Consider the following 60,948-nt stretch of genomic DNA (forward strand, 5'->3'; position numbering starts at 1 on the left):
TCTCATACACATAACTAGAACCTAGAGGCTGATAAATTGCACTTATTACACTTTAAAGACTGTTCAAAATGAAAATATTTGTCCTACATTGAGATACAAATCCAAAATATCACTTTTTGATTTATATTTGTTGCTGACCTTTCTGACCAAATAGAAATAGCCCCAAGCAAACTGGGAACATATTTCTTTACAGCTTTGTTCAACACAATCTTCCTTCACTCAAGACCTCCTTAGGATTTGTAGGATATATATTTTAAAGTCTTGCTGTCACCATTTTTGTCCGGTCAAGGGTTAAACACTGTTTCCTGAGATGCACTTTGCTCCTCTGAAGTCTGCAACTGACATTTTAATACCTTGGTGTTAAATGCAATCCATCATGCAAGGAGTTTGGCTTGTTTAGGAAACTAGTATTAAGAGATAACCTGAACTGCAGCTCTCAGATATAGGGTAGAAGAAAGGGAGAGTCTGATTAGCAGGGAACTATACTAAAAGAAACAATTCTGCTTGAAAAATATTTTAGAGTAGCTAATATCAACCCAAAAGGAGTCTCTCACTCCCCCACCCTCTCTCCTCCCCTTGAGCAATCAAAGCGTTTAGGGAAAAAATCTAACTTCCTAAAAAGAAATAAAGTGGTTTTCATAGAAACTCAAAGTAGTTCAAGGCAGGAGTCCAGTTTACACTGTGGACACTTATAGATCACTCTAATAATGAAGAAGAGACATAACATGAGAAAGAAATTACCTTGGCTTCACTACTTTTATTCATTTTGTTTTCAGCTGGATGTAAAGCAATTTTACTCTCAGCGGGTTTTAAACACTTTGACATTAATTTCAGAGGATAAAGAGCATTTCTGAATGGTGTAAAAACTGATAAAGGGACCATTTTACTTCTTTGCTGGTCACAAAACAGTTGAAGGATCAGCATACATACTCCATGCTCACAAAGCAAAATCATATCTAATGGAAGAAAAAGGCCAGTTTGCTTCTTGTCTTTCCTCCCACAGCCCAGACCAAAAGCGAGGACATTTCTCAGCAGAACAGTCACTGCCAGCAAGGGATCACAATGTTTATCCACCTCCCTGGAGTCTGAAGTGTGCTTTTCTGCCCTTGTTATGTTAACCCCTAATACCAAATGTTAGTCTTGCCTGCCCTGTGTATAATATTGGCAGGCACAGGGGAGTTGTTACAAAAAAAAAGATTACTTTGGCTCCTCACAGCAAAACAACAAAGATGGTCCATTTGTGCATACTTTCAGATGCTGCTCTGTGATAGCTAAATGTTTTCTGCCTGTGCTGTCACAGTCATATCCATCTGTAATACAGGAGATCCAGTAATTAATCTGTGCTTGCGAAGTTGTGGATATTTTGTTTGAACATTAGATACGGAATGCCCAGGAGAGAACTTGCCATTATCATTCTGCTCTTGCAAGGAGAGGAGGTCAGAACAATTATTGTATAAGCCAGCAAACCCCAACTCTGCTTCAGTAGAAGTTATTAACAAAATAACCACAGTCAGCTTTCCTGCATAATTTTTACTGCACTATGCCAGAACAGAGTCATCAAAGGGTATTAACATTTTAATGCAAACTCGGTGGAAATCTATTAATCAAAATACATTTTTTGAGATAAATGCATAAACATAATGTAAGCATTGCAGTAACATGTCATTCTCATTTAAGTTTTTCAGTCATTTAGCTTAAAATACTCACTGAATATTTTTTTAATATCTCATCCAGATTGATCTTACAGTTAACTTGCTTTTAAAGATGACTTTGAAAACTGTAAATATTTCAAAACAAAAATAATCTTTTAAGTAGAGATTCAGTGTTTGTTTTTTTTAAACAGACCTAAACCTAAATTTTTTTTCCTCAGATAGAATGTTAATAACATGTTGGGTTTGTTTTATTTTCATGGAAATAAAAATGTTGTATTTATTTTTTGTTAAAATGCAGTGACAAAGTGAATATCTAATTTGAGATCTTGGAAATATTCAGTACCAGAATGAGCTGTTCATAATAATCTGGGACTAGCAGCAAAGGACTACATTTTCATGTCAGAATTAGTCTCTGGGTGCACTTTTGAGTATAGAGAGTGATTATTCAGTTGCAGCTTTTAACAGCTGGCCTGAGTAGGTGGTAGTGTGAAATAATTGCAAAAGTGATTGTGCCTCAGGCTATTGTTGGAGAAGCAAAGTCATGTCTTATCACTTTCCTCTGCCTGTTGACATGGTTTTGTAGCCTCAGTGTATGCAAACAAAATGCTATCTTTGATTCTCCAAATTCCTTTAACTGTACTTACTCTTGTGCTTTCCAGTACTATTTACTTTTCCAACTAGCTATTCCATCCACTTGCTTTTTTGTTTGCCTCCCACTTCCTAGACTCTATCACTCTACTTCATTTTTTTCACACAAAACCCAGAACTGGTCTTATGAAAGGGTAGGTGCTGTGTTGAGCACTTGGTTGGGACCATAGAACATGTGCTATACACACAACCAAAGTGTGCAGAGCACAAGGATGTAATATTATCTATAATTTGGGGTCAGTGATAGCAGCCTGCACACTGAAAAGCTGCTGCAGTGGTAGAGCAGCACTCCGTAAAGAAGTCACTGTAAATCACATAGTATTGGCATATCCAGCTCATCTCTGTTGGGAGATGAAAAAAGCCATGAACTGAAAAAAAAACCCAGGAGATTTTACCTCAAGGCACCAAGTTCATGCAAGCTAAAATTCATAGGCACAGAGTGTACCATACAGACACCCTAAAACCACAGACCATACAACCCTACCAGGCATCTGTGCAGTGATGATTTCTCTATTGGCATGCAGTAAGATTTCTTAATAAATTCACACTTAAATGAAAGCCCCAATCTTTGAATGTTTTTATATCTTCCTTTCACAGGGACAGCATGACTATCCCCTGTTTTCCTTCCCCCTTCCCATCAATCTGTGCATCCCACAGAGCCATACAAGAGACCATGACACAAGCATTAATTGCTAACCAATCTTCACAACAGTAGGGGGTGTTTTAACAGCACAAGCCATTTATGTGTGAGCAGGGACATGTCTACTGCCTTTTAATAAGTAACCTAAGCATAATTCCATAGAAGTTTTGAATGTTCTTCATTTTATTAAGCTGATTCAGAATATCATCCCTGGGAAAAACACATTGAAGCATGGAAATTGCCTTAAAGAACTTGAGTAGGGCTGCAACAGAAATGACATGTGGCATTTCTCTCAGTGCAGAGTAAGGCATGTTGCATGGTTATTTTTTTCCAAGTGAAACAATTACAACTTGCTGTAGGTATCACATCACAGGACAAAAGCCTCTGTGTGTGGGTAGGACTTAGAACTGTGTTGCATGCTAGGAAATGTGTTGGTTCTTCCTAGGCATTTTTAGGAGGATTTCTGAAACTTGTTCACTTACTTGCTCAGTCATAATTCAGATCCGTTATCTTTTCAGACACAGTACAGCATCCGTTCCTTTCTTAGGATATTTTGGAAAACAAAAGTCTGGTACAGAACAAAGGAGAAGGCTGTAATAACTTAAGGGAATATACAGGGATGTTGTCAAGATAGGATAAAGAAAGTGAGCTAATCACTGAGAATGTGGAGTTTGGTATGGACAAATTTAAACACTTGATTATTTGTTTAACATTTTGGGCCTAGCCCAGTATAACCATGTTTACATAATGAAATCTGGGATTCTTGGAGTTTTGCTTTATTTGGGGTTGCTGGGAATCAAAACATTTGCCTTTATCAGCTGGATTCTGACTACAACACTGACTAGTGCCTTGCTGCAAGAATAATGTCTAACTTCAGAAGACTTAGCCATGAAAAATTATTTTGTTTGCTCTCAGAATAAAAATTTCATTTTATTCACTTCATGATGTTTAGACAAAACCATGATAATTAAGGCAAAGCCAAGATGCATACTTAGACTTTATGACATTACTAAGTAATGTCATAAAAACTCTCCTTCATATCTTTATATTGCAACTACTTGCACACTTTTCAAACCATTATACAACACAATTTTGTCTTGCTTTACATTAAAAGCAAAGCCTAAAATAATAGAGTCTGTCTTTAACTAACACTGCTGGCTAATAAGAGAAGCCATTCAAGCTGGGGAATTACCTTCAGCAGAAACTTCTCAGCAAAGAGGAAAAGCATTGAATTAAACATTAAATCAAAGATGAAAATCAAACACAGCATGTGTATTAGAGTACATACATACAATAACCCTGTAACAGTTGTAAAGCCCCATAAAGTTTCCTATTGCTACTTGTCACCAAGCCTGCATGACTCATGCCTTAGGCTTTGCCAGTAACGGACAATTGTGTGACCATGCCCATCTTTCTGTAATAAACACTCTCTGTTGTCCTCTGCTTAACATGTGGTTTCTTCATTTTCCTTCCTTGCAGGGCATTAACCTCAGTTACTGTTCTGGCCCTCATGGTGATTGATAAAGAAATAGTTCAACTACAGAACTGGAATGGACACATGACAGACACCAGAACACATGAGTAGGGACCTGTTATACAATCACAACTGTGTGTTAATCATTGGTGATATTTGGGAAGAGAGATTTGCCATGACCATGTAGCAGAACAGTATTTGGCACAAGCTGTTCTAGAGAGCAGAGAGAAGAATGAGTTAGAAACTAAGAACTTAAACTTAACTTCAGACATGAACAGCCTGAAGCACAATCATCCTCAACTGTCAGTAGTACTATTAAATCAAAAGAACATGCTGAATTTTCCCATTCAGCCTCTTATTTTCCCCCTCTCCTATGATGAGCGATGGTATCAAAAGCCTAGGAACGCCATGCCATGAAGACTTCAGACTCAGAAGAAATGACAATTTAAAAATCTGTCCCTTTGCTTCTTTCCTTATTCCCCCTCATTCCTTACAGGTTGAATTTTTCCTTCCTCTCCTTACAATAAGAGTAGTGAAGGATGGATTCTGGGAAAAAAAAACATTTACTCATTTCACTGGTTAAAAAAAGACACATAGCAATGTAAAAAATGTATTCTCTTTCTTTGAATTGAGATCAAAAAAGTCTCTGAGCATGAAAAAAACTATTCTGCCTGTTCACACAGTTCTTTTGGAGTGGTCTTGACTGTAACTGTAGTACATGTTTGATCAGCTATCTTCATGGGAATTTCTCACACTGCATGTAGACCAACACCTACCTTGCCTCAGCTCAGCACTGCATGATGTCTGCAGGCTTTGGTCCTTGGAGCCCCACATGTTCCAGGGAGCAATCTGTGGTTATACTTGAAGCTGCCTTTGCAAGCTTGTTTTCCATGGAGAGAGCCAACTCAGCTTGAGAACAGGCTCTTGACTTGTGTGTTTCCACTTAAGCCCATGCCACTTGCTCCTTCAGTACTCTTCCAGTTCCAATCTTAACACTTTGAGGCCCTGCTCCTACAGTGCATGGAAGATTGTTGAAATCATTACTGTCATCTAATACTAATAAACTAAGCATTCCTGGGCACCAGGAGCAACAGGCATGGAGAGCCCACATTCATGCTAACAACCTGCCTACAAGAGGGGTACACAGACTATCTGCTGGGGATTGGCCTGCAGCAGTCCAGCTGCCCAAACTAACTGGCAGCTACCAGGGACACCATCATTTGAAACTGTGCTGGTTCAAGCCAGGGACTTCTTAATAGTTCACTAGTTCACAGACAACCACTGTGAGCTTAAACTTAATATAGCAGACGCATTAAATGTTTTGTCTAAAGACCATGAAAGAGTATGTAGGCAGCTAGATGGGCATACTGCTTAAATTTGGGAAATCACCTATTTTTAAAAAAATATAGGCCAGGACTGACAGAGAGCACAATTTGGCTCAGAATTGTTTAAACCCCCTTGCCTGTACATCTGCATTAGCTCAAACGGGACTTTCAGTTTTAGGCTGACTGAAAGTTGATCCATGCCATGTTTGCTGCCCCGTTCCTCCTCCAGCAGATGTGATTTCACACTAAGCTTTCAGAAAATTAAAATGCAGAAGCTCAGCCAAATGGGCATTAACATCCATCAGATAAAAAGTTTGAATAAAAATTGCTTTAATTCAAATTAAAGTGCTTTGAAAGATCAGAACACACAAATACTAAATACAGCGTATAAAAGTTAGTGTTGAGAAATGGCCCAATGGCCCACTGACTTCAAAAGCCGACTTCTGCTGTTAAACACACCTTGTCAGCTGTATTTTGAATCAAGACTTTTTCTATTCTAGCAAACATAAACTCAGAACAAAAAGAACAACCTTAACTAAATTAGTTGACAAAAAATGATATTGCCCAATTGTATTTCCATTATTACACTAGCTTTTATTGCTCTTTGCAAGTGAGTGAGCCAGGCTGGGGAACATTTTTCATGGAGTGTTTTACTATTGCTTTCCTTTCTTTGCATTGCCTTGTTTTCTATTTCTTTCAGTAGGGGAAACTGACAATGAGAAGTACACCTATATTTGATACTAAGGTTAAGAATGTAAACACAAAAATCAGGACACATTTTCGTGTGGCTAGAGTACTATCAGGTGTATTGTGTGGAACTGTGCCTTTCACTTCAATGATGCCTTTGTTCCCTGTTTGAATTTAACAGACACAGCTTATGCAATATTGGCAAACCAACAATGCTCTGAGGCCCTTCAACTTGGAGCTGCTTGACTTCACTGTAGGTATTCTTATTTTCATTTTCTATTTGAAAAAAAAAAAATGTCCTCTCCTTTATTTACTCTCTTTAGCCTTGCTTCAGATATTATAGTTCCACTGGACCTCAAGAGCACAGAAGCATCAGTCCAGGAGAGCAAACCAGCTTATCTCGCTGCTGGGGAAATTTTAATGTATACTAGTGTTTTAGTAAGCAGGTCTGCTTACTGTACATTCTTGTAGTTGTCTGTAGTACAATGCCCCCAGTGATCAAGTCCCTTAGTGTCCCAAATTGAGGCATATGGATATCTAAAAGCAACTTCCTGAAAGATTTCGCTGAGTTTTCTTCAAAAGCTAGATCAGAGCACTAAGTACATAATGTTCTAGAAGGTACTTGTTTTCAAAGATTATACAGTCCTGAGAAAGATGGGTTGAGACTACCCAGAACTTCTCTTGGCCCAGTCCAGGATCAGTCGGAGCCTTGTGGGTTCTGATAGATTTCTTTTCCCTGTTGTTGTGGACCATTCATGAAGCAGGTATCACAGAAGCCTCAGATAACCAGTTCTGCAGCTTGGGCTCTTCAATTTTAGCTCACGTCTGACTTGAACCTATCTTACTGCAAGTTACCAGTTCTTGTCCCAGTCAGGATGTGAGCTGTCTCTTCTATGCAGATGATTTTTATGAATTTGAAATATTGAGCCATAACACCTTGCTAGTTCTCTCTTCTGTAAACATTTTGCATTATATGTTATGTTTTAAATTATATTAAACTTGAACTTAGTCAGAACTGGATCCTACCTCCCAGCTGATGTCTTACCAGAGTACTTCATGTATATTGCAGGCTAGGCACCTCTATGTGGAATTTATATTCCTCGCAAAAGAATGTTGTTGTGATTCCAAATATCTTCCTGATCTAGGATCACTAAAAAGTGAAGGGACCTCTTCCCAGTTTCAGTGTCAGTGGAAAAAACTTAATGCAGCTTTAATTTGACTTTTGTTCTTAGCACTTATGCAAATAAGAAATTGCTTCTTTACAGATAGTCATGCGAGTTCTCTTCAACTACTTTTGTAATCATAACAAGTGAGTAACAGTGAAAAGTATGGCTATTATTACAAAGATCTTTTTTGATTCATGAAATTATGCCTATCATTAGCTAACCTTGTTCTGCTGCAGCAATTCTTATTTACTTCTCCAGTAAAAACCATCTCTGGAAAAATTAGGTACCATCAGAAAAAAGCAAATATTACATAAGTCCAAAATATGTGCTAAACTGATAAATGATGTAGCACATCAGTATAGTAGAGTGATTTGTAATGACCCATAACTGTACTGTCAAAACAAATAGCAAATGTAACCCCCCTCTTGTATGTTATTTCACATACAGCTTTATACTGATATGGAAGTACGGATCCCTACATTTAATTAAACAAGGAACCTTTGAAATGAAATATATTTGTAACACACTTTTTTGGTTGAATACTGCTGTATTGTGTGTATGAGAAATATTTTACATGAGAAACTAGTAGCAATTACACTCAGTAGGTATCAAATAATCTGTTACATATGATTTTAATTAATATTATATTTCCTATATTTAATCTCAGTTTGTTAATTCTCTGTCAAGAAAACAGGTTTAAAGGTGAATTACATAAAAGCTAACTCTGTAAAGTGTATTGCTTTTAGGAACAGCTCAAGAGCAGTGGCTTTCAGGGTGAGACTCTAATTCATAGTAACTGCCCTGCAATATTTCCATCCTCCCTCTTGGCATGTCTACAGCTCTGGGTGCATGTTTTTCACTATGTCATCTTTGATCTAATGTGTTGTTATGAGCTGTTGTAATTATTTTTAGAATTTATCAGATTGCTATTTAATGAAAGAGGAAAAACTGCAGAATATGACTTTCCAGGAAATGTCTATTGGATTCTAATTTGACTTAATTTGTGAATCTTATTTGGAAATTCTTTTTAATGCTTCTTATTTTTCTCGTTTGAGTGCAAGAGTGTAAGGAAAACACAAATGTGAGCATACATGATGGCTCAAGTTCAGCACTAATGGAAATGTTTGGAAGGTCAATGTCAACGAGGTTTCAGAATTCTTTTAGCTTTGTAGTTATACCATTGCTATTCTTAAAAGAATAGTCAAATAATGTTTAAAAAAAAATTAAAGTAACCTATTCTTTGCTACCACCATATCCACCAACTAAAGAAAACCATGCTTAAATTAATTTTACTTTTAATAAACATTTACAACTCATGCCAAGAAAAAAAAAAATCTTCTCTACAGATGTAGAAATCTTCTGTACAGACACTTTATTAAATTCTGGAAACCTGAACAGAAATTGTTTTGACATCTGAAACGTAAGCAACTCTTGTATTGAAGAGCTTAGGCAAAATGTTCAGAGGTAACCTTCTGCTTACACTTCTTGCTTGTCTTTACTTCAAATCTACCATCTCATAATTGGAGGACCATACGGCTGGAATATACTTCCATTGCAGGTAAGTGTGTTAGTCCGTGGATATCAAAATCATCACAGGACAGCACAAACTTCCTGAAGCACATGTGGTGTCCTCACAGACATTCATCCTTCCATTATGTATTTGGGACTTCAACCACAAAGTGGTGCTGTTGCAAAAGCTAACGGTTAATGGGGAAAACCAGCTCCTTTTCTAATGACCCAAGGCATGCATTAAACCCAACTAAGTTTTCCTCCATTTACATAGTCACAAGCATTTCTTCTCTATAAAGATTCCATTTTTAATATCAAAAGCAATGACAGCTGCAGCTGTTAATATGTAGAGAAAAATACACGCCTTCAAAGGATACTGTGATTCTGTGTGTGTAAAATGTTACATATATTGAAGCCTGAACAGAGTGCCAAATTAATTAGATCAATGTCTAGTAATTATTCCAATGAAAATCCCCAGAATTTAAAGATGATTATTTTACAGTATGCTCTGAGCAGTATTTCAAATTCTTCAAGACAGAACAGAGACATGTTCAAAATGAATGCTTTTTTGTCATGTCAAAATGTCAGATCCAAGACTGACTCATAAAATAAGGTGACCATTTGGGAGCTTTATTGTTTCTCATCAAAAATTCAGAAACATGTTTAAAGTGTAAAAAAAGGATTCCATTTGCACTAAGGTTTAGCATTAGAAATAAAACCCACCATCCCACAGAATAACAGAGACACAAATATATCTAGGAAAGAAAACCAGCTTCAGAACAACAGAAACATCTTTAGAGGAAAGGCTGGAAAACTGCAAGGACCAAACACGTCTCCATTTTGAATAGCTGCAAAAACACCTTGTCTACAATGCTTTTTACAGTGCACACATATTTGGCAAGATTAAGGTGTCACATCTCAAATTACAAGTCAGACTCAGACACAAGTGTAGGGCAAAACCCTTCAACTTGTACAAGCTGCCTGGCTCTGATAGGTTTGCTTCCCATCAGAGGTAGGCAGCCCCTCTGCCTAGGATATTTGCTTGTCGCCTGTTTATTTTCCTTCTTGTTTTACTGGGCTAGCTGCAAATGCAAAGATCCTGGGCTAGGGCTACCTTTAGATGCTTAACCCTTTGCCTGCTTCTGGAGGAACATTCACTAGCCACAGGAAAATTTTCTGTTCCTGGCACTGTTTGTCCACTTCAGGAGATTAAAACCTGTGTTGCATTTTAGGCATTTCTCAGATCTGACTACAGTGCTGGGTGGCTGAGGAGGAGGAGGATGGAATTTGATTCTGATTCTCTCTGAGCTGAAAAAGCTCTAAAAAGGATGGAAGCAGCATTCAGCCGAATGGTTGAAGACAAAAAGGTTCTAGAGTTATTCAGGTTTCAGTGCTTTTTTGAATGGCAAAGCAGCAAGTTTTATACAGAGTTCTTAGGAGTCAGTAGTGGAAGATGACTCTTTCATTCACCATTTGGGAAGTTAGAGGGAATAAGGGTCTCAGAGATGGATCAGACATACAATTTGTAGAGTTCAGAGCTCCCTAAATAAGATTATTTTATGGTTGGAAAAAAAGTCATATAAAGGACAATCACAACAAACAACACTGACTGTATTTCAATCTGCAGTGGATAACATTCCAATAAAACTGGGACAACTATCTAGGTGGATTAAAATGTCTCAAAGAAGATGGTACAACACTTTGACAGCACGAGAGGGCTGATCATGCTTACAGGGAGAGCAAAGAGTAAAGATTCCCTGATTAAATAACAAAAGAAAAAACTTCATGGGCTAGTCAAGGAAGTATTCCCAAGGAAACATTCTGGTGACTCTTAAGATTTGGAGTGTTGTATTATATCTTATATGAACACGTTCTTATGGTTATGACTTGCTCGATTATGCTTGAATCGAATAGAAAAGAAGGATGACTTAAGCATGTAAATTTAGAGAGAGACTTAGAGGCATGCAGCTAAATTTATCAGCCATCTCTGTAAGCGATCACTCTAAATAAAAAGTTTGGAAACCAGTCGCTGCTGGTTGCTGATGAACTTTCCATGTTTCTGGCATTCACCATCCTTTACTTAATGGACTAATCTGCAAATCGGAACAGGAGGAATATCTGGAAACAAATCCATCGTAAGGTCTGTTCTTAACAGTGGATATTTCCCCCAACACTTATTTTGTGTCATGTGGGAGGGAGACATGATTGACAGAAATGCTGCCCAAAAAAAATAAACTTGTCTAAGATTTTTTAGTAGTAAAAATAAAAAGTTAAGAAAACAAACAAACAAAAAAAAAAAAGCCAGAGGGAGAGAGAAAAGGAACCAGAGGCATTCTGGTTCTGTGTCTCTGTTTCACCTGTTTAACATGTCCTATAATGACTTCTGAATATGTGTAAGAATAGCAACACATGCTGGCAGTTTGACCAAAGGGTGTGCGTGTGCATGTGTGTGAGTGTGCATGTGGGAGACAGACAGAGTAGGGGGGGAAGGGTGGGGAGAGTGGATGGTCCATTAGAGTGCAAACACAGAGACATTCCTGCAATAAAATCCTTGCCTTCTGAGAATCACAGTCTGGAAGAGATGGTTATGATTTAACAAAAGAATTCTCTAAAATGTTCCCCGGTGCTAATACTGTTCTTAATAATATGAAAAGATGTTGCCAGGAAGAGGAATAAAACCGTCGATTGAATTAAAAAAAAGAAAATAGGCAAATGTTGTTTTTTTTAGAGCACACAGGGGAAAATATTACCTGTATGACAGTTTTGTCATTTTCAAAAAAATGCCTTATTCTCTGAAATTCCCTAACCAGGCAAGGTTATTATAAACGGTAGGTAATGAAAGCAGAGCATGGCAATAAAGGGGTTAATCTGCAAAGCACAGAGCCATCTGGCTGAGCTGGTTTGTTATAATCGAGCAGATTATGTTCACGGGACTCAGAGTTTAAGGCTCCTCTCCCATAGAGCAACTCTGCACAACCCAAGCAGACCAACTTTGGGACTTTGAATGAACATATTTACATCCACCTTTCTCTTCATGTCGACTTTTCTGGAAACATTCACACGGATGCCATGGTTACTCCTACCACGGTAAGGGAAATTTGACGTTTTCTAATAGGGTCCTAAGAGGGCGGGGAGGGGAGGGGGGGAGAGGGGTCCTTTAAAGAAGTATAATGGGGAAGAGGGGGGTTCTTGTAAGCAGTAGATCTGTCCCAAATGTTGCCTTTCCCATTGTGCCTCCTCCTTCTCCCACCCCTACTTGCCCTATAGCTTGCTTGAGTCCTGAGGTTCCTCTCTCCTCCTGCTCTGCACACTGTTGTTCAGGTCCCTGGCAGGAAAACAGCAGAGGAGAAATATGAGGTGTGAAAGGAATCTGATTTAAGAGGCAAAAGCAAAGGAGACTCTTGGTTTTATTTTAAGAGGGAAACCAGCAACTTCAGGTATAACAAAAGGGGCTGGAAATCTTGGTCGTGGATTGCGAGAATCAGCCTCAGCATACATAGCATGTTGCCCTAAGGGAAAGTTAGAGCCCATGACAAGCAAAGTCAAAATTCCAAATTTCTAGACCTTGCGTGTCTCAGGTAAATAACTTCACCGGAGCTTTCTTTTTTGTTTGTGCCAGACACTGGAAACCCTATTAATGACCATTGAATTAATCCCCATTCTCCTCAAACCCAAACATTAAATTCTCTAGGAGAAACTGGAGATCAAAGGATTGCCTGCACATCTGTGTCTAGGTGAAAAAGATACACTCACTCTGTGCTAGGATGGCAGGAAAACTATTCTTACACTGCAATTTCCTTCTAGGAATGAAGCACACAACTAATCAACATAGACGCACATATAGAGAGCAAAATAGAAAGCTGTTTCTCATCTAAACAGCTGAAATGCAGCTTAAAGCGTCAGTTACTGGCGAGTCCTTATGGAGACACCAAACTGCTATTAGCAAGACGGGAAAAAGTCCTTGAATGGTTTAGATAGCTTTCTGATCAGTTCTTAATCCTTCATTAAAATAAACGGGAAAGCTCTGTGTTGGTCCTATCTCTTGAACTATAAATATGCAGTATCCGGAGGGATGGATATTTTGGACTGAATAGGGCTGCTATGCTCACATTCTCTGGTTCCTATATTGCAAAACCAGTTATTTAGAGATGACTCTGTGTGTGTGAGAGGGGCTGCTTCCCTTCCCCCCTCTTTTAAATAGACAGGGATGCATGCTGTATGGTCCAGTCAATTGTTACGAGCTACAACCTTTCAGAAAGCACTCTTTGCTCTTAGGCACATGTGATTTGTTGCATGAAGAGTGCAAACGGTATGTAAAGTTTGCTTTTACATTGCGCCTTCAGGAAAATACTCAGACAAATAGGAGAGACATTCTTGGGCACAGAGAAATACCTGATCTGTGCAAACCTGTAAGTGGAGGAGAGGTTTAAGAAACACCTATAAATGAGATGTAACAAAAAAATAAAAACTAATAATGAAAAGAGAAAAAAATCACTTTGTGGCAAGGCAAACAAAAGCAGTAGGGAATGGGAGAGAGTTCAGCATGGTTCCAGCTGCTAGTAGTAAAAAGATTGGTCTTAGATACACGTGTCAGTACCAGGAGCTCTGTGTGTGAGCATAGAGGGGGGAGGAAAACTAGATATGATTGCAGGTGGTAGGTGTAAAATATGTAGAGAAAAGAGGATGTACCAGAGAGCCAGGAGGGGAGTGCTTTTGTGCAGAAGGGTGCTATAATTTGGGACATGTAATACACACAGGTTTAGGTTTTTTTGTCTTTTTCACCATGGAAAAAAGAACTAAATGTTACTAGAAATACAGATATAAGGACTTTGGAGGGAAAGTGTTATGCATTGAAAATAAACTGCTATGTACTGAGATTGTGTACTGGGTTAATTAGGACAGATGAGCCATGAAAAGGTGGTCAGCTAAAAAGGGGAACTGCTGCAGGTCAACTGGAAAAAGAGGATCTTTGTGGGTGGAAAAAAGTTTAGGAGCTCAGAAGGGGAAGTAACACTTGAAAGAGATGGGAAAAGGTGTAGACTGGAGGCTGCATGATAATATGAAAGGGATATACAAAGTTGCTAGGGTGTGCAAGGGGGAGGCAGGGTATGGAGTGGGAGTGGAGGGAGAAAGGTGAAAGCACAGGGCACAAAGGATGTTTGGAGGAGGGAGAAAAATGTGAACTATTGTCTATTTGAAGAAAGGTATGGAAAATAATCAGCTACATGATGCTTGTGGGGGGCATCTAAAGGAGACACCTTTGATTCTGCCAAGAAATAGATATGAGGATGTATTTGCAAGGAAGGTGTGAAGAGTATGAAAAGGAAGGCTTGCATGGTGATAGAAACACATGCCGAGAAGAGGAATGCAGAGGAAAAAGCTGAGCTGGATGGAGATAGGGTGTGGTGATGGGAAAGGGTATAGGGACCTATAAAGGTATGTGAGGGGGTAGTTGCTTAGAGAAATTTCAGAGGAGGTTGGAAGCCTGCTGGAGTGTGCTGCCTGGTTGCAAGGGAGAGACAGAACTGTGGAAAAAGCTATGTGAAGGTGCTGTGAGGAAATGCAAGATAGTGGAAACCATGGGGACAGGGTAAACTGTGACAGGAATATAAAGATGTAGCAGATCTTGAGAAGCATGAGAATGGGGAAAAAATCAGGAATGTAGGAGGCATGAGGATGAAATTAAGAGTTAGGTTTTCTGTAAAGATGCCTAGGCATCCAGAGGAGATATAAGGCAAGAGAACACAGGATGAGAAGAAATTTAGGGGTTTATTTCTTCATAGACAAACAGAGAAAATAGTGCAAATATGCAGGAGTGCCTTGGCCAGCAGAAACAGAGGATACCTCTTTGCCAGGTACTTGAGATAACACAGGAGAAGAACTGGATTTGTTATAGCAGAAGCAGTTGAGGAAAATAATGTAAAGTAAGAAATAATGTGAGGAGTGTAGGAGGAGGAGAATGCATACACAAAAAAAAGGGAGTGATTTAAGAGAGGTGTAACAAATGTGCTTATACCTCTGTGGTAGGTATTGGCTAAGTGAAGCAGCAAGAGGGAATGGAACAAGTGTGTTAGCGGAGAAATGACTAGAGATATAAAGGGTGAGAAGAGAAGGAATGGGAGGGATAACTACCTGGAGGGTCCTATAAGCCACATGGCTGTACTAAGGTCAAAAGTAAAGTGTGAAGTGTGTGGAGGGGTAAGTGGAGTTAGGAGCTGTAAGGCATGAAGTGGAAGTGAATGGGAATGACAGTTCATGTTACAAGGGGTGAGAAACTTAGCGTAGTGTGTACACTTAGCGTGTAAGCAAGGAAAGTACCTGCTAGTTTGTGCCTGCTTATAAGGGCTGTGGAAGGGAAGGTGAAAGGAGTGAAAAGCTGTGTCTGATAAGGGAGATTTGTGCATGAAGCATGCTCTAAATAAATGAGGGAAATACAGGAAAGGATTGCAGACCTGGGTGTGGGGCCTGGGAGAAGGGAAACAGCTTATGGGGGAGGGAAGAGTGATGAGGAGTGAGAAAAAGTTTATGACGGCTTAAGCCATCTGTAGTTATCTGCTTCTTAATTTAAGGGAAGCTGCCTAAGTGTGCAAGGGTCTGTACATGCATGCATAGCAGCATGAGAGCAGGTTGGGAGAGCAAGTACCTATTGGGACATAGGTAAATGCATGTAGTCAGTGACAATAGCTGCTGGTTTTGTGCACTGGTCGGACAGATTTGTTTGGTGAGTGTTGTGCTTATGTGACTGGCAGAGTTGTAGAGGCAGGCGTGTGATTATAATGATCCAGTGGGTCTGCAGGAAGAAGCTGAAATCCTTGAGGGGCAAGTAAGAGTCCCAGGTTGCCATAAGGGACATATATCTGTGTGGAAGTTACAAAAATGCATCCATGAAGATGGCTATGGGAGGCCAGCAGGAGAATCACGTGTCCACTGCATTTGTGGCACAATTCTCCGTGTTGAAATAAGTTATGTAAGACACACAACAGAGGTGAGTTTCGTGAGGACTAAGAAGCAATGTTTGCATTGAGAAGGAGGGTAGGGAAAGATGACTAACTGAGAAAATGGTTTGGTGCGTGGGTAGCAATAGGACTAAACGTGCCCTCAATGTGCTTCCCTTCTATGTGATGTGCACAGCAGGCAGGCTGTCCTTTAGAGATTTTACAGACTTTTTTCTAAAGAACGACTGAATAATCCTGAACAAAACCCCAGGATGTCTAACTAAAATATTTATATCAGCTTCATTTGGAGGCATATCAATGGGTCTTATTTTCATGCCTTCAAACTTTACTGTCCTACTGCAGGTGCAAAATGGCAGAGATATTTCTCTAGGACCAGTTACCAGGGCTGTTGGATGTACAACCATAGGATAGAAGTACACACAGGGAGTACAGATGTCAGTCAAAGGACACAAGAAAGAACTAGCTTTCTGCGTGGCTTGAAGCAGTGCTGGAGTAAATGTGAAGCTGGCTGAAGGTTAAATGTATAGGACACATTATGGGTGTGAGAGAGAAACACTGACAATGTCTTTCCCTTCAAAACAATCACATATATTGACATCTGCTCTTCTAATCTGCTCTACGAATCTCTTCAAATTGTCTGGCTTGCCTAGATGTTTGGTACCATCGTAAGCACTGTCCTACACTGGGCAGGAAAGTGTTTGTTTACATCCATAGCTAACAGAAAGATTGTGAGCAATTCTGCAAGACTAGCACTGGGAGAAGACAGTCTGATCACACTGAACCTTTAGGCTTGAAGGCTGAAGTCTCTGGGCCCAGACTTTACATACCGTCAGTCACATAAAAGTTCATGGATCCCAATCTGATTCATTCTGTGGATCAATCCCTCCCAAAAAAAAAAAAAAAAAAAAAGAGAAAAGAAAAAAGTATTCTGTAAAATACTTAGCTAGTAGGCAGTTAGGTCAACCATAGTCTGTGTTGGGAAACCATTGTCATACTTTATACCATTGTTTTCCACTAAGAAGTCCAATTCAAACTCCCCAGATGAATAATATTTCCTGGTGGTGCTTAGAGCTACTTGTGGTCAGTGGAAAGCCCCTTTCTCCTGTGGTGGCAGTGAATTTCCCACAGGCAGGTTGTGGGTGGTGGGGACGTCAAGCGATTGTCCATGAGGGGGAGACAATCAGCCTCAGCCACTGGGATGCAGCTGGGCTCAAAACAGGCCCCAGCCTACCCTGCCCACTGGCACCAGCATGGCCCAGGGTAATGCTCTGGTCTCTGGCCACTCAGCTTCCTCCCCACCTAACTGCTGAGAAAATGAATAAAAAGCAAATAGTGACATTGACCTGCCAGCTGGCCAGGAAAAGAGATATGGATTGAATGGTACAATTAGTGTTGGATTGTGGCAGGAAGTGGATCAAAGTATGAGTGATCAAGCTGTATTGAAGTGAGTGAGAAGAACATGGGGCATTTGTGCCTGCCTGGACCCCTTTGTAGCCATGGCACAGCCAGAGAAATGTGCTTGCTGGAACATCTGTGTGTCCCTGCAGATGTTTTCTGGTGTGGGAACATGTGTGTGCCTCCTCATGGTGACTAGGAGCAGACAGTGGAAAGAAGCTGTGTGTGGGTAGGGATGACAGAGGTGGATGGCAGCTGTTTCTGTGTGGGAGACAACCATCCCTGTTCAAGCATCTGTCGGTGGGGGATATGGGGATAAATTGCATTCTGGAGGGACAGATGAGAAGTGCGTGTGAAGAGAGAAGTGGTAAGGGTGCGCATGGAGTAGTTTCAAGGTTGTGTTCTAGAGGAAATATACAGAGCTATGTTCCTGATTGTATCATGACCTTCAAGTCCATAGGGGAAGGGGACTCATCTGCAGAAAGTGTCAAGGAACATTACATTTCCTGAGGAATTAAAAGAAAAACACACCCAAGTATCCAGTACAGTTAAAACTATCCCTCTTTCCTTCACGTGATACAAGCACCTTGCTGTGTGAGCAAGCTAAGCAAGGTGTCCCTTTCCTTCAAGGCAGCAATGAGTTGGAAAGATCAGAACAAGATCATATGCTCCTCCCTCTCTTATTTTTCTCTATGACTCTCTCTTCTCCATCTCTTTGCACACACGCAAAAGGGTCTTTCCCAGTTTGGCTTCTAAGTTTGTGTTTGAAATTGCCCTCTGTGGAAATGTATGATGAAGGTATGTTTGCATGAGGACAGTGGTGTGTTGAGGAGGGTTGTGTGTCTGTACATGTTGCAACAAAGTTCATCCGTAGTCATCTGGAGCTCAGAGAAGTCAACATGCTGGTTGTGTTTCAATGCACATGGAAAGGATAGGAGGTAATTCCACTTTTCCATCAGGCAGTGCCGGGAAACCAGCATGCATGAGTCATTGCCACTCTGCCTGTACTTTAGAGGGAGTTACCGCCTGCCTAGCCATGTAAATACACATATTCCATAGAACAAGATCCATTTGTGTTATCTATTACAAACTTGTACCAGAGGAGGTGAAAACATTCATGGAGTATTGCAACCTATAGGGTAAGATTTGCAGCACTCCTCCAAGATTTTCTGTGTTTCAGCTGCATGTTACTGATAATGGAACCACAGCAATAAATGTCCTTTTTCTCAGCTGCTCTTTCACACTTTCCAGCAATAAATTCCTTTATTTTGGGTTTGTCCCTGCTATAGATTTTACATGTTTTATCTTACATTAGCTGAGTTAGCATGTGAGGAATTGTTAATCTAGTTAACTTTGAAATATATATTTCTAGGCTATGGCCCTACAAAAATTCATGCACATTTGCCAGAAGTCTAAATCAATATTGTCAGAGGTAACTGGCAGTTAATTGGAGAGTTATAGAAGAAGGAAGTTGCACTCTACATGAATGTTTAAAGGTTCATCTACAGTCAAAAGTGAATTCAGGTTGTGAGTGTGAAATTTAAATCCAGTAACTGCTTCTGAAAAGCTCTGTGGCTAGACAAGTTATAAGTTAGCCTCCTCTCCTGTGGCTTCTGCCTCAGCCAGGAGGTAGACAAGCACACAAGACGATAGCAGCTTTTGTCCCCTTAAGAGATAGGATTAGGGCAATATTTGGTTTCTGCTCCAAACCAAGATCAGATGTTATGACTTAACTATTAAATACAGACCTTATAAATGTGATAGAGACATTTAACCAGTTTTCCCAGTATGATCTCTTTGAGGTAAGTTTGTAGTACCACTAGGTGCTGTGATCTGTGATGAGCTTAGTTTCAGAAATACTAAATGATAATGACAAATCCGATGCCTTAGGGGAGTAAAAAACATAATACATAGTCAGCTGAGTGAAAAAAAGAAAGATTCCTGATATACAAATAGTATAGCAGAAATATTTAAGAAATGCTTTGGAAGAATGTTGAAACGTTTGTGTGTGTCCTCTACCGTTCTCCACACTTTCTTACCTACTCCTAGCATATAAGCAGTAAGCACAAAACCAAGGTAGCTGCAAGATAGCAGCAAAAATAAAGCCCAGTGACACCATCTTAGACTTTGCCCTGCTCTAGATTAGGTAACAGAACCATGGTCATTTAAGAGGGATATGTAATTTCATGTGCTGGGGGTCTTTCCTGGATTTGTACAATCGAAAGAAAATATTTGTTGTGTCAGTTAATTCTTTTCAGCTCCTGTGATAAGTACAAAATTATTTCCTCTGCACATCTCTCAAACAATTTCCATAGTCTTTTACATGATCAAAGTTGCTAACGGATGATGCAGATAAACCTATAATGTAAAAAAGTCTTCCTGAAAGGACAGGTTTCCTTAAGTGTTTGTTGATATTTGCATGTTCTCCCACTTAGATCTCCCAACATCTTAAGCAGCTTTTCTTCCTTGTTACTGTTTACTAATATGTTTTTGAACCTAATGACCTTAAGGTCTAGGAAAAGCAGGATTTTCAAAACCACAGTTGACACTACTTTTCAGAAACAAATGGAAGTTTTAGTATTGATAGTAATAAAAGCACAATTAACCCAATACTGTGAGGATCTGAAAGTCCTACAAACTAGAACTCTTTTAAATATTCTTGGCCTTGTAGGTAAGAATATGAACACTTACACTTTACAAATCTCTGTGTTAAAGAAGAGTCATATCTTCTGCTCAGGCCTATGTGGTGAATACCAGCATTTGCCAAGCACAACTCTCAGTACTTCTGTGTGGCACCTGCCCATAAAGCAGCCTACATGAAGCAGGCTTTGCATCATATCCTGGTCCTGCTTTATTTAAAAGGATAGATTTGTAAAATTTAGCCCCTGAGTGACTATGTATTGGCTGTATAGAGTGACTGGTATAGTGCAGCTTCTTCTGGTAGCAGGTGTGGTTTGCAGCAGACAATTTTACGGAGTAAAACTCCTTTTCAGAGAGATGGCAAACATCTCACATTATTCTAACATCTTTAGGAAGTACTGCCTTAACATTTCTTTCCTTGTGGATGGGATCCACGTGTACTTAGAAAAAGTGTTAAATCAGCTTATTAATACAAAATCTATTCATGAAGCAATCTAGACAGAGACTTCATCTTTCTGCTGAAAGGTTGCATTTGGTCACTCAAGAACAATGTTTTGCTTTTGTATTGAAAGAGTAGCAACTACAGGCTCTGAGAAAAGCAAACCAGTCTACCAATACAAGATGAATTTTGGGGTTTTGGTGTTGTTTTGTTTGTGTTTTGCCTTTTTTTTTTTGCTTGTTTTTGTTTTATTTTTAACAAAAAGAAACAAAATCTTCATGGAGTTAAATCTTGCCTTGGGAGGCTAAAGCTGTTTTTAACATCTGCTAGGATAGGGAGTGGTCTCTCTTGGAAGAGTTTGCGTTTTGGGGAAACAGATATGTTTTTAAAGTCCAAGGAAATGTTCTGATTCTTCTCTTTTTCTTTTTTTTCCCCCGTCTTTTCTCCATTAGGAAATCTTCCTGTTCAGTTTGCTTTTTTTCCCATAGTTTGTTCTCATCTGCTTTATTCCTCTGAAATAAAAGCTGGTGTCTTTTCAGTGTTTGCTGTCCCCAGAACCAACATTAAGCAAATCTGATCAGTTTAGTTGTTCTTTGGTGAGTTCATTTGTTTATATTATTTTTTCCCTGGTCCAGATTGTGCCTTTACTGACAGTTTCTGATGACACATTTGACACCAGCACCTCCACTGAACTCAATGCATTTATTTCTGATTTACATAGAAGCAGGAATCCTCACCTAAGCAAATGTGGAAATGCACCTGATTGCAGGCCAAATTCCGACCTCAGCTGCACCCAGGCAATCCTCCCAAAATTAATGGGACCATAAACAAATCTTAAATTTGAGTCTTGGTGTTTGTTTTTTTTAAAACCATGGATGCACATTCAAAGCATTTTAGTATGTTGAATCATAGAAGTCAGAGAGGGGAAGAGAATATGCCTATATTAGATGAGTGGTGTATTTGACTGTAAAAATTGTAGCAAATTCATTTATTTGCTGGAATTTGCCAGTTCCCTAGAAACAAACCATTCCTCTGTTTGTTCTACTAAATTACAACTAAGTCCCCTTGGACAACTAAGTTTAAAAACATAGCTGGCTTCCCCCTTGCTCAAAACCCTGTCTCCTTGTTGACACATCTGTTAGCTGCTTGCGACACCAGCCATTCACAGACCAGGAAACTGATACTTGCAGCTACAAAGATAAAGCAGTGAAGTTTGTTGAACTGGAGCAACACAGGGGTTCATACTGTCCCCTCACAGGCGACTCTGAAAGCTTCTGAGCTTGGGGGGTCAAGCAGAATTCCTCAGAACTGGAGAATTAAACTAAACAAAATCCATCTCCTACTACGCTGTAATAGCTCCTAATATGGTCTGTGGTCCTAAGATCCCAACAAGCCAGAACTTCTTCAAAGTTCTGTCATGTCTAATTTTAAATTCATCAAGTGACTGTGTTGACTCAGAATCTTCATAACACCCCCCCATCCAACTTTAATGCCACTCATTACTACAGTATTGAGTGTTTTTCCATGTAAAAGATGTTAGCAACAGCACAATCCTCAGTGGCAGTAGGGCAGCTGGCAAGTTCTTTTTAGAGTAGAGGTTTGTTTTAAATTTTATTTTTTATTAGTTAAATTCTGGTGATTTTTTTCTAATGATGGCATTCTTTGAGAAAGAGCTGAAAATAAAGGGTATCATTGTTGAAAATAACAGGAATATTTTAATACATAATCTGTTGTCACTAGCTCTTTTTCAAGAGAGAGGCTTAGCAGCATCTTCCAAGATAATTGAGGACAGAGATCCAGAAAGTAACTTTATACAAATTGGCATGCCTGCACAATACAGCACCCTGCTCTAGTAGGGTCTCCTGATCCTACAATAAATTGGCAAAACTACATAAGGATAACTAGCTTTACTTCTGTTTGGATGGCATTGCAAAGCTCTCCAGAAAAAAATTGCTCAAAGACTCTCTGTAGATTTGTGTGAAGACATTCACATGTGTAAAGAGGCTCAGGTGGAGCAGAAAAGACAGCATTTTATGAGCCAGCACCCCGAAATGCCTACATAGTGAGCACAGGCTGTGCCATGCAGAAGACAGCCACTTGCTCTGCCATGTCCCTGCAAACATATTAAGGCTCCTCTAACGTATTCAGACTGTTTTGTGGGACACATGAACTAAGCTACAGCCTATTTAGAGTTTCCTCAGATCAACATGCTCTTTTAGGATGGCTGGAGTCAGAAATCTTTGTCTTCCAAGGGAAATATGCCAAATTATTGGCAAGAGAAAGATAAGAACAGCTTCTTGCTATTTAAGATATTCAAATGTGTGCACACATGGCTACCATAGCCTTTCTTAGCCAGGTCCATAAAATTGATTATTTTGATTTTTAGTCATAAGTATCTCTAGTGACTTGTTTAATTTAATTCCTTTCTGAATTTTCTCCAGATTAATTTTAACACATGGAAATTTACAGATTACAGAGTAGCATCCAAAATGATTTCCTTGTTACCTGGCAGATTTCCATTGATGGATTTCACTTTGGGTTTTTTTTTTTGTCTTTTCCCATCCATCAGCTTCTATCATCTTCCTGCTGAATTTTCTTGCATAGTCAGTTGCTAGCTCTGGAGACAACTAGCTTAACAGAAGCCTAATTCTGACCCCACTTACATGGAAGAAGCCTAATGGATCCCCAGGGAGTAAGTTCATCTTGAGGCAGTGAAAACTTAGCCCAGAGTAAAGATCTGAGAACTCAACGGTTAAACTATTGCAAATAACCAGGGAAATGAGAGTAGCTGTTTCTGCACAAGAAGTTTTCTTAATGTATAAACAGTTTTGTAAATCAGAACTAGCAAATTTTCACCTGAAGTTCTGCTCTGACCTGACTACTGATAGATGGCATCACGTGTTGTCTAATCACAAGTCTGATACCCCTCTTGTTTGTTTGCTTGCTGGCTCATTTTGTTTATTCTTTTTACAAGTATGTGCTGATGTGATGACTCTGGCCATTTCAGTTTTTTCCATCCATGAACCTCATCCAGATGAATTATCTCAGGGAAAATCTGAAAAATTAAACCCAGTATTTTACCTTTGATCTGAGGTAAATAATTGTAGGTGCCATCACCAGCGTTCCACAGGAAGGTGGTCCAGAATAAAGGACTTGAAAAGAATCTCAAAGATCCTTCTAAAAGCCATGAAATATTTTAGTGATTTCATTTCTTCCTTCCTCTTTCTTACTGAAAAGGAACAGATGGGAACAGAAGTAAACTCTGCCATCTGGAAAGACTGAAAGATTAGTATGAAAAGGGCCAGGTGTCAAGTTTTTTCATCACCAGCCCATCCTTGCCAGCTATCAACATCAAAACCCAGTCTCAACAAGGGCTAAATAACAAGAAAGATAAATGATTTTGGAAAGCCATTTCTTTATTTTTTTGCAACCTAATTGTTCAACTATTTTGAATATTATACAATTACACACAGAAGCACAAATAAATTAATTCAGAGTTTTACCTTTTATATCAGAGGAAATTTTCTGCCTTGGTCTTTCCTACACTACATGTAATGTCTGGATTCCAGTTAAAGTGCATTAGCTGTGTCATCATCTTCTGATATTATGCTAATTAGAATTTATTTATAGATAATATGGGCCTTGTTCTTAGAACAATTTCAAATGAAATACAGCACCCTTCAATCTTTGACTGGGAAATCAGAAGTCTAAAGTCCATTATAGTTCAGTTCAGTCTCTGGATGGTGTTAGGTCCACTGACCTTTCTGCTTTAGATATTGGAAATCATATGTCTATAAGTTATATATATATGCACGTGTATATGTATATATGTCTGCATATATGTATGTGTGTATAACAGCTGTACATAGAATAAGACTGAATATGTCCTGTTCCTTGTCTGAGCAGATTTTGTGTTTGGCTTTTTTTTTAATTTCAGTTATGAGAACTCGCAATGCTACAGTTTTAAACTTACGACTACATTTCCAGTGAAAGTCTGTTGAGAAAATAATATAACTTCTGCATCTGAATGAGATAATGCAGATCCTGCAAAATTCAAATAAACAGACTGTGCCAGGCCTGGCCCAGATGAAAACTCTGGGAAATCACCACCATTAGTGCTGTGAATTCCATTTTTTAAAGCTTTTTTGTTTGTTTATGTTTTTATCTCCCTACACTTGTTTGAAGTAACATGTTGCATCTCTGTCTCATGTTTTCCACTTGCATGTAATTACTTCTCTTGGAAAAAATCAGCAACAAAACTCCTGTATCCCTTAAATTTAAGGATAACCTTCGAATAAAACCCCATCACATAATACCATAACATTCCTTGATTCTTTCCCATCATTTCAAGTTTCACTTTAACTTGAGCACAAGAGCAAAGTCATAAAGTTTTAATTTGAATTCAAGGTAATGTCCAACTAATATATGTAAAATGCTATTCAACAGGTACAACCAAAGCTTCTTTTTTTCAACCATGCAGAATGCATGTACACTGAATTTCTTAGCAAATACCCTCAGCCCTATTTTGCCATCTTTTGCAGAACAATTTTGTTACTTAGTTGCAAATATAATTCTTCCCAGAAGCTGGAGCTGCATAAACTGGTACTTTTCTCAGAGCATGATATAACCCTTTATGCTTCTTTTACACACTGGCTGTGACTGCCTTTCATAATTTTTTTCTCGTAGTCCTCAATTTACTCCTGTGTCTGCATGTTTGTATGGGTTTGTGGTTTGTTAACAGTCAGCCGCGGCCTCCTCTTGCTTCCCCTCCAAAACATGCAATTTGTTTTCTTTCTGCTGTGCAACCTGGCAAATTTTCATAGCTTTTATATTTTTTTCTCTCTCTAAACATCCGGAGTTTGTATATTCTTTTTTTCTACTTGAGAGCTTTGTGCCCCTCTGAGCATACAACGTCCACAAGCTCCGCTGAAATTGCTTGTTTGATTGAAAAAGCCTCAAATATGTCGTGTAAAAAAGTTTTGTCCCCATTTTCTTTTTCCTTCTGTGATTCTGATACCTTTCAAAACTTCTTTACCACAGTCGGATAACTGCTTTGCTCATCTCTTAATGCCATGGAACAAAGCAAATCTAGGACTTAGGACCAAGCCTCCAAGACATAAAAGATATAATTATTATTGCTCACGTTCTTTTGCAATAAAATTCCTTATCTTTGTGAGAAGTAATTTCTTGTTTGAATCTCTTCCACTTGACTTCAGGAAAGGTTAGGCTCTTTGACGACCTTTGGCATCTCAATCTTCTCATCATCTTTCTGCTCTTCAAATGCTACATATGCTCCTTTTTTTCTCCTCATGTTTCTCCTGAAAACATGACTCTGACCAAGTGCTTACAATTCACTGCACTCTGATGATAGGCATAATTCAGACAGAAAAAATAGTTAAGGGAAAAGGCATCTCTGCATCCCTGTCTCAGAAAGACAGAAATTGAAACCATCTTTCAGTGATTAAAATACATTTCTTCCAAAATTGTTTAGAGAGACAGAAAAAGAATGGCTGTATCAGACTTGTGAACTACATCTCCATCAACATCATCAGATGGTGATTTAACTGTTTTATTTACTTGCCTTCTGTTTCATGAAAGGCTTTTAGAAACTCTGACCCTTGTCTATGTTCCCTCCTAGAAGTCACTGTTCATACAAATTTAGGATAATGGTTGTCCTCACTACAGAATTAGACTAACTTATCCACAATCAAAATAAAATAATAAATAAGTAAATAAGCCACCTTTATTGTAAAGCCTAAACTGTGAATTTAAAGCAAGCTATGATTTTACCAGTATGTCCATGTGCACATAATCTGATTCTAGTATGAGTGCCTGGTTTTGAGTTTAACATAAACTGTTTTACAAGTAACCATGACTAACCCCAAATAAGTTGTTTGTTGGCAGTTACATGAATGAAGCCTGCTTTCTTATGAATTTTGTCTTCTGCCTGTAATCTTTCCCTGAGTTTTACTCCCTTTCATTCTGCAATATTTCAGCTTCCTCCTACTCTCACGCTCTCATTTCCCTGTCATGTAAGCACCTACACAGTGTTTTATCTCTTTTCCATGTTCTCTGACTACTAGCTTGGCAGAGGTCAACATGTGCTTTTGCTATACTTGGGAGCACTGCCTATACTGGTGCACAGCTTAAAAGCTAGTTAGCTTGCAATACTTTGCTCTTTGATTAAGACAGTCACTAACCTGAGCATCCTCTTCCACCAGTTAGAATCATGGAATAGTTAGCATTGAAAGGAAACTCATAAAGGTTTAGTGTTTTTGAGAATATTACACTTCTAGCAGATTAGGTTAAAATAAGCTTGCAAATTGCTAGGAAGGATTAGCAGGTAATGTGATCATGCAAATTTCTTTTTCCTTAATAAAACAGTCTAAAAAGGTGCAGAGGAAGTGCCCAGGGGAAGTTGCAGGGTAAAACAATACATGTGTTTCTAAAGAATATTTCTGTTCCACTAAATATTTTTATGTTTATTTTGTGATCAAGCATAACTTTTTAAAATAATTTAGGAACAACTGGGGGTCTGTCCAGACTGTGTTGGGAAATTCTGAAAAAGCAGCCAACTCAATTCTTGTTTTGTTTTCTGATGGTTACTTGCCCCAAAATAAACCTAAGATGGCTCTATAACTAGTTAACAAACTAGATCAATCTGTTCCTCTGTTTAATTTTGTTTATTGTGAAGCACCTGGTCACAGTCTTTATCAAGAGCTTCAGTGTTGACAGTCCAGTTTGTATAGTTATCTTATTTAGTGACTCTATAGACCCAGTGAATTAAAAGATTTATAGTGGTGCTGGGTATTGCTCTGGAACTTGGTACTAGAAAAAATATGTACTTGTCTGGCTTCCTGACCAGTATAACTGTTCAAAAGGGATCACCAGTCCCCAGGGGTTCCTAATGATGCTATTGGAGAAAACTGTTACCAAAGCTTCCAGGCTCTTTCACCCACAACAAGTAGGAAGTTGCACTAACACACAACTTTAAGTTGTTAAACTCCTTTTATCACATTACTGTAGAAGGGCGTGCATCTGAAAAATTAAACTTACTCACTGGGCATGAGTATGTATTTTTTCCCAGTTTTATGCATCCCAAAAAGAAAGTTACTACCTGAGAGGGTGCACATTGTATCATACTAGAGTGTGAGATCTTGTCATAGGGCTTCAGCTGTCAAACAAACACCAGCTAACTATCCTACAGAACTGAGTGTGAGTCTTCAAGTTGTGAACTGAAGACACCAGCTGATAGACAATGCTCACCACAGAGGAAGATCTGGATTCTATGAAAAGAATTAGAACAGTTTGCTCATGTGTTCTTAAATCCCTGAGTTCTACTGGTATCAACCCATTAGGAGGCATATTTTCATGTTGAACCCCTGCATTACAAATGTTTTAGGGTAGGAATTTGTCAGGTAGTGGTCTGCCAAAGTCATATCCACATCAACGTGTTTGCATTCAAACCAGTTTGAATGAGTGCTGTGAGGAAGATTTCATGAGCTGTAATTAGTAAGGCATTGCTAAAACCTAGCATAGCCTTCTGTCATTCACTCTGTCATTCAGTCATTCATTCTTGTTTCTTTTTGGCCTCCATTTCTAAAGCTCTACAAAGATATTTTTTGTTAACTCATTGGTTTGACACTTCTTGCTTTTTAGATATAAAAGTACCATTTATATTGACCTGTGTAGTGTCAGATTATAGATGATTCATCTACATAAAAAAGAAAGAAATAAATAATTCATTACATAAATAACGAGTACAGTCTGAGAGAACAGAAATATTTTTTCTTGAACACAAATATAAATGCCTATCAAAATTGTTTTGCCAATGTTCTGTATTCCTTTTTGGGTTTCCTTCCAGAATCATTCCTTCAACTTAATTCACTTTTACAGGAATTTTGGACTTTGAGCCCGCAGTGGTTATTGTAAATTTATAAAACTCAGTATCTGCATGGGGACTTTTTGAAAGCAGAGTGCCTGTTGGAGAAGCTGGGACAAACCCATTCCATACACGAATGATGCACCTAGTGGCACAGCCTGACATTTAAGCAGTATGTATACAGCCAAAGCAAAGGATAGGGTCAGGAGGACTGTCACTTCAGAGAAGCAGCAAAAGGGTTGCATACTAGAGCTGTTGACCTTCTCCAAAAGGAGGGCCTGCAGACCTGAGATGCAGAAGTCTGCTAGCAGCAGCTGGGAGGCACCCAAAGATGAGGGAAGGGAGGGTGAAGGGTTGACAAAACAGGCTCCAAAGTGTCTTGCTGTGACTCTGACCAAGTGCTTACAGAAAATTGTCCATGAATGAGTTCCAGCTCAAAAAAAGCAGTCACTTAGTGGAGGTTGTTTGGCATGCCTGCCTGAATAGCAAATGCACTGGGGTGGGGGCAGGGGCTGTCATAATCCACTTAAAACCAGTTCTCAAATGCTGAAACTCACCCCTTACATGGAGCCAGCAATGGGCACATCCACTACACTGGTCACACGGTTCTATTATTCTGAGAGCTTAGCCTCCTTACTAGTCTTCTAGCAGAGTAAGTTTCAGATAGAGGAAAAAGGGAAATTCATTGAATATATTCCTTTTTTGGACATACTCAGTTCTTCACACCTTAATTTTCTGTATTGATACAGTAATATTTGGGCCATGTGTGATGATGCCAGCAGTATCCAAATTTGTGCAAATACCCTGAAACATAGCCTGTTATGCATAGTTTGGCAATTTGATGTAGGTAGTCTGCCAAAATGAGACAGGAGCCTTATCAGAAGGAGACAGGAAATTCTCAAGCAAATTTGGGAGTTGACTTTTGAATTAGGAGTGTTGACAGGCACAGATCCCTATGTCTGGCAATTATCAATTCTTCCCCTTAAAGCTGCAGAGCAAATCCAAGTGTCTTCAGCTTTTGCCTGGGCAGGCGATGTGTTCAAGACTTGGTTCTCCAAAGCCATTCTTAGTTCTGTAGTTCTGGTTCCAGCTTTGGTCCAGAGGTGCAAAGGTCACATTCCTATGCTCCACAAATCTCAGAACAGCATCTGTTGCTCATGAAAGATTTCCAGGCAACATGGAGGAAATTTCAACACATTAATGTTGAGGCTGTGACGTTGTCAAACACTGGACTACATTTAATCCAGTACCAAAGCACTGCCTAGGTATTAGAGTTGTTGGTGCAAGTCAGTAGGCTGTTTTTCTTTTCAGGCATCTGTAGGTTTTTTTTGGCTTTTTCCCATCCATGCATCATTTGGCTCTGACAGATCAAGCTGTGAGAATACCTAAGTCTTTGTGTTAGTATCTTGTATGACTGCTTCAGCACCAGACAATACATTCAGACACTTGAAGGAGTATGATTAGACACAAGGTGAATGGCAGTTTTTCTTCAAGTAGAAAACTTACTCAATTTTCCACTAAATTATTCTGTCCCTATTTGCAGTTTGTTATTTCCACAGACTTGGCTCATAAATATTGGATGTCTGCCTAGCTGGGAAATTGCATTTCCATTTTCAACACCTGCTATGTGCTAGACTTCTATAAGAGGGCTAGCTAGTTTTCTGCAAGGATGGGATACTTACAGTAAGCATTGTTACCCACAACTATTGTTAAATAGTGGTTAATGCTCATCCCAGTTTTACTTCTCCTTCAAGACATGTTTGTTATTAATTTTGTAGTAGTGTGGAAATTTTGTAATATGGAATTCTTCCTTGACTTCTGTTGTTCTTATGATGTAATCATGTAACCATATCTCACGCAGACATAAAATATGCTACACTCTTCTTTATAAACCCAGGCTATGATCTTCTTGGCCAAAGTCTCCTTCCACACCCTGTTGTTCAAAGTGTGTCTGTTAGTGGCTGTTTAACAAAACACAAGTATTTGCATTTCATGATGCTGTATGTATAGAGGCTACAGAAAACTCAGCAGATTTACTGAGGTGCTATGCAAACAGAGCACATTTTTTATAATTGTAATTATACACAATTGCAAAAATTATTCATGGAAGCTCTGAAACTATCATTACATGTTTTGTTTATCAGATCTCAATGCTATTTTAGTAAGATAGACAGATTCAGGGCTAAATCTATTCTCTGTCAGGCTGGTAAACCTGGATTTCTGCCCACACACAGCATGAGTACAGAATCAGTATGGTATCTTGGGCTTTTCTTACATAATGATGCATAAATATGTAAATGCTGAACTATTGCCTCCCAGCCTTGCCAGAGCACACTGTAGCACTGTGTCCCCTTAGTGATATACACCATGGACATATCTTTCCTTGCCTCCTACTCACCTTTATCTTAAGGCTAATACCTGCAAGGGAAACACAGGGGCATTCCTTCACAGTCTTAGTAGCCTTGTCTCAATAAACACATGCACACAGGCATGTACTGTAATATTAATGTGGTGGATCAGTAGACCTTGTAACCTAATGCGTCCTAAGATGCTGTTTTCGTTTTCTATAGCTTAGGAAATTCAGCACACTTACACTGGTTGCTTTGGTTGTTAGGTTGTTCTTTCTTAGAATGTATTATTTTTTGCTTCCTACTGATTTTACAAAGACAATGAATGCTGAAAGAGACAGTTGCGCATAACTTAAAATAATGTCACAGAATCTCTGTGGAAATCATGTCATCTATTAAACATAAATTCTGCTACGTGAGACACACTCTCCTCTCCTCTTGCAGCAGCCCTAGATTTCTTAAAAAGATTAAATCAAGAAAATCACACAGACTCATGAATAGAGATAAAGAGATTGCCATTCGCTTGCTTACAGACTCTTTCCTGTAAATAAATATTTATCTATCATATTCTCAGTAGCTTCCAGTGATGAAAACTGTACATGTTTTCTAAGCAATCATCTGTTGCTGTATTATAGCACCTATAGCTCTTAGAAGGACATCCTGTGCCTGCCTGATCCTTCAGCCAAGCAGTGTAGATCTTGCTTCATTGTTATTTAAGAGGGTCAAAAATCTGTTCTGGCAATTTGAGCTCATCATATGTTAGAGAAACCTGCGTGGCAAGATCTGAATACATGAACTATAACTTCTCTCATGTAAAATACCTTGTCAGTGCCATAAACATACACCATTGAACCATAAGTCAAGAAGATTAGATACAGGCTGCTCAATACAAATCTTGCCCTAGTTTATCAAAGACCCATGCCTTTATAGAGCAGTGTGCCTCATTGAAGGCTAAATAAATTTCTTTTGGGCATGTCAAATGGAAATACAGACCAGTGGGTGAGCAGCTAAGTCCTTAGCTCCCTGTGACAGTTACAAGGCAAATGGCCTTTATTAAACCATTTTGTCTAAAAATGTTAAACACATTGTTTAACAATTCTCTTTTCATCTTCTTCATTTCTTAATGCTTCAGTAATATTAGTTCCAACAGCACTGTGCAAAGCCTCCCCTGCTAATTATCACAGTTGCATCATGTAGGTAAGGCTCCTCATCCATATGGTACAACTGTTGAAAATAGAGGGCACAGAGTTAAAATGACTGACAAGCACAGTGGTAGGAGATTCCTGTACTTAATGGACTTGTTGCTACAGCCCTCAAATATGGATTTAGCTTACAGATGGTGGTAGAATAAAGATGAAAATGCAATTTCCTGCCTCCTAGACTGAGTGAAATACACCTGGGAATGAACAGGACTAAGGAACATACACAGTTGTCTGGAGTCTTTGAAATGAAGGCTGGGTGGCATAATTTTCACTGTGGCACTTTCCATAGGAGCACAATTATCTGCTGTATTCATTCTTCCAGACTATGCTAGAGGTTATCACTGTTCTAGCTCTTATACTAGTTTCCAAAATTTACACATTAATCAGCAGAGATATGGCATTGAACTTTTTCTTGGAACTTCTGCATATTTACTGTCTTGCATGACATATGTATATATCATTACTGGATGTTGATAAGAACAAACGAGAAGGAAATATTTAACAGACGCAAACAAGCACTATACTTAGCATATGATTTATAAGTTTAAAATGAAGTCCAAATGCTAGGACTGGGAGCCTTTTATACGGCATATGCAGTATTATGGTCTGCATCACTACTTAAATATGAAAAAATTACATTACTTCCATTTACTCAGACTATAGTGAATTTCTTCAGTGCTTTATGAATTACTGAGCTGTGCTGTCGTGCCAAACTCAAAGTAAAAAATAAAAAACCCAAACACCTACAAAAATACTTCAGTCTCTCCACTTTACAAGACTGAGTCAGAGACTAACGTGTGCTCATGCCATCACAGTGTACTCTGGCCCAAGTCAAGGCAAAACAAAGCATTGCAGAGTACACAAAAGCGAAATAATTCACTGGGAAAGTCCTTTGCAGGTCCCTCTTGGAAGGCAAAGGAAGTGATCTCCATTTTCGGGTTTGTCCAAAATAATCACATAGCAGCTTTTCAGACAGGTGGGTCAAGTGGTCTCAGCAGGAGATGGAACCAATAGAAACACTTTCCAGAATTCCTTCTATGGCAGCTAAAAATGTTTTTGCAATTGTATTTCATTTTGGTTTAGTCTGATTTTTTCGGGTTTTTTTTATGCAGAATAACAGTGAAGGAGATGAAAGGGAGTTTTCATATAAAAGTAAAGCATAAACAGAGAAAACATTTCTTCAGAGAAAGCAAAGCAAAGCAAAAGTAATCAGTTTTTTCTTCCCATTCTTACAGTGAAAACATTATGATCCCATAGATCAACCCCAATGAAGTTAATGGAAATATTCCGCAGGACTTTGGTGGACTTTGATGGGATTTGGAATTGTACTGAATTTCTGGTGTTTCATGACAAAGCTGTGGCATGTGGGCAGGACAGATCCAGTCCTGTCCACCTTATTCCAGAAATAACACAAGCAGTTGATCAGAGACTTATGGGGTCATGGCCTGCTTATCTAATGGAAAAAAAAATAGGTAATCTTTTTTGGTGGTGACAGTTTTCTTCCTCTCTACCCCTCATAATCACTATAAACTGAAAAGCAGGCATATAAAGCAAGACTGTCAAAGCAGATAGAAATCAAGCTACGCTGGCTGGTGAAGTTATGGTGCTTGGGGAGACATGAAGCATTGCTGAGATGGAGTGTTTACAGAAAAAATCCCACAGCTCATATTTGTATTATGTATTTATAAATTCCTGGAACTCAATTTTATAGAGGTTTTGATTAATGGCTGTACTGCAGTTCAGCTCCAAGCCCATTGAACTTACTGTACTGGAACTCAGCAAGACATACACTAGCCAAATATGAGCACTACTACTAGAAAGTGATTTAAAGGCAGTTCATTGCTGTGGAGGTTCTGCTTATTGTACATGTAGGGATCATAGCTAAAGAAGGGCCTCTCAGAAGCCTTCTTCAATTCAGAGTCAGATATGTGTTTTTCTCAGATACCTCCATGGTAGAAGATGTGAACAATGAAAATGCTGTGATTTTCCCATTGCTTTTACAATAAAATGGGTGCAGCCCTTGTTGATGTATGGATTCTCCTAATTATATATTTATGTCACTTCAATCACAGTATCTTCCAGGAGCATGGCCAAATGCTCAATTTTCTTATGCTGATAGTGTATGGCAAGCAGTATCCCACAGTGTGGTATTTGACATTAGTGCTGTTTCTCCCACATTTCAAAGAAGACATCTGTAGTTATGGCTGGCAAATGCCAACTTAATTATTGATTATCATAATAATATAGTAAAAGCAGTCTCATTCTGTTGAGGTGGGAGTCACTTCAGTAAATACAGTCCTTATGGCTATTATGATTTGTGAGGTGAAACTCCATGCTTGTAATCTCTTGGTGTGCCAACTGGAGTCAAATGAAGGCAATGTAAAAAAAGAAAAACCTGGATGAGAAGATTTTCCAACTTTGATAGAAATTTCTACAGTCACTTGGGTTGCAGCCTTCCCAGATAATGCAGCCTTCAATTGTAAGATGGAATCACTTTAGAAGGTGCAAACTCAGTTGGATCACAGAACTGATGTGTGAAAACAGTATCACTGTGTATTTCACCTAACCTCTTACAATTATTTCTTATTAAAAATAAAACAGATGATTGATAATTGCTGTTGATAATACAAATCTTTATAAAACATAGAATCATAGAATAGTTAGGGTTGGAAAGGACCTTAAGATCATCTAGTTCCAACCCCCCTGCCATGGGCAGGGACACCTCACACTAAACCATCTCACCCAAGGCTCTGTCCAACCTGGCCTTGAACACCAACAGGGTTGGAGCATTCGCAACCTCCCTGGGCAACCCATTCCAGTACCTCACCATCCTTACAGTAAATAATTTCTTCCTTATATCCAATCTAAACCTCTGCTGTTTCAACCCATTACCCCTTCTCCTATCACTACAGTCCCTAATGAATAGTCCCTCACCAGCATCCCTGTAGGCCCCCTTCAGATACTGGAAGGCTGCTATGAGGTCTCCACGCAGCCTTCTCTTCTGCAGGCTGAACAGCCCCAACTTTCTCAACCCATCTTCATACAGAACATAAGGAATGTCTGTATTCCTTTTGAAAACACAGGAGTTAGGGCAACCAAATCTTGCTTCTCTCTGAGCACAGCATAACAATGAAGCTGTATATGAAATCCTGGAAAAATTAATTTACAGGTAAAAATTAATACTGAAGAATTGTTTCTAAGAAAGTTTTTCTCCTTTGGTAGTTTGGCTTTTCAGTTTTAAAAACACTAAACAGTTGCAATTATGCTGGTTTATCATGTAGTCCTACTCAAAAGAAATAAAAATAAAGAGGTATAGAGTTGCTGAAATTCATTTAATTATACTTTTGCAGCATAATGGGCTTTACATGAAGACAAGGCTTAGTCTGTTTTTAATGAAAATCGTGCTTGTTGTTATGACTGCTTGCATTTGGATGAATGTCCTTTGTGTTAAGTCTAAAATATTATACATAGATAATTAGCGTGATCTATTTATGGCAGAATTACATATCATTGTTTTGTTTGTACTGGTTTTCTTCGTACCCATCTTCAATCAAGTTTATTTTTACTTAGGTCTTGTTACTTTCTTTGAGGTTTTCAAGGCATAGTGGCTGTCTTTTCTAACTCAGAGCACTGTTTTGAAAGATAACTCAAGTGACTTGTGTTTCTTTTCAAAGAATACTTTCATTTGTGTCTGCTGAAGTCATAGAATCACAGAATAGTTTGGGTTGGAAGGGACCTTGAAGATCACCTAGTTTCACCCTCCTGCTATGGACAGGGACACCTTCCACTAGACCAGGCTGCTCAAAGCCCTGTCCAACCTGGCCTTGAACACTGTAGATAGGGCATCTACAGCTGCTCTGGGCAGCCTCTGCCAGTGTCTCACCACCTTCAAAGAAAAGAATTTCTTCCCAGTGGCTGATCTAAATCTACCTTATTTCGGTTTAAAGACATTCCCGTTTGTCATGTCACTTCATACCCTTGCAAAATGTTCCTCTCCAGCATTCAAGTACTTGGTTTCCAGATGATACAAAAACAGCATTTTTCTTGCTGTGTCACATTCGTATCTTATATTTGCTGTGATGGTTTGGTCACAACTAATGGCTGTCAAGCCAGTGATACTTTGATTTGTTATTTCAGAAGTCCCTGTAGCATGATTTAAGGACGCTAAGTGGGTCAATCACCAGTGGGACACTGCAGCAAAGATTCAAGCTCCAATAGGAGTGACAGCAAATCATGAATTTGCCAATTTAATAGCAGAATATAGGGGGTGAGGGGGAAAAATGTTACAATCTAAGTATGTTAACTGGAGAAAAAACCAACAGTGGTGATTTAAAGAGGAAAGGCGAAGACATCAAGAGTGTGTCCAACTATCTATAAATCATTAAGATTTTAGATTCAGATATATTCCCAGGCTTCCCAGGCTTTCAAAGTAAGATTGATGTGAGATAGTGTGGGCATATTTGAAAGTATCAGAGGTTGAAATTGAGCCTCTGGATTTGGATGCAGAAGACCATTCACACTGTATAGTTAACTTATACACAAAGTGGTGATTCATGCCATCTTGGATGTAGTCATGCCTGGGAATATCAGGGACCAAAAGGGTGGAGGAGCCATGAGTTACCTCAGTCTTCAGCTCCCAGAGCTGACATTTCTTTGGCACAGTACTTATATGAATGTTATAGAGAGATGACAGCTCCCACTGATATAGCTGTGGGTATCATGCATTTAGAGGATAAACTCTGGTCTCCAGTATCTTGACATACACTATTACTGAAAATATGAAGGATTAGGGAATACCAGAGGGATCATGTATTTTCATGCTGACTCATTAAGTAATTTTGAGTAAGTATTCCCAAAGTTTTCCCCAGTGTTCCTCAGCTTTATCAGTTCAATTCCATCTCAATGAAAGGAGACAGACAGGCTCCCACTGACTTCTTTTGGAGTTAAACTGGTCCTGCAATGTGCTGCATACCCTATATACAACTATTTGCTTAGAAGCCTAAAAATCATAGAATCAACGAAGTTGGAAAAGATCTTTAAGATCATCAAGTTCAACCATAAATAGCTAAAAGCATATTAACAAAGTGCATGGATGCTCATTAATTGGAATTCTTTTTGCATAAATTGCATCCATTTTAAGGTTCATTTTTTTAGCTGTCAGTTTATAAACCAGTCAACTATAGAAAATGAAAGATTAAGAAAAGCACAGGATAAACATCTTTGGTTGTCATGTAACCTGCATGAAGGGATACCAAGGACAGCCTGTCTTTGTGTCCAGTGAAACTATGACCACTTAACGCTATTCAGTCTTGTAGTTGTATGTCCATGTTTTAGGGTTTTTTTCTTCACTAACATACTTTAGCAACTAGAAGCCACTTTCATGCTTTCCTGTGTAAATTTAGTGTGAGAAATAGAGGAAAGGACTTTCTGAAAAATATTGCAATGATCCTACATGTTAACCAAGTAATGTATTTTGGTTTTTGTGAACAAAATTGTCAGCAAAAGGTAGTTGTACACAAACTTCATGTGCTAAATCTCATAGTGGGATGGTTTATCTGCATAGGGAATATCAGTTCTGTATTCCAGGAAAGCTGCGTCTTTGTCAGACAGCATAGTACCAGAACTTGTCCAGATGGTGGATGCAGAACATAGAGACAGAGCAATCATGTCATTAATACTATATCTTTATTGTATAAAAATGTTGAGCCATTCTTCAAAGTAAAAAGTTCTGAGATCTGCAAAGGCACCAAAACACTTTCAGCAGCTCAAAGACTGAGCACATTTAGACAAGTTTGAAAATCCTGTGCAAGATTCTAGTTTCATCTGTTTGTTTCCAGAGATGATTACTCACTGAAAAGAACTGAACACATTTGTGTTGTTTCTTAAACCTACATTTTGGTTAAGTCATCACTGTGAGGTTTCACTATGCATGCGACGTGCAGATTCCCCAGAAAACTTCACTGATATTATTGTGATCACCACAAATATTTTCTTATAGATAACAAAAATTAGTTTCTTTTAAATGGCTTTATAAAAAACCAGTAAGGATCTGTGATCAAAAAGTAGTGCATGGATAACTTTTATTAGCACAATCAGTATCGTTCAGTACATAAACAAGCCCAAATATGTGATCTACCATACCATCAGCAAAAAAACCCACTGTGAGTATCCCTCTGGAGGCGAGGGGTGAGTGGGTTCACACCTTTTTCAAGCACGCTTCAGGCTGCCCACAGACCAGTTGGTGACTGTCTGCATCAGTCATGAGTCTACCAGATCTAGCAATACCATTTACAGCTATATTCATGTAAACCTTTATTATAGATATTCTATAGCTTGGAAGATAGTGGCAAACAGTAAGCTAGCTTTTCCTAGGTTTTATTTTTAGTTTTTGTGACACAGATGAGTGAAATGCACAGTTGAGACAAATATCTAAATATATTTTTGCCCATACATGAATAAATACAGGAACCTTGAGTACAAGAGCTGTCTTCATCTCCCACAGCAGCTCCCACAGCAAATGTGGTCTCTCAGATTTTACAGGGCACTCAACAGCATCATTGAGACAAAGCTAATTAGTGCTATCATTCAGATTTCACAGGTAGAAAAGTAGCTTTAGAATGCAACATTCTTCTTATACTTCAAAACCACTAAACGAACTCTAGCTACCCAAGGTCAAAACTACAAAGAAGTTGAAACTAAAAAACAAAAAACTTCAGCTGTGCCACTAACAGTCAACTTCAGCAAACACATCTCAGACTAAAACTAACATGTTTTGTCTTTACTAGTATAACATTGTGGCAGCTACATGTTCGTCAGTAATGCAACAGTAAAAAATGAAGTTAATTTTAGCAGCATAAACAAGTCCTCAATGTCTTTCCCAAACTTATGAGGGCAATTCCCAGGGGAGTTAGAAACTGAACACAGGTTAATGGCCTTAACCACCAGACACTCTTTATGACTGGTTAAAGACTGAGAAGAAATCCTGCAAAATTCTGGGAACTGTCAGCTTTCAGTTGGCCCCAGCAGTACTTACAGTCATGCGCATTCAGAAAGCCGTAAATAATAGTCTTCATGATGTTGAAGCCTAGTTCCAATAAGATCATAGATGTTTATAACATTTTTCTAGAACTGTATGAAAACCCAGATTATAAATTTATTATATATTATTCAGTTAGTTATGGTAGATTTTTAATTATGGATGCTATTGCAATAACATCTGGAGACCTTCATCAGGATCTGGCTTCACTGCCCCAAGACTGTGTAAGACACAGCTCTTCTGAGTTATAGTGAATGAGACCCCACAGACTTCATCATGTAAGGGGAGAGGAAGTAGGGACATGCTTCTGGCATCTAGGGCTGGCAAGCAACCAAGATGTTCTGGAATTGTCCGATGGGCACGTGTCCAGTCAGGAGAAGGGCCGTAGCATGAGGCTGCAGCTGAAAAAGTCTTCTCATAATGCTGCTTTCACACACAACACCATGAGGTGAAATACTCAGCTACAGTGCAGGCACATCACATTTCTCCTACTCTATGACCTCAGTTAATCCAGCATGCAGGTTCACAGAACAGGAGAAAAGCCACAGCGGTGTTTGATAAAGACAGGAGGTTCATCCTTTCCCTGCTCAGGAGTGAGAGGAGCCTCAGAGTTCTGACAGAGCTCACGTTCAGGCATGAATTAAGGTGTCAGCTTCCGTCCTACAAAGCTCAGAATCCAACAGAAAAGGCTGAACACATTGCTTAAGAAAACAAGGCAGGGGAGGGGAAAGGCTGACAAGAGAAGGGGATATGTGTATGTATGTACCTGGGTGCTCAGTTCACAGACATACCCTCAGGCAGTCTATACCAGCAAACACAGCAGTAAGATGTACTTGTAAATATATATTTTCGCTTACTCAAACTGTAAACAGTGATGACAGCTGGGAGAAGAGCAAAGATGAGTAGGAGGGAGGAGAGGAGATAATTTTTGGTTTTAATTTCTCAGGAAGAAATAAATTTGTGAATCTCAGAACTGGTGAAAAAGTGCACTGGCATCAAACCATAAAACAGTTCTTGTATGTCACATGCTGACAATTGGGGGGGAAGGGGAGGCAGAAGGAGAGGGGGTGTTGGTTTTGTTTGTAGGTTTTGTTGGGGTTTTGGTTTTTTATTTTTTTTTCACTGAATGGTGTAATTTCACAAAGCATTGAAACATTTTTAGTTAAGGGCCAGATCCTCACCACAGCGCAAACCAGAGTAATGACACTAGCCATGATGCTATACTACAGAAGATCTGGCCAAATTCAGATGCCTGTACTGTCAGAAAAGAAGGACTTACAGGGCTTTTAATTATTTGTAATACTTTGGACAATAGTGTTCTTACAATTCCACTGTAACATTATCCTTCAGGTCATTGACCTGTTAGTATCTAGCAATCAGATGAGATTCTCACTTTGTAATGACACCATACATCCCAGTCTTCCCAGATCCCTGCAAAGGTTTTGAATCAGAAAGCTCTAACCAATTAAATTCAAACTGTGTGGAAGGAAAGCCTATTTGCTTCAAACAAACTATTTGTGTTCCTGAACATATTTTTGTTTATTTCTTTGAGTTCAAGCAAGCTCTTTTGATCTTTTGAACCCAAACATATTTTCAGATGGTCAACTTGTAAAGTTTTTGACATTGACTAATGGGGTTTTTTTTCCGTATTAACGATTTTTAACTCTAGGACTTCCTCAGTTTTTGGGATACATCTTCTCAATTTCAAGTAGAACTTCAAACCCCATTTCATATTTATAACTGAAACATGCTCCAGTGATTTAAAGTGGTTTTGGCCTTTTGAAAACCCAAGATTTAGCTTTAAGAAGTTACCACTTGCTTTGTTTATTTGCTGTAGGTATTTACTCTTGTTTCCTTCTCTATGTACAATTTTACTCAATACAGGTTCCTACACTCCCCTCATCAGCAGACTATGTGACTGCACTTTGATTTGGTGGGATTTTTTGAATTTTCTTTTATTTCAAATGCATATTCTATTCTTCCCTACATTAAAGGTCAATGATGTAAGCTTTTTCCTGGGCTGAAACAGGCTGACAAGGCCCTGCAGACTACACAAAAAAGTTAACATTGAAGTCAACATTTCTATTGAGTGTGAAAGAAGACTTCTTAGCTCTTCATGAAGGGCTTTGAATAAAATGGCCTATAGAAACAAATAAAAATAATGACAAAGAACAGAAATACCTAAGAAGTAATTTGTGCAGGTTCTGATTATTACACAATTCAAGCTGTAATGTAAGTGCTAAATCAAAGCAGAGGGTTTGAAAGCATGGAGGTTCCATGGCATGCTGAGTTCAAAACTGAGCTCCTGACACAAAGTTTGGCTTCTTGATCTTCATTTAAACCAGAGAGGCAATTTGCACTCAAATGCAAGACGTGCACTATTCCTGAACACTGAAAGAAGCAGTGCATATGCATGTTCGAGGGGATGTCAGACTGACGCTTTCTCACAACTAGAAAAAATATTAACTAACTGATGCCCTAACACCGATTGCTTCTGTACAACTTAAATAACACCATATCAGTTTTGCAGTTTAAGTTACTATGCATCAGCCCAGGAACTGGAGTAGAAGTATAAACCTCAATTATCTCCAGTTAGTTAGCTTTATTTTCTGTGTTCAAATCCTGGCCTCCTTTGCCCACCTGGGCTAAACTTTTCAGGAACTTCTGTGGTGTCAGAAAGTACCTGCTTAATGACATGGGAAAGAGGCCTATGTCTTGCAGCTCCTATCCCTCCCTCTGGAAGCCATTCCTGCAGGAATGAAGAACAAGGACAGCTTGTTTCTTTGTCAGGCAGTTTTCCACCTGCAAAACAGGAAGAATTGGAGCACAGTTCAGCTTCATGGGAATATCATGAAAGTAAATATTATAAAGACACCAAATCACAAGTTTTATAAATTTTAGGAGAACAGAAGGGGTTGTCTAGAGCCACAATTCCACCGGTTTCCTCTGCCAACAAAGCTCTCTAATGGGATGACAGCATATGACAAGAAAAGGGATTGAGCTACCAACAGAGTCATGCCCTTTCCCAAGCATAAGCTAGCTATACAACGCAAGGACTTTGCAGCAGTAGGTCTGTGTCAGCATTTCAGCTGCACAGGGTTTGAGAGAGAGATTTTTATTTTAAAATCCAAAGGAAAAATTGTGATGCAGATCTTGCCTGGGCCTACAGATGGTTGACTCCACCAGATCAATATTCTTGTAAGCAACAATGAGCAGAGACATGATCATGTGTAGATACAGCTACCTTCCACAAGCAAAGTGGACTAAAGGAGTAAAAATCCATCTTTTGAACCAGGACAGGTTCAAAGAGTATTCTGCCCATATGGCTGTATTGAAGGCAAGCAGAAGTAGCGCGTTTCTGGGAGGAGGATGCTTTTTTGTCATTCAGGCTTGTTTTGCACAAGTTTAATTGTATAAACTGAAGGGGAGTTTCTCCCAGTCTAAGCTAACATTGAAGAAAGAGGAGAGGCACAGGAAAAATCAGAAGTCCACAGTAAGGGTGTTTGAATTAGCTAGTGAACTGAACAGTCTGGGAAATTTTTAAGTGCATACATTTCTTACACAGGAACCTGGTTGGAAGGCAAAAAGAAAACGTTTGTGAAGTTGCTAAATGCAATTTATTCCAAGAAAAAAGATCAAAAGAAATATTTCTGCAGGAAGAAATTTTATGCTGCATGCAAAGCATAGAAAAATAATTGGGAAGCCACTGTTAACAAAAAAAAAAATCCTCTTTGGCTTCTAGTCCAGAAAACAGCAACCAAGAAAAGAGAAGATAATAAGCTTCTGTGTTGCATTACTTTAAAAATTCACTTGAAAGAAAACAAGTAGCATAATAATGAGCTGAGGCAGAAAGCACTGTTCATTTTACATGTAGAATTTAAGGGAGTTTATAATAGCAACACTTATAAAGGATGATTTGGTTGGGCTTATTGTTACGGAAAGGGAAAAAGTTGTGGTGAGTTAAATGACATTTATAGAATAGAAGGGTCTGATCTAACTGATCCAGATTAGTCCTCCACAGCAGTAAGACCTTAAAATTAGGTCACAGAGATGAAAGGAGAATTTAGTCTAAACTATTTCATACAAAGGTTGTCTGACATATGGAACATGTTACCCTAAAGAGTAACTAAAGCAAGGAGCATGAATGTTTTCAAGAAAGAGAATGACAAGGAACTGCATAAGGAAGTTTCCAACCATGAAAGCTTCAAAAAGAATAAAATTCCTATTTATTTATGCATTATTTAGGGTAGTCAATCAGTATCTGTGTTCTGAAGGGAAATTATGATAAACATTATTTCTTTCCACCTACCCCCTTAACTCTGGTGTTTGTGGGATCTGGTTTGTTTTGTTTTTGTTGGAAAGGTTGCAGTTTAGTCTTCCCAGAACAGAAAGGACAAAAGCTAATGCAATGTTAATGGCTATGCATTTTTTTTTTCAATATGTAGTGGTTTAAAAAAGTTATTCTTTGTATTCTGATTTACTTTCACTAAGAGTTTTATGAGTGTGAAGATTTTTTTAATAGAAAATGAGCATTTTACTTCTTTTTACATATCAGGACAAATCTCATGTCCTGCAAATGTGCTTATGGTTTAGTCTGGCTAGAATTAAACACTGGCTAGCTGTCATAAGAACAAGTCATGAGACAATCTGTGATAGTACAGCTGGTCATATTCTGCTGTCCTTCCATTCCTTGAACAAGTTCTTGTTCAACCTGATGGCTAGGTATTGCAGACACTGTCTCCTGCATTACCCTTTGGGTGAAAGAGGTACAGTGCTTTTTTGATTCCTGTATATTGAGTGCCAACCTGTAATGTAATGCTTTAAGACAGATGCAGGGACTCAAGTAAGTAGAAAAAGAGAAAAGTCAATCAGGCCAAAATTGCAGCTTCTCACCTGAAACTTTTCAGCCTGTAAGAGAAACAAGATTTCTCCAGTGGTTAATTCAAAGTGCTACAGATTTACCCCACCTAACACAAAGTATACCATTTAGGCAGCTCAGCAGAGATAAGCAGGATGGATATTTACCTTCCTGCACACACTGGAAAGTCAACCCTCAGTGATGCAAGGGATTTAAATCCTTTAACACAACTGTGTAGTTTTGGAACCAGAACTGAAGGCAAATACTGAAAATAAATCCAGACCTTATTGTAGTATGAATTTTTTTTCAGTTAGAAACAAATAAAAGAAAATTGATATACCATTTTTTTATACTGTGAAAAAAAGTCTCTTTTCTGTCATCAAAAACTGCAGGTTAGGAAGAAGGCAGTGAAACTGCAATATATTTTTGTGGAATGGTACTTGCACTTTAAGGTATTTCTTTCATTAGAGTGTAAATAAACTAGCCCCCTTCCTTGCAGTAATGTTATCTTCTTCATTTCACATAGCTGTAGAGCATTTGAAACAGCAAAACAGGTGACTCCAATTTTCACATCATATACTAATATTTTTTCCAATTTTAAGAGAAAGGAAAGAATTTGCAGAAATTATGATCTTAGTTTCAGCTTTTTCAGCGAAAACAGAAAAGAGGATAAGAAGGTAACTTGGTTTTATCACCTTGTTCAAAAATTTCCATATGCTTCCATCTTTCCTTTTTGTTAGAGATATGACATGGAAAAGTCTTCTAAACACAGAGTCACATTTTCTTCTAACTTGTACTAGGGTAAATATGAAGTAGCACCACTCAAGTCAACAGAATTGTTTTAATTCTAAACAAGGAACTTAATCAGAAGACACAGCACCGTTTCATAAATTCCTCCAATTTATTTGGAATTATGTTGATTGTGAGCATTAACACCTGACCTATTCCCTGTTGGATTTCCTCAGAATAGCTTACCAGTATTGACATTAGCTGAATAGAAAACTGAGCCAGCTCAGACACTATGCCAGATTATGACCTCAGTTATATGCAACTCATCTTACAGTCGCCTGCTTTCTGCATGACCAAAAGCAGAATTTGGCCTCAATCTTTAATTTTTAAGAGTTGCATATACACAATTGTCTCCAAGCATAATACCATTTAATAGTTTAAAATGGGAATAAATCTTTGCAATTTTCCTTAATTTCTAGCAGTCCCAAAATATGTGTCTTATCTTTTCTAAATGACTATTTTTCTTGTAAATCCAGCCCATGTACTTGAGTCCCATAGTCCAGGTGATCTGAATCCCCCAGTCTTGGCCTGCCTGGTTATCTTCTGCTTTCTACTCACCTTTCTGCCAGTAAAAGCCATACTGTAAGTTTGAAATCACAAACTGTAACCCCGTATATATGCTAACAAGAATAAGGCCTTTATGACATGGTCAGAGAAGACGTTTCTGAAGCTTGAGCTGCTTCCAGACCACAGATGTTGGTTTACGGTGAGATGATGGGAGCATGAGATAGAAAAGATGTATGTGCGTGTTTTTGCCTTTTTCTGAGGGAACTCGGGAAATATTTCCCAAGTATCTGTAGGCTTCCTATCAGTACCAGACACAGGAAACGTTGCCTTCCATTTGAAAGCCCTTTACTACTTGTAGCTCAGCAAAGCTCTTTGTGTTCCGTTTATCAAAAAGGCCTGAGAAATTATCCCCTTTACATCCAGTTTTCCCAAGACATTGACCAACTTCTCACCTTTAATAAACAATTTCCCCATATGTTTGCCTCCTAAAAGTTCCTAAGGATGTGATCACTTTGTTTTGTTTTTGCAATGGGCTTCCTTGCATATTTTCTAGTAACAGACTGAGTTCAGGTTAGGAAGATGCTTGTTTTTCACAGGTTTCAGTGAACATGCTCCATTTTCTAGCACTGATAATATCCTGTATCATTTTAACATTGGCCTCTAACTTAGAATCTGTACAGAACACACTTGCTAGGTTAAACTCACCACAATATTATCAGGACAGGAATATAAGAGGGAGAGAGGACTGTGCCTCTCTCTACCCCCTCCAGCTTTACTCCCATGACTATTCAAGTTCAGCTTGCTCAGTGCAACGCTGCCGGCAGCAAGGAGACCAGGGGCTGCTCACCCTATACTTCCTGCTGAAAGGAAATGAGTGGAGAGGGGGTGTTAAGATGACAGAAGTGCAGAGAGCCCAAGCTTCACCCCACTCTGCTTCCTCGCTAGCCAAAGTAGCTGGCTGGGAGCATGGGAGAGTAAACTGCTCCATGAGAAGTAAAAAAAGAGAACAAATAAAAAGGAAGGATGAAGTAATTGACTCTTGTAGCAGAGCAAAGGGAGTGACTTTGGTGGTGGAGAGAAGATAGGGAGGAACTGTGACTCTGACTCACAATATATTTTGTACTCTGCTCCTGGGGAGATGCAGCTGTGCATCTCCCCTTGTATAGGTTACACCGTAGTTACACTGTCGTCCAAAGTAAGCATCCCTAATTCTCCCACTTCCTGAAGCACAACAGCTTTTGGCTCCTTTTTAATCAGTGATTTCTACTGTCCAAATTGAAGTCTAGGACCAGGCTTTTCCTATGTGCAGAATTAAAAATCTCTCCCTTGACTATTTAGTTAGCTCCTGGGGAAAACTACTGAACTGTTACAGCCGATTTACATTGGCTTGCTCATTTTAAGGCTGATTCCAAGTTATTTTTAATTCCTCAAGGCACCTGAGATCTTCCGCATGGACACCTTTGGCAAAGTTTTCCACATCCTTTTCCCTTCCTCTGCTTGCTTCCCAGTTACTTCTAACTTCACTAGAGTAGGGGCAGTTTCCTTTTTCTACTGTTTCAATAAAATTAAATATGGCATGGAAGTACTTCTAATTTATGACACCCGACCCAGTGGACTTCAGTTGGGGCCTGCAGAGTGTTGGGAAAAAATTGAAGGAAGAGTCTGGTCCAGTGGGCAGAACCAGCCAGAACCTAGACCTCATGAGAGGAAGGTCCGAGTACCCACTCTCCCATTTTCTTCACTTATGACCTTGGGCTCACATAACCTTGGAAAAATCACATAAACTGCACAGATGTTAAGTTCCAAACTAAAACAACACCAAAAGCACTTAGTCACCAAAGGCATTCTTAACTATGAAAACAAAATTTCACGCTTACCCTCCATTAGTTCTCATGCACTCACAACATCTGCTCTTGCAGTGAGGTTGTGAACACCTTATCTTTTATAAAAGGAGTAAACTTAAAGATGCAGCAGCACCTCCATAGCTCATATCTATCATGCAAGTCAATTATTCAGTGATGTATCTAGCCTTTGTGTTATTAGACCTCAGTAGGAGTCGTTCATGAAATGTATGAAGTGTGCATATGACAAGAGGTGAATGAAAGTCCAATTAAAAAATTACTGTTTCTGCTTCTATCTCCCTTACCCTGGGAATTATTTTATTCTTGCCCTTTTATAGATAATTTTTTTCATAATCAGCATTCCTTCAATAAGAAGAAATTTTGTAAAAGGCATACCAGTTATTGATCGTATAAGGAGAGGCAATGCCAGCTGCTGTACATCTCATTTGTCTCCTTCCCATGCCAGTTTAAAACCTTGCTTTTCTACCATATGTCTGGAAATCATATGCCTGGTGAGAGACAGCATGTGTTAAAGTACTCCCAATTCTAAAATTCTTTCAAAGATTTTTCACAAAGTGGAGGGGAAGGCATTGTGTATCAACAGCAAAATGACATCTGGATTGAAAGATAAAAGAAAGTACAGTGGTTTTCAAAAACCAAGGCAGTTTTCAGATGAGTTTTGGACCTGGCAGATGTGCAGAACCTGCATTAGTGCAATAGGAAACACAGGGATCATGCTTTGACTTTGGAAGGGAAGCCTCAGCTTTGCAAATTAGCAGACACTTTGGATGCAGGTTAGCAGAGCAGTCAACCATAAGCTTCATGCATGAGCAATCTGCATTTCAGTGGGGCAACTCATGTAAAAATCATACACTCTGCTAGACTGGAATACTCTCACTGTCTTTGACTATTAACCCCTAAAGGTAGTCAAAGTCACAGCAAAGTGTTAACTGAGAGCTAAAATTAGAAAACTTCCGTGTCTTGAAGAGAACTGCATGCTGGAAATGTTATCCACACGAACACTGATGAACCAGGGGATTCACAAGCAAAGTTCCACTTCGGGCAAATTTTTACAAGGAAAAAAATGCAGAGTAGCTAGATTTACCGGAACAGTCTTTACCCTCAGGACAGGCCTATATGTGAACAATTTGCTATAAATTAATGTCATTTAGTAGAATTACCTTTTACTCTAAATGGGCAATAGCTTTTATTCAGATGCAATGGGAAAAAGTGCAAGTCTTTCATGGGCACATGTTATATTTTTGAACTTCTCTCCACAAGGAGGGTTCAGGAGATCTCACTGTGCAGCTGGGAGCAGTTCTAGGAGAGCCGTCATGATTTCACAGCGTAAAACTGAGCAAGGTTGTTGGTAGAACTGATGTCTCATATCAGGCCAGCTTACCAGCATATCAGGATAGACAGACTTCTAGGCATATAAACTCTTTTTAATCTAAAGGTTTACATTCTTTTCCAAAGAAGCAAACTTCTAACTTTACATTTCCCCCCAAACAACTTTTCTGTATTTACCAAAAATACAAGACCCTTCTTCTCTGAGAATGACTTAAAAAATATAACTTCAAGATCATTGCAAGCAAACTACACCACCTGTGCAAAGGGTGGAAAAGGTATTAATTATATACTGCCATGCTAATTCCTCACTATGATCCTGATGCAAACAATTCAGTTACATGTTACACGCATGCTAAAATAAGGATCAGCTGTTAATTGTCTCTGGCCACATTGTCATTCCTCTGCACACCTGACTGTGCAAAAGCATTGTCTGATTCATGCTGAATTCAGTGAGCTCCAATTGGTGGTTTTAAAGTATCTGGATCAGGCCTGGAGTCCTGCTCTTGAGAACTCTGAATCAGATACTTTGTACCTGCTGGTCTAATAAGACTTTTTCGTTTAGAGGTTTGTGAATCTTTGAGAAATAGGGAGAGGCAATTCAGAAACAAATTTTGATTCACGAAGTGGTCATGAATGTATTTCTGTACACCATAAAGAAACCCAGCTTTTGCAAATAAAACACATATGCACTTTTGGATGAATATGAAATTATATTAAATATGAAATGAAATAATGAAATAATGAAATGAAATGGGGCTTCCCCAGGAGCTTCTTGTGCCACAATCCCCATCTCATGAAGCACACTTGGGGTGGCAGTGCATTGCATGTGGAGGCATAGCAAGGTTCATACTCAGTGCTTGGGAGAAATTCTCAAGCAGTAATGCTGCTCATTCTAAGCAAATGGTACCTTAGAACTGGGCCTTGTAAGAGGCAGCATTACCTTAACACTGTTCCTACTCTCCATGCAAACACCTGTATTCAAAGGTCACAGTAGACCTGGCAAAAAACAAAAGAAATACCTAATTTTGGATTTTGTTTTGTTGTTTTTTTTTTTTTTCCAAGAGAAATATCTCAGGGTAACTTCAGGAATTTTTACTTCTAACTAAACAAAAGATCATTTCAGTTTTAACTAGCATTCCCTATTACTATATTTCTATTTTCTTGTGGGTGTGAATTCTCTTTGTACTCATAAGCTAAGTTTAGGAACGCAAAATTTTTCATACTGAGACTCCAATATTTTTTGAAGCTGTAACCTTTGTTTTTTTCTGTTTGCTTGCTTGATTGCCCTATGTTTCTTAGTTCATAAAAAAAGAAAGAAATTGGAAGGTATTAAAAACTATGGAAGAGGAAGTTTCCAGTTTCTAAACAAAACAAAGCAGAAACCCTTTTGGTTTCAGTGTAAAATCCAGCAAAATAATGATCTTGAAATTCACAGTTTGAAACAGTTTTCTTCTTGAGTTTCTTAACACTGGAAAAAATGCTAATAAAAAAAAAGCGTTTTTAAAATTTATCCTTTTTTCTTTCTGCAAAAAGGAAAAGGCAGGAAAGGGACAAAATTCTGATAATCTGAGGGGTGCTTCCCTTTCTCCTCCTGCTACTAAGTTGGACAAAACCCACCTCAGGCATTTAAAAATAGAATTATGAGAGCAATGTGGACCAGTTCACCTTAACCCTTTACATGGCTTCCCTTGCTCTTTCCAGGAGACACCAAATATAGCTGTGCCTTTGATATACCCAGAGGCCAGGCTTGAACCCCCCTGAAGTGTGGGGAGGTGAAAGAAGTGAGTTTCATCTGGAAAACTACACTCAATTTTAATTATGGAGAGCTTAAGCCCTCAAAGCATCTCTCTGACCAAAATAAGAGGAACTGCAACTATTGCCTGACTTTAGTACATAACAATTAATCAGCCCTGGTTGAGCCAAAGTAGGTCCAGGTTGACTTGAAAAGTTAATGGATCTTCAAACTGCTTTAAAAAAAGAGACTTAGATGGAGTTTCAGGGCTGCAACGAAACATGAAACCAGGCCTCTTTGGTGTGGCTTTGGGCTTGTTACAAACATCTTGCAGAGCTTGAAAACTGCTTTTGATGATCAGCCGAACTTCCCGTTCCTTAGTTTAATCCCATTTTTCCTGATTGCACTCCTTTGCCCCACCCTGAAGTGAATGCTCTCTGTCACCAATCCACTGTGCTGTCATGCCCTGTCAGCTCATAGCAAAGGCTTGCACATCCAAAGCAATTTCCTCAAAAGTCAGTTATACAACCCTTCTAGTCAATTTTGCTGCACTTTCCTAATTTTTTTGCATATGACAATATCTTCCAGTTTTTACACAGCTTTTTCAGTTTTTCTGCTGTGCTACAAAATGCAATGGAATGCCTCAGTATTCTCATTTGCTGAATACAGTGCCTTTCCAAGGTTTTAGATCATTCCTGGGGCTGATCAGGTATTGCTCCTTTCTAAATTTCTTTTCCCTTCTGTATATCATGGCTCAATACCACTATTCCCCCAGCACGCTAGCTTGTAATTTCTACTTTGACTTTCATTTTGTAATTTTCTGCCAATATTTTATGTCTCCATCTCCCCAGCAGAGATTGTATTTCTCTTTACTCACTGCTGTTTGCATCCCCTCCAAATTCAGCTGCAAATTTAATTTGTTTTCTGCATGGCCCTGCCACTTTTAAGAAACAGGAATGAAAAGATTAACTAAACACGCAAAGAGTTTAGCAGCTGAAATTATCCACTACCATGATTTAGTTCTGGTTCTTTGTATTCTTCTATTTATAAATGACTTCTCGAAAAACAAGAACAACAAAAAGCAATTGCTAAGTATGGGATAATCTTGTTTTTGTAAAATTAGCCAGGTCTAGTCAAGTCATTGGAATTTATTGATTTAGCTAAGGATATGAGCTTTAAAATTCTTGCTGCTTTGGACAGTTTTCAGAGCTACACAGTACTAATATGTAGACAAACCAGCTTTTGTGGAAATTGTTTACCCAACTATGGCTTTAATTCTTTGTCATGACTAAGATGCAGCTGACTGCTCATCTCAGATGGCATTGGTTTTATTTCTTTGCATTTTGTGCTTGTCATTTATTTATCACACTTCCATATAGCATTGCAGATGGATTTTACTGATGCGGCTAGTACATGAGAACTGCAAGGACTTTACTGATACAGCTAGTACCTGAGAACCCCAAGTAGCAGCAGAATACCTGTATGACCTTGCAATCATCACAACTTTTGTCTATCCAGTTTCTGTTCTTTAAACCGGTAACAATGGGAGCCCTCCTACTTTGTTGGTATTAATATAAATGCTTATGGAGTGCTCAAATATCAGTGACATGAGAATGGTAAAAGAAAACAGAAGATAATTTACACTGAGAATATTTATGGAAATATATTTGTTGAGATGCCTCGTTACTCTCAAAACAGGCAATCATCTCCCACACAGCATCCAGGGTATCACACTGTAATGCTGTTGTGCCTTGTGTGGAGAAAGGAACTCTTTACCTTTGTTCTCTTAGGACAACAGCATCCAGCTCTTTGAGGGAGAAAGCAAAGGATGTCAGGCTATATATCTGGGACAATAAACACCTCACACCATTCCACAGATGTAGAAAGTAATGGACAGAGACTTTGACTTGACCAAACTCTTCCATTGAATCAGAGAAATCAGGATACTAGCCCCCCAAAACCTTGTTCTGACCTTCTCAATACAGAGATCAGTTAGTAAACTGGTTAATGCAAAATTATACCATGGCAGTCAGGGTAGGCATAGACAGGTGTAAATATCATGTCACAAAAATGTCAGTGATGAGAGGAATTAAAACAGAAAGAGGTGTGGCTGTGACTGAGAAAAGCCTGCTTACTTCTGTAGTTGATTATAGACCTGGGGATGTAGCTAGTATGGTTGACATTCTACCAGACATTATTAATAGTGAAGTCCCTTGCTGGGACTGCTAGAGGATGCTGGGGAGTGTCAAATGCCTCCAGGGAGGTTTCAAGTGCCCTGAACTCCAGACAATGTTGGTGGCGGGGGAGGAAGGTGCAGGGCCAAAACCTAACTTTGCACAAGGTGTGAGAAGCAGCTGTTGTTCCAACTAGTGAGGTAAGCACGGAGGAACTGCTTCTGACCTTTTTCTCTTGGAAACAGGCAGGTATGTGTAAGGTGATCACTTTTTGATCTCCAGAAAGATTTATCTGTGGAAAGATCAAATATAGCCACACATGCCATTGCAATCAGCTGTGCCTGAAATGAACCAATATTGCCATGGTTCTACACAGCACATTTAACTGTTCATAAAACATTGGCCCTTGCAGAAGATGTATTATCACAAAACTGTCCCTCAGAAAGTTGTCACCAGTGAGAAAAGCTTTCCTCAATGAGCAACAGGGTCATGGTCACAATAGTCGTCATAAATAGTATTGTAGATTGGTTCAAAGTGCAGATGATACATTTCATACTTGGGTGAACAGCTGTCTTGATGTGCTTTGCTCAGCCAGTCTTTTGAAGAGGAAAAGGAAATGTCAGTGACTCAGAAGACTGAACTCCATTTCCAAAAGAGATTAGGTATACACCATTCACTTGAGACTACTGGGGCTCAGTGTTCAGATATGCCTTCTCTTTTAAAAGTGGCCTCGGGTAATGCATACTTAAAAACTGACCTGCTGCAGAGATAAAGAAACTTTGGTGGCCTCAGCTTCATATACGATGTGTAGCTGCATTCCCTAGCCCATCTGCAAGAGGAATGCATTAGTTTCAAATTCCTTCACTAACTTACGTTTTGGTTGACCCTGAGGATGGGAGGGTTAACACTTAAAGCTGCCATAACTCAGTCACACTTGATTTTGTCTCTGAATTCTTCAGCTTCTTAGTGGGTCTGGCTCTTGTGAAAGCTTTAGCTTCAAAACGTATGTGTTGAAATTTCCATATCTTGAGTAGTGGAAATGTTCAGGAGGGTCTTATCATCTCTAGAGGCATTGAGCACTCCACAGAAATCTACCTGAATAAATTCTTCTACAAGAACATATCGTCCAAATTATCGATTATTATTATGAAATACAGTGCAAATTTTCATATGCAACTATTGCATACTTGCATCTTTCTGAATATTCAGAATGCAGTGATATTTTTCTTGTTTGTACCTTTTCAATATCCTCTTAAGCACAGAGGAGAAGAGCTGCGTTTCTTCTCAACATGGTTATTAGGATGAGGGAATCAACAGGGTATTCTGCTACTTGTTGCTTTCTGTGAGTTTGTGAAAACAATGCTTAGCAAGCAATGAGAATAATTACACTGTCGTCTCTGGCAAAAGCCTGAATAAGCTGTCAGCCACCACAAATGATCATTAGTTACTCGGTCTGAAGAACAAAAGCTGCTCTTAAATTTTTCAGAAAGTGCCAAATACTTCAAGCTGACTTACATAAATCATGTTGGGAATTACAATACTGAATATGAAACTCACCAGTCACTTTTCCTTCTATTCCAATTCCTCTTAGCAATGATTTAAAAGTAAATGCTTAGGCAGTATCTCACAGTACTTCACTATTTTCCGTTATTTTCACAGAACTTCATTGTTTTCACAAAACATATTAAATGACACTTTGCTCTTCAACTGCTTAGACTGTTCAGAAACTGATTAAAATAAAGCAATATTTTTTAATCACCACAAATAAAACAAAACTAAACAAAGCTTCCAACATTATGTAAAGTGTTGAGTCAGAAAAAAAGCAGAAAGTGCTCTGCCAGAATCTGTTGGGGATTCATTTTATTAATGGAAGTGATAGGTAAGCTTATTTATTTCTCCTAAATTTAGGCTTCCTGAGACACCTAGATTAGACAGCATTAATGCTCTGTTAACACTGCATTGATAAGCAGGAATAAAACCATTAAAACAAAGTAAAACAAACCTATAGTTGAGAGATCAAACAACTTTGTAATGCATGAGCTTTTTTATCGGGTGTGCCACAAATGTCAGCAATCTTTAAGTCAAACTTGTTTAGTGCAAATTAACAGCTGACTCTATATTACCATCCATAATGCCTAATTGTCTCTCAGTTCAACTTCTTGCTCATTTAACAATCTTCTTTGCTTCTGTTGGATGTTTGCAATCACTTTTGAAAGCCTGGGTAATATCTCTGAATAAGGGGAAACTACCACTATGCAAAGGAACTAAGTCAAAGAGACTAACATATCTTTCCACCTTTATGTCCAGTGCCTTTCTAAATTCCACATAGCAATGTTTTCTGAGCACATTTGAAGGCTGATTTGAGAGCCACGTGCTTTCACCCCCTTTTTAATTAAATTGAGCAAGATCTCAGGGCATCCCAGCATCTAAAAGGGCAAACAGAGCAGCACAGCACAATAGCAGAGCTGGTCCAAAGCTTTGCAGCAGACAAGGAAAAAAACTTTCTGGAATATGTCAGCAGCCCTAGATGAACCCCCAAGATACAAAATAGAAAAGGAATTGGGTGATACAGGAGGAAAGAGACATAAACCAGGGTGGATATCCCAGCAAGAAGATTGTGTCAGGCTGCTTATGCCCATTCTAGGTAGCTGCTTACTATCTGTGGCACAGGCACAAAGTGAGACAAGTAGTCTACCATTATGTCCAGCCACTATTGAGTCCCCAGTCAAATGATGAGTTTGACATAAAGTAAAAGGTCAAAAAGGGATACCTTTAGATGTGAATCCAGAGAAGGCACTGGATCAGTTCTTCTGGATTCACATCATCTAAACTGTTCTATAACCACATGGCTTTGAAGGTATGTAGTAGGTACTACATGGTAAGATGAATATACTGGTTCAGTTGGATATGTTGTTATATCCAATGTATACTGAAGACCCATTAAAATCATGTGGTTTCATACACCTTACTGTTGACTAGCTGTGTGTCAAGCTGACCTGACAGCCCATGGAAACAGAAACTGAGCTCAGGTACCTGCATTAATACTCTAGCACAATCAAATATCAGGCAGAAATGAAGTGGAAACAGTCACTGATTATGGTCTTCTCTATCTGTGTCTACTAACATTACTTCGGTTGATACTGGACTAGTGAGCATTCTGCTGGGCTGTGCTTTTATTCTGAAGTCACCATGAAATGATTGCTTCTGCCTATTTGGGACCTAGACCCAAGCCCTAAATATAGTATTCTAGTCTGTACTTTCTGTAGGAGTGTAAATAACATTGTGCCCATTTCTAGGACCATTCATCACACTTACTTGACTGCGAACCATCCACAAAGACAGCTAAATGACCCTTTACAGAAATTTACATTTGGAAAATTTCAGGAAGAACCTTGAAGAACAAGAAATGTGTCTCACAATCACCAGCTAAGTAGAAAAGGTTTAGCTTGAGCAAAATTTGCTTTTATTTGAAAGTAATACTTTAGATTTTAAATATTTTTAATAAAAGAACAAAAAAAAATAATGTGAAGAAATACATTCTTGAGACATTTTTATATCATTCTTCAAAAAAGCTAAAGAAAGAGGTATTGCTAATTGTGCTGGAGTAGTTTCTACTAAGGTACATACAAATCTGTGGCCCAGGAGCCTGGAAGTTAGGTTAGTCTCCTTTTAGACAGGATACCTCTGTTGAAATCTTGCCTCTGAATGCAAGTCACCTCTATAGGTAACTTACTCACTAGGCCACAGTGACTAAGCTCTTTTTCTGTTTTGTGAATTCCATTGTGTAACTTCTGAAGCATGTCCAGAACACATCAGAATTATTTGCTTTGAAAATAAGAAAACATAAACATTTTAATATTTTATATTTTCCTCACCTTATCAGTTTAGCAACATACAAAACAAAAAAGTAAAAATTGCATATCTTCAATTTACACAGCCGCAAAGTTCTATTTTTGGCAATGAGCCATTTATCAAAAAAAATATATAGTCAAGCCCTACAAACCAATTCACTTTTCAGATGACTTATACTCAAAAAAGAGCCAAAGTCATAAACCAGCTGCAGTTTCCCAGTAATGTCCATTTCTCATAGCTAGAATAGTTCTTTAGGCATATTCTGAAGTGCTGGACGTCATAGACAGCCTGACAATTTCAAGTTATGGACTGGAATTTCTCAGCTTTCCACTTCTGAATCTCCTAGGTGAACTGTTTTGGAGGGAATCCCTGAAAACTGCAGTCTCACCAACCATTTAAATTTTGCTTCCAAATTTTGAACCCTGAAACAGTTCATAAAAAAATAAAAATTAGTTCTGAAACATTTTTGCTTTTGAAGCCAATAATTAGCCAAGAGGTAATCACCCTGTAATTTGAATTTCAGACTAATTTAGCGCACTTCCCTCCAAATCCACATTAGCTTCAGAAAAATACTTCTAAACATCTTCTTTCCATTAACAAGGTTCCTCCATGGACAAGAAAAATAGCTTATTTGAACTGATCTAATTCTGAGGTCCCTGGTCCTTTCTTTTTGTGCACACCATGACAATAAAGAGAGTCTGCAGGAACTCCAGTCTTATTTTTCCCACCTCATCACCTGCTCCAACTTGTGTATTTTGCTAGTGCCACTTAGTTTTGAAACTAAGCAGACCAGTGATTACATGCAGCTGCATGTTGGCATGAATAATGCTTTCAGCTTTTGAGCTGAGCATTGTCAGAGCTTTGTTCACCATCCTATGGACCTGTGTGTCATACTTCATGTGGGTTAGCCCTTCTGAGTGCTGCAAGGCAATCTGCTGAATGACAGCTCTTTTATAATATTTTTACTTGTTTAAAAACCAAATAATTTATTGAGGGAAGACCAAACTGAACAAGAAGAAGTCCTTTTATACAGCACAGTCTGGGTTCTGAGATCCATCTACATTAAGTTCGTATTTATTTAGGTATGACAGTAATTGTATGGTAACTGAAAATCTTGGATTTTTTTTTTCCAAAAGCATAACATTGCTGCAAGCCGCAGTCTAGATTTAGGTGAACTCATACTGTGACAAACTGAGAATGGAGAAAACACATTTCTTGTCCATAAAAGGACAGATCACACATCCACAGAGGGTAGCTCTGATTTTGCTGCAGTTCCAAACTATGAAGTGGGGACTCTCTGTTGCTAAAAGGAGTTTTACTTGAAGTGTATAGAGGATTGTCCAGTATTGTTTTCTTTTTTTTTTTTTTTTTTTGCCTTCTTAAGCAGAAAATGGTGGGTTTTTTGTTTTTTTTTTTTTTTTTTCCTAAAGTGGAAAATCTTCAATTCGAGAGGTCTGATATTGCCACAATTTCTTCTGAGAAAAACAGAGAATCCATAGCATTACCAGTAGAGGGAGGGGATACTTCCCCCTGTGTCCAGTTCTGGGCTCCACAGGGCAGGATAAACATGGACATATAGGAGCGAGTTCATAAAGATGATTAAGGAACTAGGGCATCTGTCATGTGAGGAGTGTCTGAGAAATCTGGGTCTGCTCAACCAGAAGAGAAGGCTCAGGGTGATGTTGTCAAAGCACAGAAATACCTGATAGGATGAGTAAAAAAGATGGAGCCAGGATCTTCTCTGTGATGTCCCATGAAAGGATGAGAAGAAACAGTGTGTTTTGAAAGGAAACATTTGTTTCCATGATTTAGTATTTTACATTGAAAATTTATTTAATTTAAATGTAAATGCAAATAGAAAATGTACAGTATCCACATGGAAAAATCCCACCTCCTTAGACAGATGCTCACAGTTCTCAACTTCACAAACAGGGTGGCAGAAAGATTTAACAAGAAATGACAAATGAGCTTCTAATGATGCTCAAAAGTTAGAATTACAAGGACACTACAGGAATCCATAGAGAGCAGTGGATGCCAAAGTACAGTATAACAGAGAAGAACCACACTTTTAGGTCCAGTTTTCAAAATCTTGATCTTGACTTCATTTTGATCTTTTTGAATAAGATTCTTCCTCTGGGGGGAGAGAAGGGAGGGATGGAATGTGAGGGAGGGAAAAGGGGTAAATGGAGGGGAGGCAAAAAGAGGAAAAAGCAGGGGAGGGAAAAGGGGGTGTGGAAAGGGGGTGTCCTCCACCCGCTCTTAAATATTTCTGAATACTGTCAGTTTTGTTCCACTTTATACAAATATAATAAAGGAACTTCATTAAAAAACAGCAACAACATAAAAAAACCCAACAAAACAACAACAAACAAAACAAACCCCCTTACCCCCAACACAAACAAAACAGAAACATGCCCCAAGCCTGCAAACAACTGGTACTAAATGGCCTGTGGATCCATCTGAATTTCCTGCTTGCATTATAGAGGCTTCCTGAAGTTCAAAATATAAGAAACCTCACTTTGCTACTTGACTGCATCCTTTTCCTTCAAGAATGTATTCTATTATAACACCAGAGAGAGAAATAGAAAGAAAGAGCTATTGAAACACGATATAAATTTCCAAGTTTTTGATAATGCTCTTAGGGTAAAGTCAAACACAAGCCATTAGATGAATAGGAATTTGATGGATCCAGGAGATCTCAACACACAAAACTTGTCAACAGCTAACAAAGACAGAACTTCCTCATTTTACACCATTAGATAGTCTGTTACTCTGCATAATTTCTTAATTTAGAAACTAAACCACTCTGCAGAACAGACTTAGTGAACATGACTCTGACCTCTCTCTACTGCCAAGGCCTGGATGTGCTATCCTAAGAGCTACCTACCTCTGCAGAGAAAGGACCTAACTGATGTATATGCCACTATGCATGGAAAAAGGAAAGGTCATCCTGAAAAGTTCATGCAATACAGATGAAACACTGGAAAACAAAAAGAAAAGAAAAGAAAAAAGACAGAAAAGGGTTACACTCATTATAAATATATAAATAGTACCTTCAAAGAAACACATAGCCTATGTACATCTATGAAGTGCAGATGTTATTAAAACAAATCAAAATTTTCATGTTTACAGCCTCTAATAAACTTTCTTATTTAATTCATTTTATATTGACTTTCTGTTTCTCCGCAGATCTTACAGGTGAACAAGGTGATGTCCATCTTGTTTTATGTGATATTTCTTGCTTACCTTCGTGGCACCCATTCTACCAACATGGATCAAAGGAGTTTGCCAGAAGATTCAATAAATTCTCTTATTATTAAACTCATTCAGGCAGACATTTTGAAAAACAAGCTTTCTAAGCAGATGGTAGATATTAAGGAAAACTATCAAAACACACTGCAGAAAACAGAACCTCAGCAAGACATAGATGGAGATGAAAATGTGAAATCAGACTTCCAGCCAGTTATCTCAATGGATACAGACCTCTTAAGGCAGCAGAAACGCTACAGCTCTCCCCGAGTCCTCTTGAGTGACAACACACCGCTAGAACCACCGCCACTGTACCTCATGGAGGATTATATTGGAAATTCTGTGGTGGTGAACAGAACCTCCCGGCGTAAAAGGTACGCAGAGCACAGAAGCCACCGAGGGGAATATTCTGTTTGTGACAGTGAAAGTCTATGGGTCACGGACAAATCGTCTGCAATCGACATTAGAGGACACCAGGTAACTGTTCTGGGAGAAATTAAAACAGGCAACTCTCCAGTTAAGCAATACTTTTATGAAACAAGGTGTAAGGAAGCCAAGCCTGTAAAAAACGGTTGCCGTGGCATTGATGACAAGCACTGGAACTCCCAATGCAAGACATCCCAAACTTATGTTAGAGCACTGACTTCAGAAAACAATAAACTGGTAGGCTGGAGATGGATAAGAATAGACACCTCCTGTGTGTGTGCATTGTCAAGGAAAATAGGAAGAACATAGATCTGCATCTCTTTGCTATATAAATTATTACTTTAAATTATATGATATGCATGTAGCATATAAATGTTTATATTGTTTTATATATTATAAGTTGACCTTATTTATTAAACTTCAGCAAATCTACAGTATATAAGCTTTCTCTCTCATAAACAAGAGTAAAGGGTGTGTGCCTCTGCTGTGGGCAACTCTGGGTTTTTTAGACTATGTGACACTGCTTATTGGCAGCATACCATAACCTTACTGTAACATCTGTGTAAAATCAGTATTTTTCATTCAGTATTGTCAAGCCAGTGACTGTCGTTTAGTAAACCTGTTAAAAAACAGATCAATGTCAAGAGTTGTGTACATATATTTCCAGCTTTATACATTCATGTTGAATTGGATGCAGTGTTGACTCCTCACCTCCAAACAGAAATGGACCAAAATACGTGTTGTAGCCCACAGATGATGTCAACACTATAGACATCAAGTATCCATAAAATACAATTCCTGTGTATTATGCCTGTTTTGCCAGTGAAATGGTAATTTTCTCTCTGTAAGCATTTCAGAATGACTGCTAATAACCCAGTAACTTTCATTTATGTTTTTGAAGCACATTTGTTTTGCAACTGTTTCTAAAGCTGCCAGTTCTTCATAGAAAAAATATGAAAAAAATCTAAAATATTTTTAGCAGAAACTTACTGAAGCCAAGAACCAATCTGAATGGATCTTTAATGTAATACATAAAAAACTATTTCTTCAGAATTCACTATTTATTTTGATCAGCATCTTCCTCCTCAGTTATCTTCTGCTTGCATTTTGGATCATTCCTCTCTGTCTGTTTTTAAATTAGAAACAAAGCTGGTGGTGTCTTAACCTTAAA

The 60,948-nt window shown here is 38.7% G+C and overlaps 1 protein-coding gene across 1 annotated transcript; it reads left to right on the forward strand.

Annotated features, from left to right (window-relative positions):
- The first annotated feature begins 12,067 nt into the window (after positions 1-12,067).
- On the forward strand, positions 12,068-60,121 carry NTF3 (neurotrophin 3). Its single transcript, XM_005147971.3, has 2 exons — positions 12,068-12,188; positions 59,292-60,121. Exons 1-2 carry the CDS (start codon positions 12,171-12,173, stop codon positions 60,084-60,086), a joined length of 813 nt encoding a protein of 270 aa, XP_005148028.1. The 5' UTR covers positions 12,068-12,170; the 3' UTR covers positions 60,087-60,121.
- The last annotated feature ends 827 nt before the right edge of the window (positions 60,122-60,948 follow it).

Source organism: Melopsittacus undulatus, chromosome 5 (assembly GCF_012275295.1).
Source record: "Melopsittacus undulatus isolate bMelUnd1 chromosome 5, bMelUnd1.mat.Z, whole genome shotgun sequence".
NCBI classification, from domain to species: Eukaryota; Metazoa; Chordata; class Aves; order Psittaciformes; family Psittaculidae; genus Melopsittacus; species Melopsittacus undulatus.